General features: G+C 41.3%; 1 protein-coding gene across 1 annotated transcript; it reads left to right on the top strand.

Annotated features, from left to right (window-relative positions):
- The first annotated feature begins 37,054 nt into the window (after window positions 1-37,054).
- LOC149155812 (uncharacterized) lies at window positions 37,055-42,805 on the top strand. The gene is made up of 2 exons (XM_089444533.1): window positions 37,055-38,437; window positions 38,573-42,805. The coding sequence occupies exons 1-2, from the start codon at window positions 37,055-37,057 to the stop codon at window positions 42,803-42,805; spliced, it is 5,616 nt and encodes a 1,871-aa protein (XP_089300659.1).
- The last annotated feature ends 24,600 nt before the right edge of the window (window positions 42,806-67,405 follow it).

Genomic DNA, 67,405 nt, shown 5'->3' with positions numbered 1-67,405 from the left:
GGTTGGATCATCTCTTGGTGTGATCATTGTCAATATCTTTAAGGGTAAATCTTCTAAAGGACTACGATCTATATGGCGCATGATCAAATCTGTGGATCTGAGTGTTGGGTTGGTTCTGAAGTCCTCTTATCTTCTATATCTAAAGGGACGCAGATTCAGTGAAGGAAAGTGCGCCGGGACGCAGTACAGTAAAGGATCAGGTGCGTCTCTGAAGCGAAGGACGCGGCGCGACTGTGGTATTGGGTGCGTCTCTGAAGCGAAGGACGCGGCACACGACTGTGGTATTGGGTGCGTCCCTGAAGCAAATGACGGGCGCGATAGTATTGATGTGTGCGTCGGTCGCAGACAAGCAAAAGTAAATACAGTGCGTCTGCACGCAGAACAGCATAAGGTATACTGCGTCCAGTCGCAGGCTACAGAAAGAAAAATATGCGTCCCTGTTCTCAAATGATCTGTTAACTGTATATTTCTGTTCATAAGGGGTTCTGGGTTGTTTCAGTAATGTAATGATCTGATATCTGTAGTAGACTGTATCTGTTGTATACTTGTTGATCATTTTGAAAAAGAAGTAGGGGTTGTAGCTCCCTTCCAGGAGAAGTCTGGAAAACGAGAAAGAGTTGTAGCTATTTGCAGGTTGCAGCCTGCGTGCTGGTAAGGACTGCACCAGTTCAAAAAATCATTGTAAAAAGAATTTCTGAAAGAAGGATAGAGACATTATTGCAGCAGGTGGTTTTTCTCCCGCATTGGGTTTCACACCTTACATCTTGTGTTCTTTGGTGTGACTGTCTTTTTTCCTTATTCATGCTCATTGTTTTATGGTACTGATATGCAAGAATATTTCAAAGATCAAATAAGGAAGATTTGGTAAATTGCTAGATAATACTGATTCCCCCCCCCTCAGTATTTATTTCCAACAATTGGTATCAGAGCAGGTCCTTCAGAAACAGCTTGGATCGCTTGAAGGTAGATCGTTCATCATGAGCAACTACGAGAGGAGAAGCATCAATCAGGCCACCCGTCTTCGATGGGACAAACTTCAATTATTGGAAGGTAGAGTTACTGCATATCTTCAATCTCTTGGTACAGAAGTTTGGAACATGTAGAATCAGGCTATGCCTTTCCATTCAGTTACTCCTACAGATCCAGCTGAGAAGAAAAAGCAGTATGAAACCAAATGCAAAAGCAGATCAGTACTTATTAGGAAAGTATATATCCAAACAGAGTTCATGAAGGTCATGCACTTCAAATCAGCAAAAGAGATATGGGACAAAATGATCACTAGCTATGAAGGAGATGAACAGGTAAAAGAAGCTAAACTTCAAACTCTCAGGACTCAATATGAGACTATCAAGATGTTATATTGATGAAAGTGTGGCTAATTTATTTTCTTCGAGTTAGATGAGATTGTTAATTGTATGAAAAATTTGGGTGAAGAAATAAAAGAGACTATAGTAGTTCAAAAGATTCTAAGATCTTTATCTCCCAAATTTGAATCTAAAGTATCTGCAGTAGAGAAAAGGAAAATTCTCCGGTCTTCTCCACTATGTCTGACCGCATGCATGGAATTCTAACTGCTTATGAAATGAGAAAGGGAGGTCCATCAGACAAAGGGAAGCTGCTTTTTAAAGCATCAGGCAAAGAAGATCACTATGAAGCATGTCATGTTCAGAAGAAGCCAAGAGAAGAAGAAGAATCAAACTTTGTCAGAAATCTTCAAAGGGGTTCTGGAAGGTTCAGAGGTAAGCTACCTTTCAAATGTTTTGCTTGTGGAAGAGTAGGTCATTATGCTGCAAAATGCTCTTATAAGGATAAAGGAAAGGAACAGTTAGATGGAACAAGAAACAGGGTACAAATAAGAAAAGCTACTACACCCATGAAGATAGCGATGGCTTATCAAAACAGTGATGAAGATGAACAAGGTAACAAATATAGATTGTTTATGGCATTTGAAGATGATAATTATGAGGATGCTATAGATGTGGATAACCTTTATGATGAAATTACTAGACTCAAGAGATGTATAGAAGAAAAGAACATGATTATTGATACTCTACAATTTCAGTTGATGAAAAGGAAAAACATCTTGAAAAATTAGAAGGTGAAATTGTGGGTCTTAGAAAAGAAATTGAGAAAACAAAAACTATTTATTCAAGTTTATTAAAGGATCTGAAACGTTGAATGAGATTATCAGTGTGCAGCGATCTCCTCTAAAATAAGACAGGTCTGGGCTACAATGGAGAAACTTCTCAAGCTTCCACTTCAAAAAGTTATCTTGATGCAGCAAGAAGAAATGAGCAAGAACACAAGGAAGCATCATCAGGTAAAGCAGGGACAAACTTCAAACTATCAGGGGCAATCCAGCTTAAGGGTGAACAAAAGCCACAACCAGCCACAGGTAAAAACCTTCTCAATTTGGTTCATTCAGAATAGATGAAAATAGAAATTACAATCAGTCGGCTGGTAGATTCAATAATCGCCAGAAAAACTTCTTCATTGGACAATGCTTTTCTTGCCATAACTTTGGTCACAAAGCAGCCCAATGTGTTGCGTATAAAACAATCATGACTAGGGAAAGCTAAAAAACAAGAAGCATGACAGGGAATACAAAAAGGACCTATAACAATTTTTCAGCTCTTGAAAATGAAGTTGAATGCTCTATTTGCAATAATTTTGGACATGAGATGTTGAATGTAGAAACAGGTTTCCGGAAAGAAAGGTACAAGAACAAAAAAGGGAACAAACCTCAGGCACCAAAACATGGAAAATAAAGGAACCTCAAACAGAAAGATGTGGGATAGCATTCTATGCAGAAGGACAAGAAAATCTATGGTACATTGACAGTGGATGTTCAAAGCACATGACAGGTGATAAAGAAAAACTTGAATCTTATTCTAATTTAGAAAAGGGAAAGAAGTCTCTTTTGGAAATGATACTCCTGCAACTATAAAAGGAAAAGGTATTGCTCCTTTAAAGAAGATGTTAAGGCTGGAAATGTTTTGTTTGTTGATGGACTAAAGCTTAATCTTCTAAGTGTAAGCCAGATGTGTGATCAAAGAACCGAGGTTATATTCAGATCAAATGGATGTCTTGTTCGTGATCTTGATACAGGTAAAACAGTTCTCAAAGGAAAAAGAACTTCAAATAATCTATACATTTTTGATGAAGAACAACAACAATGCTATTTAAGCAAGGATGAAGAGCACTGGTTATGGCATCGAAGATTGGGACATCTAAGCTTCTCACAAATAAGGAAAGCTTGCAAATATCAGGCAGTTCGCGATCTTCCAGATATCAAAATTCCTGACAACACCATGTGCAGATCATGTCAGTTTGGAAACAGACTAGAAACTAACTTTCCAGAGAAAGAAGGATCAGCCAGTATGCCTCTTGAGCTAGTACATACAGATGTATGTGGACCATTCAGAAAAAGAACACCTAGAGGAGAGGAATACTTGATATTATTTATTGACGATTTCTCCAGGTTTGTTTGGTTAGGACTTATGAAGCACAAAGATGAAGCTTTCGAAAAATTCAAATCCTTCAAAGCCTTGGCTGAAAATGAATCAGGTCACAAGATTAAGTGCCTCAGATCCGACAGAGGTGGAGAATTTACTTCAAATGAATTTTTCGATTTCTGTGATGAACATGGAATAAGGAGAGAATTTTCTACAGCTAGAACTCCTCAGCAAAATGGAGTAGTGGAAAGAATGAACAGAAAGTCCAGCAAATGGCTCGTGCTATGCTTGATGAATCAGGAACTCCTGCAACCTTCTGGGGTGAAGCTGCACATGCGGCAGTTATTATTCTCAACAAGACAAATGTCCGAGTGAACAGCACTCAAACTCCTCATGAGCTCTGGAGTGGTAAAACTCCTTCAGTAAAGCACTTCAAAATCTTTGGGAGCAAATGCTATATCAAAAAATACTGAGGAGCAGCTTGGCAAACTTGATCCTAGAGCAGATGAAGGAATTCTTCTTGGCTACTCTCCACATAGCAAAGCATACAAATGCTACAATAAAAAGACTTGGCAGAATTGTTGAAAGCATTGATGTAGTGGTTGATGAGAAAGGATACATTCCTAGGCAAATACATCGTGAAGACATTGAAGAAGATGAAAGCTACCCTCAAAGACAGAATGATGAAGAAGAAGAACCGCAAGAACAATTTCAAGACGGACCTCACAGAAGAAGCAGTAGAAAGAAAAGAATAGAAGAAAAGACTCCATCCAGATATGTTCAAAAGAACCATCCAGAATCTCAGATCATGGGACAAAAGGAAGCAGGTATACAAACTAGAAGAAACAGTTGCAGAAGCTTCAAGTTATTTGGCATTACTCTCCTCTACTGAACCACAAAATGTGAAAGAAGCATGCAAAGATGAATGTTTGGGTGAAAGCAATGGATGAAGAACTTGAGCAAATCGAAAAGAACAATACTTGGGAGCTGGTTCCTAGACCAAAGGATAAGAATGTTATCGGAACAAAATGGGTTTTCAAAAATAAATTGAATGAAAATGGAGAAGTAATTAGAAACAAAGCCAGACTTGTTGTTAAAGGGTATGCACAGCAAGAAGGAATAGACTTTGAAGAAACTTTTGCTCCTGTTGCAAGACTTGAGGCCATCCGAATGTTTCTTGCTCTCTCAAGTTGTCAAAACTTCAAAGTATTTCAAATGGATGTGAAATCAGCTTTTCTGAATGGAGACTTGGATGAAGAAGTGTACATTGAACAGCCAGATGGTTTCATTCTTGGAAACGATCCAAATCTTGTATGCCGATTAAAAAAGGCTCTCTATGGTCTCAAACAAGCTCCAAGGGCTTGGTACTACCGGTTGGACAAATATCTTCATCAACAAGGTTTTTCAAAAGGTTCAGCAGATAGCAATCTTTATATAAAAGTTGAAAATGACAAATTACTAATACTTGTTGTGTATGTAGATGACATTATTTTTGGCAGTAATGAAGAAGCTATGAGTCAAAGCTTTGCCTCAGTCATGCAGAAAGAATTTGAGATGTCCTTGCTAGGAGAACTGACATACTTTCTTGGTTTGCAAATCCAACAAAAAGAAAGGAGGAATCCTTTTATCTCAAACCAAGTATCTCAAGCAGATTTTGAAGAAATATGGCATGGAAGATGCAAAACCAGTATGTACACCCATGGTTACAGGATGTAGTCTCAGTGCAAATGACGAATCTGCAGCAGTTCATCAACCAACCTACAGATCTATGATTGGAAGTTTACTATATTTGACAGGTACCCGACCAGACATCATGCATGCAGTTGGAATAGTTGGAAGGTTTCAGGCAAATCCAAAGGAGACTCATCTTCAAGCAGTAAAGAGAATCTTCAAATATCTTCAAGGGACTCAAAATTATGGCCTATGGTATCCTAGAGATACAGATCTCACTCTTCATGCTTATACAGATGCAGATTGGGCCGGAAGCGTGGATGACAGGAAAAGCACAAGTGGTGGTGCATTCTTTATGGGTTCTAGACTGGTATCTTGGTTCAGCAAGAAACAGAGTTCAATTGCCTTGTCTACAGCTGAAGCGGAATATGTTGCGGCTGCATCTTGTTGCACCCAACTTCTTTGGATGATGCAGACTTTGCAGGATTATCAAATCACTTGTACACCTCCTATTCCTATCTTATGTGACAACACAAGTGCAATCAGCATCTCAAAGAATCCGGTTATGCATTCAAAAACCAAGCACATACCAATCAAGTACCATTTTCTCCGGGAACAAGTACTTGAACAGAAGGTCAAGTTGGAGTATGTTCCTTCTAAGGAACAAGTTGCTGATATTTTCACCAAACCGTTGCCCAGGGACACTTTTGAATACCTCAGGCAAAAGCTGGGGGTTGTTGATGCATCATCTTACTGTTGATCATCTTCCTATTGGTGGTATAGGCTCAGGGGGAGCACATAATGCATTGTTGGCATTATGGAGAAGGAGATCTTGGAAATAGCTGCAATATGTCTCTATCTTCCTTCATGATGGTTTTCTGGTTACAAATCTGGAGATGCATGAGCATAGGGGGAGCATACCCTTTGCCCTTGATGTCAAAGGGGGAGAATGAAGCTGAAGATTATGTGGTTGCCATCAAGTCCAAAGGGGGAGATTGTTGGCATTATGATTCAGGTGTTGTCCTTGATGGCAAACCATTCAGGGGATAAATCAAGAAGGACGCAGGAAATTTGTTCAGCAAGTGCGTCCCCGCAGGTATACCATACAGAACCCGCGTCAGGGACGCAGGCCAGCCGTTCAGAGGGTGCGTCCGCCCAGTGCACACATTTCAAGGCAGAGAAATGCACGTGGGGGTTTCTTGTGTGGTATCTAGCCGACGTTTTTGTGTTTCTATGATGTCGGCTCGTGGTATTGTTCCATGTTTTGGGGAGAAGCTTGCCTATATAAAGCAGAGGAAGTTCATTTGGATTAGGTATCATCTTGGTTGATCATCTCTTGGTGTGATCTAGTCCATATCTTTAAGGGTAAATCTTCTAAATGGACTACGATCTATATGGCGCATGATCAGATCTGTGGATCTGAGTGTTTGGGTTGGTTCTGAAGTCCTCTTATCTTCTATATCTAAAGGGACGCAGATTCAGTGAAGGGAAAGTGCGCCGGGACGCAGTACAGTAAAGGATCAGGTGCGTCTCTGAAGCGAAGGACGCGGCGCGACTGTGGTATTGGGTGCGTCCTGAAGCGAAGGACGCGCGGCGACTGTGGTATTGGGTGCGTCCCTGAAGCAAAAGACGCGGCGCGATAGTGTTGATGTGTGCGTCGGTCGCAGACAAGCAAAAGTAACAGTGCGTCTGCACGCAGAACAGCATAAGGTATACTGCGTCCAGTCGCAAGGCTACAGAAAGAAAATATGCGTCCCTGTCTCAAGATGATCTGTTAACTGTATATTTCTGTTCATAAGGTGTTCTGGGTTGTTTCAGTAATTACTGATCTGATATCTGTAGTAGACTGTATCTGTTGTATACTTGTTGATCATTTTGAAAAGAAGTAGGGGGTTGTAGCTCCCTTCCAGGAGAAGTCTGGAAAACGAGAAAGAAAGAGTTGTAGCTCTTTGCAGGTTGCAGCTGCGTGCTGGTAAAGGACTGCACCAGTACAAAATCATTGTAAAAGAATTTCTTGAAAGAAGATAGAGACATTATTGCAGCAGGTGGTTTTTCTCCCGCATTGGGTTTCCACCTTACATCTTGTGTTCTTTGGTTGTGACTGTCTATTTTCCTTTATTCATGCTCATTGTTTTATGGTACTATATGCAAGAATATTTCAAAAGATCAAATAAGGAAGATTTGGTAAATTGCTAGATAATACTGATTCCCCCCCCCTCAGTATTATTTCCAACAATTGGTATCAGAGCAGGTCCTTCAAAACAGCTTGATCGCTTGAAGGTAGATCGTTCATCATGAGCAACTACGAGAGAGAAGCATCAATCAGGCCACCCGTCTTCGATGGGACAAACTTCAATTATTGGAAGGTAAGAGTTACTGCATATCTTCAATCTCTTGGTACAGAAGTTTGGAACATTGTAGAATCAGGCTATGCCTTTCCTTCAGTTACTCCTACAGATCCAGCTGAGAAAAAGCAGTATGAAACAAATGCAAAAGCAGTCAGTACTCTATTAGGAAGTATATCTCAAACAGAGTTCATGAAGGTCATGCACTTCAAATCAGCAAAAGAGATATGGGACAAAATGATCACTAGCTATGAAGGAGATGAACAGGTAAAAGAAGCTAAACTTCAAACTCTCAGGACTCAATATGAGACTCTCAAGATGTATAATGATGAAAGTGTGGCTAATTATTTTCTTCGAGTAGATGAGATTGTTAATTGTATGAAAAATTTGGGGTGAAGAAATAAAAGAGACTATAGTAGTTCAAAAGATTCTAAGATCTTTATCTCCCAAATTTGAATCTAAAGTATCTGCAGTAGAAGAAAAGGAAAATCTCCGTGTTCTCACTATGTCTCAGCTGCATGGAATTCTAACTGCTTATGAAATGAGAAAGGGAGGTCCATCAGACAGAAGGGAAGCTGCTTTTAAAGCATCAGGCAAAGAAGATCACTATGAAGCATGTCATGTTCCAGAAGAGAGGAAGAAGAATCAAACTTTGTCAGAAATCTTCAAAGGGGTTCTGGAAGGTTCAGAGGTAAGCTACCTTTCAAATGTTTTGCTTGTGGAAGAGTAGGTCATTATGCTGCAAAATGCTCTTATAAGGATAAAGGAAAGGAACCAGTTAGATGGAACAAGAAACAGGGTACAAATAAGAAAAGCTACTACACCCATGAAGATAGCGATGGCTTATCAAACAGTGATGAAGATGAACAAGGTAACAAATATAGATTGTTAATGGCATTTGAAGATGATAATTATGAGGATGCTATAGATGTGGATAACCTTTATGATGAAATTACTAGACTCAAGAGATGTATAGAAGAAAAGAACATGATTATTGATACTCTACAATTTCAGATTGATGAAAAGGAAAAACATCTTGAAAAATTAGAAGGTGAAATTGTTGGTCTTAGAAAAGAAATTGAGAAAACAAAAACTATTAATCTCAAGTTTGTCAAAGGATCTGAAACGTTGAATGAGATTATCAGTGTGCAGCGATCTCCTCTAAATAAGACAGGTCTGGGCTACAATGGAGAAACTTCTCAAGCTTCCACTTCAAAAAGTTATCTTGATGCAGCAAGAAGAAATGAGCAAGAACACAAGGAAGATCATCAGGTAAAGCAGGGACAAACTTCAAACTATCAGGGGCAATCCAGCTTAGGGTGTGAACAAAAGCCACAACCAGCCACAGGTAAAACCTTCTCAATTTGGTTCAAGAATAGATGAAAATAGAAATTACAATCAGTCGGCTGGTAGATTCAATAATCGCAGAAACTTCTTCAATGGACAATGCTTTTCTTGCCATAACTTTGGTCACAAAGCAGCCAATGTGTTGCGTATAAAACAATCATGAAGGGAAGCTCAAAAACAAAGAAGCATGACAGGGAATACAAAAAGGACCTATAACAATTTTTCAGCTCTTGAAAATGAAGTTGAATGCTCTATTTGCAATAATTTTGGACATGAAGATGTTGAATGTAGAAAAGGTTTCCGGAAAGAAAGGTACAAGAACAAAAAAGGGAACAAACCTCAGGCACCAAAACATGGAAAATAAAGGAACCTCAACAGAAAGATGTGGGATAGCATTCTATGCAGAAGGACAAGAAAATCTATGGTACATTGACAGTGGATGTTCAAAGCACATGACAGGTGATAAAGAAAAACTTGAATCTTATTCTAATTTAGAAAAGGGAAAGAAAGTCTCTTTTGGAAATGATACTCCTGCAACTATAAAAGGAAAAGGTATTGCTCCTTTAAAAGAAGATGTTAAGGCTGGAAATGTTTTGTTTGTTGATGGACTAAAGCATAATCTTCTAAGTGTAAGCCAGATGTGTGATCAAAGAACCGAGGTTATATTCAGATCAAATGGATGTCTTGTTCGTGATCTTGATACAGGTAAAACAGTTCTCAAAGGAAAAAGAACTTCAAATAATCTATACATTTTTGATGAAGAACAACAACAATGCTATTTAAGCAAGGATGAAGAGCACTGGTTATGGCATCGAAGATTGGACATCTAAGCTTCTCACAAATAAGGAAAGCTTGCAAATATCAGGCAGTTCGCGATCTTCCAGATATCAAAATTCCTGACAACACCATGTGCAGATCATGTCAGTTTGGAAAACAGACTAGAACTAACTTTCCAGAGAAAGAAGGATCAGCCAGTATGCCTCTTGAGCTAGTACATACAGATGTATGTGGACCATTCAGAAAAAGAACACCTAGAGGAGAGGAATACTTGATATTATTTATTGACGATTTCTCCAGGTTTGTTTGGTTAGGACTTATGAAGCACAAAGATGAAGCTTTCGAAAAATTCAAATCCTTCAAAGCCTTGGCTGAAAATGAATCAGGTCACAAGATTAAGTGCCTCAGATCCGACAGAGGTGGAGAATTTACTTCAAATGAATTTTTCGATTTCTGTGATGAACATGGAATAAGGAGAGAAATTTTCTACAGCTAGAACTCCTCAGCAAAATGGAGTAGTGGAAAGAATGAACAGAACAGTCCAGCAAATGGCTCGTGCTATGCTTGATGAATCAGGAACTCCTGCAACCTTCTGGGGTGAAGCTGCACATGCGGCAGTTATTATTCTCAACAAGACAAATGTCCGAGTGAACAGCACTCAAACTCCTCATGAGCTCTGGAGTGGTAAAACTCCTTCAGTAAAGCACTTCAAAATCTTTGGGAGCAAATGCTATATCAAAAAATACTGAGGAGCAGCTTGGCAAACTTGATCCTAGAGCAGATGAAGGAATTCTTCTTGGCTACTCTCCACATAGCAAAGCATACAAATGCTACAATAAAAGACTTGGCAGAATTGTTGAAAGCATTGATGTAGTGGTTGATGAGAAAGGATACATTCCTAGGCAAATACATCGTGAAGACATTGAAGAAGATGAAAGCTACCCTCAAAGACAGAATGATGAAGAAGAAGAACCGCAAGCAATTTCAAGACGGACCTCACGAAAGCAGTAGAAGAAAGAACAAGAATAGAAGAAAAGACTCCATCCAGATATGTTCAAAAGAACCATCCAGAATCTCAGATCATGGGACAAAAGGAAGCAGGTATACAAACTAGAAGAACAGTTGCAGAAGCTTCAAGTTATTTGGCATTACTCTCCTCTACTGAACCACAAAATGTGAAAGAAGCATGCAAAGATGAATGTTGGGTGAAAGCAATGGATGAAGAACTTGAGCAAATCGAAAAGAACAATACTTGGGAGCTGGTTCCTAGACCAAAGGATAAGAATGTTATCGGAACAAAATGGGTTTTCAAAAATAAATTGAATGAAATGGAGAAGTAATTAGAAACAAAGCCAGACTTGTTTGTAAAGGGTATGCACAGCAAGAAGGAATAGACTTTGAAGAAACTTTTGCTCCTGTTGCAAGACTTGAGGCCATCCGAATGTTTCTTGCTCTCTCAAGTTGTCAAAACTTCAAAGTATTTCAAATGGATGTGAAATCAGCTTTTCTGAATGGAGACTTGGATGAAGAAGTGTACATTGAACAGCCAGATGGTTTCATTCTTGAAACGATCCAAATCTTGTATGCCGATTAAAAAAGGCTCTCTATGGTCTCAAACAAGCTCCAGGGCTTGGTACTACGGTTGGACAAATATCTTCATCAACAAGGTTTTTCAAAAGGTTCAGCAGATAGCAATCTTTATATAAAAGTTGAAAATGACAAATTACTAATACTTGTTGTGTATGTAGATGACATTATTTTTGGCAGTAATGAAGAAGCTATGAGTCAAAGCTTTGCCTCAGTCATGCAGAAAGAATTTGAGATGTCCTTGCTAGGAGAACTGACATACTTTCTTGGTTTGCAAATCCAACAAAAGAAAGGAGGAATCCTTTTATCTCAAACCAAGTATCTCAAGCAGATTTTGAAGAAATATGGCATGGAAGATGCAAAACCAGTATGTACACCCATGGTTACAGGATGTAGTCTCAGTGCAAATGACGAATCTGCAGCAGTTCATCAACCAACCTACAGATCTATGATTGGAAGTTTACTATATTTGACAGGTACCCGACCAGACATCATGCATGCAGTTGGAATAGTTGGAAGGTTTCAGGCAAATCCAAAGGAGACTCATCTTCAAGCAGTAAAGAGAATCTTCAAATATCTTCAAGGGACTCAAAATTATGGCCTATGGTATCCTAGAGATACAGATCTCACTCTTCATGCTTATACAGATGCAGATTGGGCCGGAAGCGTGGATGACAGGAAAAGCACAAGTGGTGGTGCATTCTTTATGGGTTCTAGACTGGTATCTTGGTTCAGCAAGAAACAGAGTTCAATTGCCTTGTCTACAGCTGAAGCGGAATATGTTGCGGCTGCATCTTGTTGTGCACCAACTTCTTTGGATGATGCAGACTTTGCAGGATTATCAAATCACTTGTACACCTCCTATTCCTATCTTATGTGACAACACAAGTGCAATCAGCATCTCAAAGAATCCGGTTATGCATTCAAAAACCAAGCACATACCAATCAAGTACCATTTTCTCCGGGAACAAGTACTTGAACAGAAGGTCAAGTTGGAGTATGTTCCTTCTAAGGAACAAGTTGCTGATATTTTCACCAAACCGTTGCCCAGGGACACTTTTGAATACCTCAGGCAAAAGCTGGGGGTTGTTGATGCATCATCTTACTGTTGATCATCTTCCTATTGGTGGTATAGGCTCAGGGGGAGCACATAATGCATTGTTGGCATTATGGAGAAGGAGATCTTGGAAATAGCTGCAATATGTCTCTATCTCCTTCATGATGGATTTCTGGTTACAAATCTGGAGATGCATGAGCATAGGGGGAGCATACCCTTTGCCCTTGATGTCAAAGGGGGAGAATGAAGCTGAAGATTATGTGGTTGCCATCAAGTCCAAAGGGGGAGTTTGTTGGCATTATGATTCAGGTGTTGTCCTTGATGGCAAACCCATTCAGGGGATAAATCAAGAAGGACGCAGGAAATTATGTTCAGCACGTGCGTCCCCGCAGGTGTATACCATACAGAACCCGCGTCCAGGGACGCAGGCCAGCCGTTCAGGAGGTGCGTCCACCCAGTGCACACATTTCAAGGCAGAGAAATGCACGTGGGGGTTTCTTGTGTGGTATCTAGCCGACGCTTTTGTGTTTCTATGATGTCGGCTCGTGGTATTGTTCCATGTTTTGGGGAGAAGCTTGCCTATATAAAGCAGAGGAATTCATTTGGATTAGGTATCATCTTGGTTGATCATCTCTTGGTGTGATCTAGTCCATATCTTTAAGGGTAAATCTTCTAATGGACTACGATCTATATGGCGCATGATCAGATCTGTGGATCTGAGTGTTTGGGTTGGTTCTGAAGTCCTCTTATCTTCTATATCTAAAGGGACGCAGATTCAGTGAAGGGAAAGTGCGCCGGGGACGCAGTACAGTAAAGGATCAGGTGCGTCTCTGAAGCGAAGGACGCGGCGCGACTGTGGTATTGGGTGCGTCTCTGAAGCGAAGGACGCGGCGCGACTGTGGTATTGGGTGCGTCCCTGAAGCAAAAGACGCGGCGCGATAGTTGATGTGTGCGTCGGTCGCAGACAAGCAAAAGTAACAGTGCGTCTGCACGCAGAACAGCATAAGGTATACTGCGTCCAGTCGCAGGCCACAGAAAGAAAATATGCGTCCCTGTCTCAAGATGATCTGTTAACTGTATATTTCTGTTCATAAGGTGTTCTGGGTTGTTTCTGTAATTACTGATCTGATATCTGTAGTAGACTGTATCTGTTGTATACTTGTTGATCATTTTGAAAAGAAGTAGGGGGTTGTAGCTCCCTTCCAGGAGAAGTCTGGAAAACGAGAAAGAGTTGTAGCTCTTTGCAGGTTGCAGCCTGCGTGCTGGTAAAGGACTGCACCAGTACAAAATCATTGTAAAAAGAATTTCTTGAAAGAAGATAGAGACATTATTGCAGCAGGTGGTTTTTCTCCCGCATTGGGTTTCCACCTTACATCTTGTGTTCTTTGGTGTGACTGTCTATTTTCCTTATTCATGCTCATTGTTTTATGGTACTGATATGCAAGAATATTTCAAAAGATCAAATAAGGAAGATTTGGTAAATTGCTAGATAATACTGATTCCCCCCCCCCTCAGTATTATTTCCAACAATTGGTATCAGAGCAGGTCCTTCAAAAAGCTTGATCGCTTGAAGGTAGATCGTTCATCATGAGCAACTACGAGAGAGAAGCATCAATCAGGCCACCCGTCTTCGATGGGACAAACTTCAATTATTGGAAGGTAAGAGTTACTGCATATCTTCAATCTCTTGGTACAGAAGTTTGGAACATTGTAGAATCAGGCTATGCCTTTCCTTCAGTTACTCCTACAGATCCAGCTGAGAAAAAGCAGTATGAAACAAATGCAAAAGCAGTCAGTACTCTATTAGGAAGTATATCTCAAACAGAGTTCATGAAGGTCATGCACTTCAAATCAGCAAAAGAGATATGGGACAAAATGATCACTAGCTATGAAGGAGATGAACAGGTAAAAGAAGCTAAACTTCAAACTCTCAGGATTCAATATGAGACTCTCAAGATGTATAATGATGAAAGTGTGGCTAATTATTTTCTTCGAGTAGATGAGATTGTTAATTGTATGAAAAATTTGGGTGAAGAAATAAAAGAGACTATAGTAGTTCAAAAGATTCTAAGATCTTTATCTCCCAAGTTTGAATCTAAAGTATCTGCAGTAGAAGAAAAGGAAAATCTCCGTGTTCTCACTATGTCTCAGCTGCATGGAATTCTAACTGCTTATGAAATGAGAAAGGGAGGTCCATCAGACAGAAGGGAAGCTGCTTTTAAAGCATCAGGCAAAGAAGATCACTATGAAGCATGTCATGTTCCAGAAGAAGAGGAAGAAGAATCAAACTTTGTCAGAAATCTTCAAAGGGGTTCTGGAAGGTTCAGAGGTAAGCTACCTTTCAAATGTTTTGCTTGTGGAAGAGTAGGTCATTATGCTGCAAAATGCTCTTATAAGGATAAAGGAAAGGAACCAGTTAGATGGAACAAGAAACAGGGTACAAATAAGAAAAGCTACTACACCCATGAAGATAGCGATGGCTTATCAAACAGTGATGAAGATGAACAAGGTAACAAATATAGATTGTTAATGGCATTTGAAGATGATAATTATGAGGATGCTATAGATGTGGATAACCTTTATGATGAAATTACTAGACTCAAGAGATGTATAGAAGAAAAGAACATGATTATTGATACTCTACAATTTCAGATTGATGAAAAGGAAAAACATCTTGAAAAATTAGAAGGTGAAATTGTTGGTCTTAGAAAAGAAATTGAGAAAACAAAAACTATTAATCTCAAGTTTGTCAAAGGATCTGAAACGTTGAATGAGATTATCAGTGTGCAGCGATCTCCTCTAAATAAGACAGGTCTGGGCTACAATGGAGAAACTTCTCAAGCTTCCACTTCAAAAAGTTATCTTGATGCAGCAAGAAGAAATGAGCAAGAACACAAGGAAGATCATCAGGTAAAGCAGGGACAAACTTCAAACTATCAGGGGCAATCCAGCTTAAGGGTGAACAAAAGCCACAACCAGCCACAGGTAAAACCTTCTCAATTTGGTTCAAGAATAGATGAAAATAGAAATTACAATCAGTCGGCTGGTAGATTCAATAATCGCAGAAACTTCTTCAATGGACAATGCTTTTCTTGCCATAACTTTGGTCACAAAGCAGCCCAATGTGTTGCGTATAAAACAATCATGACTAGGGAAGCTCAAAAACAAAGAAGCATGACAGGGAATACAAAAAGGACCTATAACAATTTTTCAGCTCTTGAAAATGAAGTTGAATGCTCTATTTGCAATAATTTTGGACATGAAGATGTTGAATGCAGAAGCAGGTTTCCGGAAAGAAAGGTACAAGAACAAAAAAGGGAACAAACCTCAGGCACCAAAACATGGAAAATAAAGGAACCTCAAACAGAAAGATGTGGGATAGCATTCTATGCAGAAGGACAAGAAAATCTATGGTACATTGACAGTGGATGTTCAAAGCACATGACAGGTGATAAAGAAAAACTTGAATCTTATTCTAATTTAGAAAAGGGAAAGAAAGTCTCTTTTGGAAATGATACTCCTGCAACTATAAAAGGAAAAGGTATTGCTCCTTTAAAAGAAGATGTTAAGGCTGGAAATGTTTTGTTTGTTGATGGACTAAAGCATAATCTTCTAAGTGTAAGCCAGATGTGTGATCAAAGAACCGAGGTTATATTCAGATCAAATGGATGTCTTGTTCGTGATCTTGATACAGGTAAAACAGTTCTCAAAGGAAAAAGAACTTCAAATAATCTATACATTTTTGATGAAGAACAACAACAATGCTATTTAAGCAAGGATGAAGAGCACTGGTTATGGCATCGAAGATTGGGACATCTAAGCTTCTCACAAATAAGGAAAGCTTGCAAATATCAGGCAGTTCGCGATCTTCCAGATATCAAAATTCCTGACAACACCATGTGCAGATCATGTCAGTTTGGAAAACAGACTAGAACTAACTTTCCAGAGAAAGAAGGATCAGCCAGTATGCCTCTTGAGCTAGTACATACAGATGTATGTGGACCATTCAGAAAAAGAACACCTAGAGGAGAGGAATACTTGATATTATTTATTGACGATTTCTCCAGGTTTGTTTGGTTAGGACTTATGAAGCACAAAGATGAAGCTTTCGAAAAATTCAAATCCTTCAAAGCCTTGGCTGAAAATGAATCAGGTCACAAGATTAAGTGCCTCAGATCCGACAGAGGTGGAGAATTTACTTCAAATGAATTTTTCGATTTCTGTGATGAACATGGAATAAGGAGAGAATTTTCTACAGCTAGAACTCCTCAGCAAAATGGAGTAGTGGAAAGAATGAACAGAACAGTCCAGCAAATGGCTCGTGCTATGCTTGATGAATCAGGAACTCCTGCAACCTTCTGGGGTGAAGCTGCACATGCGGCAGTTATTATTCTCAACAAGACAAATGTCCGAGTGAACAGCACTCAAACTCCTCATGAGCTCTGGAGTGGTAAAACTCCTTCAGTAAAGCACTTCAAAATCTTTGGGAGCAAATGCTATATCAAAAATACTGAGGAGCAGCTTGGCAAACTTGATCCTAGAGCAGATGAAGGAATTCTTCTTGGCTACTCTCCACATAGCAAAGCATACAAATGCTACAATAAAAGACTTGGCAGAATTGTTGAAAGCATTGATGTAGTGGTTGATGAGAAAGGATACATTCCTAGGCAAATACATCGTGAAGACATTGAAGAAGATGAAAGCTACCCTCAAAGACAGAATGATGAAGAAGAAGAACCGCAAGAACAATTTCAAGACGGACCTCACGAAGAAGCAGTAGAAAGAACAAGAATAGAAGAAAAGACTCCATCCAGATATGTTCAAAAGAACCATCCAGAATCTCAGATCATGGGACAAAGGAAGCAGGTATACAAACTAGAAGAACAGTTGCAGAAGCTTCAAGTTATTTGGCATTACTCTCCTCTACTGAACCACAAAATGTGAAAGAAGCATGCAAAGATGAATGTTGGGTGAAAGCAATGGATGAAGAACTTGAGCAAATCGAAAAGAACAATACTTGGGAGCTGGTTCCTAGACCAAAGGATAAGAATGTTATCGGAACAAAATGGGTTTTCAAAAATAAATTGAATGAAAATGGAGAAGTAATTAGAAACAAAGCCAGACTTGTTTGTAAAGGGTATGCACAGCAAGAAGGATAGACTTTGAAGAAACTTTTGCTCCTGTTGCAAGACTTGAGGCCATCCGAATGTTTCTTGCTCTCTCAAGTTGTCAAAACTTCAAAGTATTTCAAATGGATGTGAAATCAGCTTTTCTGAATGGAGACTTGGATGAAGAAGTGTACATTGAACAGCCAGATGGTTTCATTCTTGGAAACGATCCAAATCTTGTATGCCGATTAAAAAAGGCTCTCTATGGTCTCAAACAAGCTCCAAGGGCTTGGTACTACCGGTTGGACAAATATCTTCATCAACAAGGTTTTTCAAAAGGTTCAGCAGATAGCAATCTTTATATAAAAGTTGAAAATGACAAATTACTAATACTTGTTGTGTATGTAGATGACATTATTTTTGGCAGTAATGAAGAAGCTATGAGTCAAAGCTTTGCCTCAGTCATGCAGAAAGAATTTGAGATGTCCTTGCTAGGAGAACTGACATACTTTCTTGGTTTGCAAATCCAACAAAAGAAAGGAGGAATCCTTTTATCTCAAACCAAGTATCTCAAGCAGATTTTGAAGAAATATGGCATGGAAGATGCAAAACCAGTATGTACACCCATGGTTACAGGATGTAGTCTCAGTGCAAATGACGAATCTGCAGCAGTTCATCAACCAACCTACAGATCTATGATTGGAAGTTTACTATATTTGACAGGTACCCGACCAGACATCATGCATGCAGTTGGAATAGTTGGAAGGTTTCAGGCAAATCCAAAGGAGACTCATCTTCAAGCAGTAAAGAGAATCTTCAAATATCTTCAAGGGACTCAAAATTATGGCCTATGGTATCCTAGAGATACAGATCTCACTCTTCATGCTTATACAGATGCAGATTGGGCCGGAAGCGTGGATGACAGGAAAAGCACAAGTGGTGGTGCATTCTTTATGGGTTCTAGACTGGTATCTTGGTTCAGCAAGAAACAGAGTTCAATTGCCTTGTCTACAGCTGAAGCGGAATATGTTGCGGCTGCATCTTGTTGCACCCAACTTCTTTGGATGATGCAGACTTTGCAGGATTATCAAATCACTTGTACACCTCCTATTCCTATCTTATGTGACAACACAAGTGCAATCAGCATCTCAAAGAATCCGGTTATGCATTCAAAAACCAAGCACATACCAATCAAGTACCATTTTCTCCGGGAACAAGTACTTGAACAGAAGGTCAAGTTGGAGTATGTTCCTTCTAAGGAACAAGTTGCTGATATTTTCACCAAACCGTTGCCCAGGGACACTTTTGAATACCTCAGGCAAAAGCTGGGGGTTGTTGATGCATCATCTTACTGTTGATCATCTTCCTATTGGTGGTATAGGCTCAGGGGGAGCACATAATGCATTGTTGGCATTATGGAGAAGGAGATCTTGGAAATAGCTGCAATATGTCTCTATCTCCTTCATGATGGATTTCTGGTTACAAATCTGGAGATGCATGAGCATAGGGGGAGCATACCCTTTGCCCTTGATGTCAAAGGGGGAGAATGAAGCTGAAGATTATGTGGTTGCCATCAAGTCCAAAGGGGGAGATTGTTGGCATTATGATTCAGGTGTTGTCCTTGATGGCAAACCCATTCAGGGGATAAATCAAGAAGGACGCAGGAAATATGTTCAGCAAGTGCGTCCCCGCAGGTATACCATACAGAACCCGCGTCCAGGGACGCAGGCCAGCCGTTCAGGAGGTGCGTCCGCCCAGTGCACACATTTCAAGGCAGAGAAAAGCACGTGGGGGTTTCTTGTGTGGTATCTAGCCGACGGTTTTGTGTTTCTATGGTGTCGGCTCGTGGTATTGTTCCATGTTTTGGGGAGAAGCTTGCCTATATAAAGCAGAGGAGTTCATTTGGATTAGGCATCATCTTGGTTGATCATCTCTTGGTGTGATCTAGTCCATATCTTTAAGGGTAAATCTTCTAAAGGACTACGATCTATATGGCGCATGATCAGATCTGTGGATCTGAGTGTTTGGGTTGGTTCTGAAGTCCTCTTATCTTCTATATCTAAAGGGACGCAGATTCAGTGAAGGGAAAGTGCGCCGGGACGCAGTACAGTAAAGGATCAGGTGCGTCTCTGAAGCGAAGGACGCGGCGCGACTGTGGTATTGGGTGCGTCTCTGAAGCGAAGGACGCGGCGCGACTGTGGTATTGGGTGCGTCCCTGAAGCAAAAGACGCGGCGCGATAGTATTGATGTGTGCGTCGGTCGCAGACAAGCAAAAGTAACAGTGCGTCTGCACGCAGAACAGCATAAGGTATACTGCGTCCAGTCGCAGGCTACAGAAAGAAAATATGCGTCCCTGTCTCAAGATGATCTGTTAACTGTATATTTCTGTTCATAAGGTGTTCTGGGTTGTTTCTGTAATTACTGATCTGATATCTGTAGTAGACTGTATCTGTTGTATACTTGTTGATCATTTTGAAAAGAAGTAGGGGGTTGTAGCTCCCTTCCAGGAGAAGTCTGGAAAACGAGAAAGAGTTGTAGCTCTTTGCAGGTTGCAGCCTGCGTGCTGGTAAAGGACTGCACCAGTACAAAATCATTGTAAAAAGAATTTCTTGAAAGAAGATAGAGACATTATTGCAGCAGGTGGTTTTTCTCCCGCATTGGGTTTCCACCTTACATCTTGTGTTCTTTGGTGTGACTGTCTATTTTCCTTATTCATGCTCATTGTTTTATGGTACTGATATGCAAGAATATTTCAAAAGATCAAATAAGGAAGATTTGGTAAATTGCTAGATAATACTGATTCCCCCCCCCCCTCAGTATTATTTCCAACAATTGGTATCAGAGCAGGTCCTTCAAAACAGCTTGATCGCTTGAAGGTAGATCGTTCATCATGAGCAACTACGAGAGAGAAGCATCAATCAGGCCACCCGTCTTCGATGGGACAAACTTCAATTATTGGAAGGTAAGAGTTACTGCATATCTTCAATCTCTTGGTACAGAAGTTTGGAACATTGTAGAATCAGGCTATGCCTTTCCTTCAGTTACTCCTACAGATCCAGCTGAGAAAAAGCAGTATGAAACAAATGCAAAAGCAGTCAGTACTCTATTAGGAAGTATATCTCAAACAGAGTTCATGAAGGTCATGCACTTCAAATCAGCAAAAGAGATATGGGACAAAATGATCACTAGCTATGAAGGAGATGAACAGGTAAAAGAAGCTAAACTTCAAACTCTCAGGATTCAATATGAGACTCTCAAGATGTATAATGATGAAAGTGTGGCTAATTATTTTCTTCGAGTAGATGAGATTGTTAATTGTATGAAAAATTTGGGTGAAGAAATAAAAGAGACTATAGTAGTTCAAAAGATTCTAAGATCTTTATCTCCCAAATTTGAATCTAAAGTATCTGCAGTAGAAGAAAAGGAAAATCTCCGTGTTCTCACTATGTCTCAGCTGCATGGAATTCTAACTGCTTATGAAATGAGAAAGGGAGGTCCATCAGACAGAAGGGAAGCTGCTTTTAAAGCATCAGGCAAAGAAGATCACTATGAAGCATGTCATGTTCCAGAAGAAGAGGAAGAAGAATCAAACTTTGTCAGAAATCTTCAAAGGGGTTCTGGAAGGTTCAGAGGTAAGCTACCTTTCAAATGTTTTGCTTGTGGAAGAGTAGGTCATTATGCTGCAAAATGCTCTTATAAGGATAAAGGAAAGGAACCAGTTAGATGGAACAAGAAACAGGGTACAAATAAGAAAAGCTACTACACCCATGAAGATAGCGATGGCTTATCAAACAGTGATGAAGATGAACAAGGTAACAAATATAGATTGTTAATGGCATTTGAAGATGATAATTATGAGGATGCTATAGATGTGGATAACCTTTATGATGAAATTACTAGACTCAAGAGATGTATAGAAGAAAAGAACATGATTATTGATACTCTACAATTTCAGATTGATGAAAAGGAAAAACATCTTGAAAAATTAGAAGGTGAAATTGTTGGTCTTAGAAAAGAAATTGAGAAAACAAAAACTATTAATCTCAAGTTTGTTAAAGGATCTGAAACGTTGAATGAGATTATCAGTGTGCAGCGATCTCCTCTAAATAAGACAGGTCTGGGCTACAATGGAGAAACTTCTCAAGCTTCCACTTCAAAAAGTTATCTTGATGCAGCAAGAAGAAATGAGCAAGAACACAAGGAAGATCATCAGGTAAAGCAGGGACAAACTTCAAACTATCAGGGGCAATCCAGCTTAAGGGTGAACAAAAGCCACAACCAGCCACAGGTAAAACCTTCTCAATTTGGTTCAAGAATAGATGAAAATAGAAATTACAATCAGTCGGCTGGTAGATTCAATAATCGCAGAAACTTCTTCAATGGACAATGCTTTTCTTGCCATAACTTTGGTCACAAAGCAGCCCAATGTGTTGCGTATAAAACAATCATGACTAGGGAAGCTCAAAAACAAAGAAGCATGACAGGGAATACAAAAAGGACCTATAACAATTTTTCAGCTCTTGAAAATGAAGTTGAATGCTCTATTTGCAATAATTTTGGACATGAAGATGTTGAATGCAGAAACAGGTTTCCGGAAAGAAAGGTACAAGAACAAAAAAGGGAACAAACCTCAGGCACCAAAACATGGAAAATAAAGGAACCTCAAACAGAAAGATGTGGGATAGCATTCTATGCAGAAGGACAAGAAAATCTATGGTACATTGACAGTGGATGTTCAAAGCACATGACAGGTGATAAAGAAAAACTTGAATCTTATTCTAATTTAGAAAAGGGAAAGAAAGTCTCTTTTGGAAATGATACTCCTGCAACTATAAAAGGAAAAGGTATTGCTCCTTTAAAAGAAGATGTTAAGGCTGGAAATGTTTTGTTTGTTGATGGACTAAAGCATAATCTTCTAAGTGTAAGCCAGATGTGTGATCAAAGAACCGAGGTTATATTCAGATCAAATGGATGTCTTGTTCGTGATCTTGATACAGGTAAAACAGTTCTCAAAGGAAAAAGAACTTCAAATAATCTATACATTTTTGATGAAGAACAACAACAATGCTATTTAAGCAAGGATGAAGAGCACTGGTTATGGCATCGAAGATTGGGACATCTAAGCTTCTCACAAATAAGGAAAGCTTGCAAATATCAGGCAGTTCGCGATCTTCCAGATATCAAAATTCCTGACAACACCATGTGCAGATCATGTCAGTTTGGAAAACAGACTAGAACTAACTTTCCAGAGAAAGAAGGATCAGCCAGTATGCCTCTTGAGCTAGTACATACAGATGTATGTGGACCATTCAGAAAAAGAACACCTAGAGGAGAGGAATACTTGATATTATTTATTGACGATTTCTCCAGGTTTGTTTGGTTAGGACTTATGAAGCACAAAGATGAAGCTTTCGAAAAATTCAAATCCTTCAAAGCCTTGGCTGAAAATGAATCAGGTCACAAGATTAAGTGCCTCAGATCCGACAGAGGTGGAGAATTTACTTCAAATGAATTTTTCGATTTCTGTGATGAACATGGAATAAGGAGAGAATTTTCTACAGCTAGAACTCCTCAGCAAAATGGAGTAGTGGAAAGAATGAACAGAACAGTCCAGCAAATGGCTCGTGCTATGCTTGATGAATCAGGAACTCCTGCAACCTTCTGGGGTGAAGCTGCACATGCGGCAGTTATTATTCTCAACAAGACAAATGTCCGAGTGAACAGCACTCAAACTCCTCATGAGCTCTGGAGTGGTAAAACTCCTTCAGTAAAGCACTTCAAAATCTTTGGGAGCAAATGCTATATCAAAAATACTGAGGAGCAGCTTGGCAAACTTGATCCTAGAGCAGATGAAGGAATTCTTCTTGGCTACTCTCCACATAGCAAAGCATACAAATGCTACAATAAAAGACTTGGCAGAATTGTTGAAAGCATTGATGTAGTGGTTGATGAGAAAGGATACATTCCTAGGCAAATACATCGTGAAGACATTGAAGAAGATGAAAGCTACCCTCAAAGACAGAATGATGAAGAAGAAGAACCGCAAGAACAATTTCAAGACGGACCTCACGAAGAAGCAGTAGAAAGAACAAGAATAGAAGAAAAGACTCCATCCAGATATGTTCAAAAGAACCATCCAGAATCTCAGATCATGGGACAAAAGGAAGCAGGTATACAAACTAGAAGAACAGTTGCAGAAGCTTCAAGTTATTTGGCATTACTCTCCTCTACTGAACCACAAAATGTGAAAGAAGCATGCAAAGATGAATGTTGGGTGAAAGCAATGGATGAAGAACTTGAGCAAATCGAAAAGAACAATACTTGGGAGCTGGTTCCTAGACCAAAGGATAAGAATGTTATCGGAACAAAATGGGTTTTCAAAAATAAATTGAATGAAAATGGAGAAATAATTAGAAACAAAGCCAGACTTGTTTGTAAAGGGTATGCACAGCAAGAAGGGATAGACTTTGAAGAAACTTTTGCTCCTGTTGCAAGACTTGAGGCCATCCGAATGTTTCTTGCTCTCTCAAGTTGTCAAAACTTCAAAGTATTTCAAATGGATGTGAAATCAGCTTTTCTGAATGGAGACTTGGATGAAGAAGTGTACATTGAACAGCCAGATGGTTTCATTCTTGGAAACGATCCAAATCTTGTATGCCGATTAAAAAAGGCTCTCTATGGTCTCAAACAAGCTCCAAGGGCTTGGTACTACCGGTTGGACAAATATCTTCATCAACAAGGTTTTTCAAAAGGTTCAGCAGATAGCAATCTTTATATAAAAGTTGAAAATGACAAATTACTAATACTTGTTGTGTATGTAGATGACATTATTTTTGGCAGTAATGAAGAAGCTATGAGTCAAAGCTTTGCCTCAGTCATGCAGAAAGAATTTGAGATGTCCTTGCTAGGAGAACTGACATACTTTCTTGGTTTGCAAATCCAACAAAAGAAAGGAGGAATCCTTTTATCTCAAACCAAGTATCTCAAGCAGATTTTGAAGAAATATGGCATGGAAGATGCAAAACCAGTATGTACACCCATGGTTACAGGATGTAGTCTCAGTGCAAATGACGAATCTGCAGCAGTTCATCAACCAACCTACAGATCTATGATTGGAAGTTTACTATATTTGACAGGTACCCGACCAGACATCATGCATGCAGTTGGAATAGTTGGAAGGTTTCAGGCAAATCCAAAGGAGACTCATCTTCAAGCAGTAAAGAGAATCTTCAAATATCTTCAAGGGACTCAAAATTATGGCCTATGGTATCCTAGAGATACAGATCTCACTCTTCATGCTTATACAGATGCAGATTGGGCCGGAAGCGTGGATGACAGGAAAAGCACAAGTGGTGGTGCATTCTTTATGGGTTCTAGACTGGTATCTTGGTTCAGCAAGAAACAGAGTTCAATTGCCTTGTCTACAGCTGAAGCCGAATATGTTGCGGCTGCATCTTGTTGCACCCAACTTCTTTGGATGATGCAGACTTTGCAGGATTATCAAATCACTTGTACACCTCCTATTCCTATCTTATGTGACAACACAAGTGCAATCAGCATCTCAAAGAATCCGGTTATGCATTCAAAAACCAAGCACATACCAATCAAGTACCATTTTCTCCGGGAACAAGTACTTGAACAGAAGGTCAAGTTGGAGTATGTTCCTTCTAAGGAACAAGTTGCTGATATTTTCACCAAACCGTTGCCCAGGGACACTTTTGAATACCTCAGGCAAAAGCTGGGGGTTGTTGATGCATCATCTTACTGTTGATCATCTTCCTATTGGTGGTATAGGCTCAGGGGGAGCACATAATGCATTGTTGGCATTATGGAGAAGGAAATCTTGGAAATCGCTGCAATATGTCTCTATCTCCTTCATGATGGATTTCTGGTTACAAATCTGGAGATGCATGAGCATAGGGGGAGCATACCCTTTGCCCTTGATGTCAAAGGGGGAGAATGAAGCTGAAGATTATGTGGTTGCCATCAAGTCCAAAGGGGGAGATTGTTGGCATTATGATTCAGGTGTTGTCCTTGATGGCAAACCCATTCAGGGGATAAATCAAGAAGGACGCAGGAAATATGTTCAGCACGTGCGTCCCCGCAGGTATACCATACAGAACCCGCGTCCAGGGACGCAGGCCAGCCGTTCAGGAAGTGCGTCCGCCCAGTGCACACATTTCAAGGCAGAGAAATGCACGTGGGGGTTTCTTGTGTGGTATCTAGCCGACGGTTTTGTGTTTCTATGATGTCGGCTCGTGGTATTGTTCCATGTTTTGGGGAGAAGCTTGCCTATATAAAGCAGAGGAATTCATTTGGATTATGCATCATCTTGGTTGATCATCTCTTGGTGTGATCTAGTCCATATCTTTAAGGGTAAATCTTCTAAAGGACTACGATCTATATGGCGCATGATCAGATCTGTGGATCTGAGTGTTTGGGTTGGTTCTGAAGTCCTCTTATCTTCTATATCTAAAGGGACGCAGATTCAGTAAAGGGAAAGTGCGCCGGGACGCAGTACAGTAAAGGATCAGGTGCGTCTCTGAAGCGAAGGACGCGACGCGACTGTGGTATTGGGTGCGTCTCTGAAGCGAAGGACGCGGCGCGACTGTGGTATTGAGTGCGTCTCTGAAGCAAAAGACGCGGCGCGATAGTATTGATGTGTGCGTCGGTCGCAGACAAGCAAAAGTAACAGTGCGTCTGCACGCAGAACAACATAAGGTATATTGCGTCCAGTCGCAGGCCACAGAAAGAAAATATGCGTCCCTGTCTCAAGATGATCTGTTAACTGTATATTTCTGTTCATAAGGTGTTCTGGGTTGTTTCAGTAATTACTGATCTGACATCTGTAGTAGACTGTATCTGTTGTATACTTGTTGATCATTTTTGAAAAAGAAGTAGGGGGTTGTAGCTCCCTTCCAGGAGAAGTCTGGAAAACGAGAAAGAGTTGTAGCTCTTTGCAGGTTGCAGCCTGCGTGCTGGTAAAGGACTGCACCAGTACAAAATCATTGTAAAAAGAATTTCTTGAAAGAAGATAGAGACATTATTGCAGCAGGTGGTTTTTCTCCCGCATTGGGTTTCCACCTTACATCTTGTGTTCTTTGGTGTGACTGTCTATTTTCTTTATTCATGCTCATTGTTTTATGGTACTGATATGCAAGAATATTTCAAAAGATCAAATAAGGAAGATTTGGTAAATTGCTAGATAATACTGATTCCCCCCCCCCCTCAGTATTGATAAAAAAACTTGAAGAGATTCCTGAGATTGCTCTTCCAGAGGAACAATCGATCAAAATCGCTCTAGCTCTGGCTGACAGAGGCCTAGTAGGGCAGTTTATGGGCCGTTGGCCATCCACAAAAACCACGGACGAATGGATTCAGCGAAACTGGAGACCTCAGCTAAAAAACAACGTGATCTGTTATGCAGTGGGACGAGGCTACTTCATTTTTGAATTTACATCCAAAGAAGATCGTGATTTGGTGTTCAGAAACGGGCCGTATTTTATGGGAAATCAAGGTCTGTACCTAAACAAATGGAGCCCCGATTTCGATCCCTCCGTCAATGTCCCTAAGGAGGCGCTGGTTTGGGTTCGCCTTCCTAATCTCCCGATACACTGCTGGAGTTATCAATCCCTGCAGAAGATCGGAAATGGGCTGGGTTGTTTCATTGACAAAGCTGATCACAAGGGCCAATATACCTGCGCCAGAATCTGCGTGAAAGTCGATCTGGAAGCCGGTCTGCCAGAAGCGGTCAAGCTCACAGTTGGAGAATGGCAACATTATCAGAAGCTGGATTACGAGCAGCTGCCTTTCAAATGTCGAACCTGTCATGAGCATGGACACTTCCAGCGAAACTGCCCAAAAGCTCCAGCAGGGATCACGGTTGAAGAGGAAGGATGGAAAGAAATTAAAAAGGGAAAGGCTGTTCCAAAGCCCCCGGGGCAGAATACCTCCGCACCGCTGGGGAAGCCACAATCTAACCCAAAGCTCACTGTTGATTTCAAAGATGGCTCCTCCTCAGGAGAAAAGGTGGAGGCCATGGAGACACAAGAGGAAACTGGAAATAAGTCGAAGCAAGTGAAAGAAACTGAAGACGAATCATCGGCTCCACCAGTTGATGATGGTCAGAGGGGTAAAGAAGGCAATGAAGAGCACATCAGTCTCGCCTCCGAATCTGAGGAAGATTCAGAAGAGAGAGACTCTGAAACTGATAACTCGCAAGTCACTCCTATTAAAACGACTAGGGGCCGGAAATCCAAGAAGAAACAGCGTGAGGAAAAAACTTATCTAGATGTCCTCCAAGGTTCCCAAAAAACCCTCAAAGGAATGATGAATACGAGATCTGGGCGCAAGAGTAACAGGGCTCCAAAAGGAGCCTCAATCCCTCAAGTCAGTAAATAATGAAATACGTCTCCTGGAACTGTAGAGGATTAGGCAGCAGGTTGAAAGAGGAAGCCGTAAAAGACATAGTGAGAATATATTCGCCTGAAATCCTCCTCATCCAGGAGACTAAGCTGGAGGAACTCCTTCTCCTCCAATCCAGTAAAGTATTTTGGCAAAAAGGTCAAGGAAGAGCGGTTAGTGCAAGAGGCGCTTCTGGTGGAATAGCCACCTTCTGGAACAACGCCATTTATGATCTTACTCAAGAAAAAAGCAGTCCCCACTGGCTTTTCACTCAGCTCCTTCACAAAGATTCTGGTCAACAGGTAAGTATGTTTAATCTATATGCTCCTGTTTTGCCAGGGGAAAAAAAAAATTGTTGGAACTCGCTTCAATCTTTTCTTTCAGAGCAAAATCCAGGAAATATTATCATTGCAGGGGATCTGAATGTCACCCTTGCTCTTGATGAGAAAAAGGGAGGCTCCATTGTCAGGGACCCTGCCAGAGAATGGGTTGAAGATATTATGCTGGGCTGGGACCTGGAGGATATTAAACCTTCTTCAGGCAAATTCACCTGGTCCAACAAAAGATTAGCCCCCAACCACATAGCTGCCCGTTTGGACAGATTTCTGGTCCATTCTTCCTTCCTGACATGCGGTCTTATGGCCACTTCTAAAATTCTACCAAATCTCATTTCTGATCATAAGCCCATCCTCCTCGAGCTTTCCCTGGATGGTAATTTAGGCCCCATCCCATTCCGGTTCAGTCCTCTGTGGATTCAGCAAGAAGGATTCCAAGATGTGGTTTCTGATGCCTGGAATAGGCCTGTCCATGGTTCCCCATTCTTTGTGTGGGAAGAGAAAATCAGGGGACTAAAAAGAAGTCTTAAGGAGTGGGAAAAAAGATTGGAAACACCTACTGCCAAAAGAAAAGAATCTCTCAACAGTCTTGCTGCTCATCAAATAGCAATGGAGCACAGTCCTGTAACACAAAATCTCCTTCAAAAAGAAGTCGAGTTGCAAAAAAAGGTTCATAGATCTAGCAGGGAGGAGGAAGAATTTTGGAGACAGAAGTCTAGGAATCTATGGTTAAAGTCCGGAGATAGGAACACCAGCTTCTTTCATAAACAAGCCGAAGCCAGAAAGCACTTCAAAACAGTTTCTGAGATACAATACCAAAACACAGTGGTTAAGGATTTTGATGGCATTAAGAGAGCTGCTTATTCATTCTTCAAAGATCTTTATTCGGCTCCTGAAGAAAACCCTATTGATCCCCATGCCTATCCGATGGACTTAATTCCCAAGAGCGTTAAGGAATCGGACAACGCCATGTTGACTGCTCCGATCAGCTTGGACGAAATTAAGCAAGTTCTGGATTCCATGGAGCCTGATAAAGCCCCAGGCCCTGATGGGTTCACTGTCAGGTTTTTCTTGGCCTGCTGGTCGACAATTAAAAAAGATTTATTGAGAATGGTCAGAAAGTCCCAGAATTGTGCAAAGCTGGGCGGTGGCATCAATTCGGCATTTCTAGCCTTGATCCCAAAAGAGAAAGGCGCTTCCGACTTCAGCAGATTTAGGCCCATATCCTTGTGCAATTCTAGTTACAAGCTGGTCTCCAAAATAATTGCCAACAGGTTAAAGAATATTTTGCCAGCCATCATCCCTGAAAATCAAGGCGGATTCATAAAAGGAAGAAAGATATTGGACAACATTGTGCTGGTGCAAGAAGCTGTCCACTCAAGTTGCCAAAGAAAAGAGAAAGGTATGGTTATTAAGCTCGATCTGGCTAACGCTTTCGATAGGGTGAGACATGATTTTTTGTTCAATGTGATGAAGAAACTAGGTTTTTCAACCGCCTTCATAAACTGGGTGAATGCCTGTATTGCCTCGCCATGGATCGCGCCACTGGTCAATGGCCGCTCAACTGACTTCTTCCAAGCCTCTAGGGGCCTTAGACAAGGATGTCCCTTGTCTCCACTCCTATATGCTATTCAGGCCTCGGTTCTCAGCTTCCAGCTTGATCACAATCAGAAGATTCAAATTCTGCCTAGCCTCAGAACGACTCACAGGGTGAAGGATATCAATCATGCACAGTTCGCAGATGGCACCTTGCTGCTTGGAGGAGCCAGCCTAATCTCTGCCAGATCCTTCAAGAAGGAGCTGGACATTTACAGGTCGCTCTCAGGCAGCAAAATTAACTATCGAAAATGCTCAATCTATGGCTGGAACTGCTCGATCAAGGAGCTGTCTGATATTGCAAGGCTTTTAGAAATGGATGGAATTCGTAATTGGGAGTCATTTAAATATCTCGGGATCCCAATCTTCAAATCCAAACCCAAATTTGCCCACTGGATGCCGCTGCTCGATAAGTTAAAGAACAGAATCCAAGCTTGGGGTGCCTCATGGCTGAATAATGCAGGGAAAGTCATCCTGATGAAGTCGGTCCTTATAAGTATGCCTCTTTACCAAAACTCTGTTCTCCTTGCCCCCAAATCCTTTCTCAGCAAAATGGACAGTCTGTTGAGAAGATTTCTATGGGAAGGTGGGAACAACAACGACAGAAGGCTCCATTTAGTGAACTGGGAGACTATCAAGAAACCTCTTCTGGAAGGCGGCCTCCACCTGCGTAACTTGGCTGCTCAAAACCTTGCTTTGGGATCCAAGATCTTGTGGAATTTAGTCTCCGGAAACTCTAGCTGGAGCAAAAGAGTCATTTGGAAGAAATACTTCCAAGGGCATCGCTTGAGATGCCTGGATAAGCCTCCAAGATCTTTAAAAGGATCTCCGATCTTCAATCTCTGCAGTTCTGCTATGGAGCAATTCAGCCATCAACTTTATTGGATCCCTGGTAATGGGAGAAAGATCAAAATCTGGGAAGACTCAATTCTGGGTGACCAACCTTTGATTCATGTGGATGGTCTTGCAAATATCAAAGCTTGGCTTCAGTCCTCCAACTTGCACACCCTGTGGGACATATCTACCTGGAAGAATGATCCAGATAGGCTCTGGGACTGCTGGAATCTGGGGGAGGTTCCCCTTATGTTGCAGGGGGAAGCTTCACTTTTGCTAGATCTGCTTCAAGGCAAATCTCCTTCAAAGGCCACCTCTAAAGACAAAAGAGGCTGGGGCTCCCTCTCAGGCTCTTACACTGCTGCCGAAGGTTACAAAAGTATAATGGTTGTCCCTTATGCTCCTCCTGACCCAGCTCAATGGAAATTTATATGGGATTTCCCCTCTCTCCCCAAAATTGACTTTTTCTGTTGGACTGTTGCGCACAATAGCATTCTCACCAGAGATAATTTGAGAAGAAGAGGGATGGAAGGGCCTTCCAGATGCCCCCTTTGTTTGTCTGATGAAGAAAATGTCAATCATCTGCTGTTGCTTTGCCCCTTTGCTCAGGTAGTCTGGAGGGGAGTTCTGAGGTTAGGCCCAGCAAATTTTGATCTTCCAGAAAGCATTCCTACTCTGCTCCGAACTTGGGCCAGCCTATCTCCCTTTTGCCTTAAAAAAAAAGTCTCCTCAAAACAAGTTGGATGTGGATCCCTAAATTTATCTGCTGGAAGCTGTGGTTGGAGAGGAATAATAGGATTTTCAGAGGAGAAAGCTGCAATTCTACACGAGTTATTTCTAAAATCAAAGCTCTGCTAGGCGAGGCTTTGGAAGCCAATTCTACTTCAAGGAATGAAATGAATTTGGTCAAAGAAGAGGAGCATTGGCTCCAAGAACTGGTTCCGAATCTGAATGAAAGATCCACTCCTCCTGCACCTGTCCATGCCAACTGGGAGATTAGGCTGGAGGAACTGGAGTTCATCAAGTGGAGATCAGCCCTAGATGAACACTGTTTATTCTTCGATGGGGCTTCTAAAGGAAACCCTGGGGTTGCTGGCAGTGGTGGGGTTCTTTTGAGTCCTGGAGGATCAACAGAATTGCGATTCCATTGGGGTCTGGGCATCGAAACCAATAATAGAGCGGAGGCTCTTGCATTGTGGCAGGGGCTGAATCTGGCGATTAATCGAAATATCCTCTCTCTCTGTGTATTTGGAGACTCTAGACTCATCATCCAGGCGATGACCTCTCATAAGACTCCTCATCAGGTTCATTTAGCCACTGTTATCAAAAAAATTCAGCTCTTACTGCCCAAGTTCAGTAAAATCTCCTTCTACCACATATTAAGGGAACTCAACTCTCAAGCTGATATGGAGGCCAATCTTGGCTCCCTCTGTAATCGAAGATCTCTGGTGGTCAATTCGAGGGAATCCTCCTGTCCCATTCCATGATGTTTCTGCTGTTCAGACCGCTGCTCCTAATTGCTCCAATGGTTATTACTCTGCTCCTCTTTCCCCTGCTACTCGGGACCTCTCCTCAGGGTATTATCAAACTATTTAAAGCTTTGATCTCAGGCCTGTTTTCTCAAAATCTTCCTATCAATGACTCTGTCTCCTGTCAGAGCTCTATTTGCAAAGAGTCCAAAATAGTCCCTCAAATGTCATTTCAGCTCCAGATCAGAACCTTCCCTGTTCTCACATCTGAACACTGGTTACTCCATTCTCATAGCTTTTCAATCCCTACAGGCGGCAATAGTTCTGTAGTTCTGAGGAATGCAATTTTGGGCGTTGAAGTTCTTCATGTCAGCTGTATACCCTCCAAAGTAACCGCGGATTCACTTATTTCCATCAAACAATAGCCTCGGTCCTCCATTGTTTGCTCGTTCAGGGAATGATCAAGGAAGTCCTTCGGCCTTGGACGTTGCATTGACCATTGCCAGGCAGCTTCTTCATCTATGCGGAACCTTCACTTCTGCGGGACACCCATCTTGGCGAAGCGATCAACCCTATTATCTGTGATGAATCGCTTGGTGCTCTGTCTCCTGATCTCGGTGACAGATTGTCAAAACAGCTATCCATGACATTTCTCCTTCTGTCAACGCTGAATTGTAAGAGCTAGCGGCAGGCAGTTTGCCGCCATAAATAAAAATTATAACCGTTATTGTCAAAAAAAACTACAAATTTATCAAGTGTCTCAAAGGATAAGAAGTCGATTTCTCACTGGAAGAAATCACAAGAAGTGAAGCATACACAACATATATGGTTTGTGAAAGATAGAGAAGGGGAACAACATATATATATATATATATATATATATATATATATATATATATATATATATATATATATATATGTATGTATGTATGTATGTTGATATCCTTAACGATAGTGGAAGTTATGAGATGCATGGAAAAGTACTAGATATGTGTTTGATACTGGAAACTAAAGTTGTTTATGTACTTACAAAATCGGCCAAGTCACATGACAAGATTAGATATCAGTTTGCATTGTCAATGTATGACACGACAAATGAATCTACGAAGATGTGTAAACAAATCATAAATGAGATTGCACAAGATATCATAAATATTGATAATTATATTTATGTGTTTTGCATTATTGTAATTGTATTATTATATCTTTTATAACTTAGTTTTTGACATATGATATTTTGTTGGACAGAATTTTATTGAAAATCTTTCAATTATGTTCAGAGACATTTATTTTATAGAGAAAGATATTATGAATTTTGTCAGCAATTTCTACTTAGGGCCGGAAGAAGATATGGCGAACAAGCAAAAAAAGTAATTCGTGATGCTACAAAACTACATCCAAGGGATCAACAAAGAATGCATATAGTGGATAAATCTAGCAAAGCTAAACATGTTACTTTTCAAGAGGATGAAATCGAAACTAAAGCTGAAGAATATGTTGCCATTACTAAGGATGAGATTAGAACTGATGTTAGAAAAGAGAAGAGCCATAAAAGACCAAAAGTAAAAATGCCCAAGAATGTCTTTGTTCTAGTTGATGATGAGGATGTTATTTATCTAGAAAAAAAGAGGAGGAAGAAAATAAAATTTGATCATTCTCAAAAAGTCAAGGCCAGCAGTGAAGATCCTAGTGAAAATTCAAAAGAAAGCAGGGAATTCATTACACCAGGAGTTGATTTAGAGGATGGCATTATTAAAACAAAACAAAATGTCATTCGACATAACTTGACAAAGACAAACTTAATTGAGGTGGTCATACATTTCAGCTTAATGTCAGATAGATCTATAAGCCAAGTGAAGGACAATTTAAATATCAAATTAGAAAGCCACGCCACCTGCATGTTCGCAACTTAGACATGCAAGTGGATCCCATTAACCCACGTTTTGAAACAATGAAATGTATCATTTATGTTGGTTTATCAGATACAGAAGCAAAGTTATTGGCATGTGATCATAATACAGATAATAAATATAGGATATATATGACTTTGATCCAAAGAGTTAGATGTATTCATAATGAATTTGAAGAAAAATGTGGTGGGGATAAGAAAACAGTTAGTCTAAAATTTTGGAATGAATGTTGTATGGAAATAGGCTATCAAATTGATGAAAAAAACAATTCAAAAGGCGGCAACGTACATTCTGATAAATTTAGAGGTATTGATAACATTTTCCAGATGACATTTAAAATTGAAGAGATATGTAAATTGATTAATGAGATTTTTAGCATGTGGGAGTACATTGGCATTAAAAATCAAAAGGTCAAAAAGTCTGAACCATTGATATGTAGCAACAATAAATCAGGTTCTGAAATGAAGCTGCTTCCAGAAGATATGACTATCACACCTTGGAGAGTATTTCAAGGAGTGAACGAAAAAAATTTGTCAAAACAATATTATCTCATGTGAAGTCGGGGGAATTATTATTGGACGAAATGTGTAATGAATTTCAAAAGTAAGTTTGTTGAATTATTTTTACTTATTTCTATATTATAATTTTATTTTGAATATAGCATATTATGGTTGGTAGTATTTGTTATACATATCATTATATTTTTTTTTTTACTTTATATATTCAATCACAAAGTTTACATGAAAATACAAGAACAAATGGTTAAATTGTTGAATGAAGATACTTGGGATGATATTGTATGCGACTACCTATATTCAAGTTCTACATCAACACGAAAAAAATATATATATCTTGCATTTAAAAAGGTATGTTGATTTATACATTCATTTTTATTCATTTGTATACTATTTTTATTTTATAACTTATACATATATTTGTTTATTTTATTTAAAATGAGGAAGGATGCAAATGGAGCACGAGATAGTTTCAAAACTTTATTGAAAAAATTAAAATCGAAATACTAAGAAAGCAGTGTTTTAACAATGTTGAACTTGATCTAACTCTTGCTCATTTCATTTGGAATAGGCTTGACACTATTCAATATCAAATAATGCAAGGTGATTGTGAGGACATTGCTAAATTCATACCTAAAAGGGATTATTCCCTAATTATTGCAGATATTCCCCATGGTTTCAATATCTCAAACATTGATTATGATAGTGACCCTTGTACTTACCAAGCTCTTAGTAAAGTGGTTGTGGGATTTGTAGAAGTCACATCATCACCATTATGGATATTTGTGACATTTTATTCACACACACAATTGGCAATGTTATTGGCAAGCTTAAAGGGGAAAGTGAACTCAACGATGCAACTTAGACAGTAAGATGTTGAAATTGTATGTTTGATTAATGTTAAAATATTCATTTATGTACAAGTTAATTGAACTTTTACTATTTCATGTTACAGGAAAAAGTCAAATCTTATTAACCGTGAAGATCAACCAATTATAAGTGATTGTGAGTTCATCCATTTTGAAAATTGGACAAAAGACGATAGCTATAAACTATGCTTCATAATCAAGTAGATGGAAAGAGTCATAGCCAAGTACTGGTTTATGATGTTGTTGTAAAAAACTAACATATGAAGATAAAGAAGCAAAATGAGAGATAGTTAACATTTATCAAAAACCACGGTCATTGATTAACTATCTTATAGACTTATGTTCAAATGAAGGAGATTGGATTTTTGATTTATTCTCAAGCTCACGTAAGTTTTATTATATAAAATTGAATTTCAATATCTTCTTTCTTAATTTATATGTGATTATACTAATTTACTTCATTATTTCTTTTGTGCTTGATAATTAGGTACAACATTAGCATGTTGCCTACAAAAATGAAGAAATTGCATTGCCATTGAAAAAGACTCAATACAGTTCAAATTTATTCAGTGAAGAATTAATGCTCTTCAATTTCTTCTAGAGGCAATGCAACAATTTGAGTTGAGGAAAGGGTATTTTAATGAATCACTCGTGCAAAAAAAAAAATGAACCTTAACCACCATTAGATGGAATGATTAGAAAGGCATATATTGGGAGATTCTCAGACATCAAAGATCCATCAAAAGAGGAAAATGAGCAAACTGAAACAGAAAATATTGTGGAAGAATATAATGATGAAACTCTAAAAGACGAAGAGTTTGGATTACATGATATTATTGATTAAATTTAAGTTATGTTTGGAAATCAAACTCATTTTTTGTAACTATTAATTAGTTATACTTGTAATATTTTGACTTTGACATTTTATGAGAATAATATGTATTCAGTTAATGTTGTTATATGTTCAATATTTGTATTATGTGATTTTCGCTTTAGTTTTTATGTGAATCATTATTTTTGAAAAAAAATTGTGATTATTATTTTTTTGACATGAAATTCATAAAAATATATATATATATATATATATATATATATATATATATAACCATTTTTTGTTAAATTTTTCCTATAAAAATTGTGGTTTTGACACGTCATTTCTAGCAAAACATGATCAAAATGTGAAATTTTTGTGTTATATTTATGTTAAAAACATTTGTTTTTATGTCAAATGTTAAAATTTAATTTTTTTTTAGAGATAATTATTTGATGTGTAATGAAAAAATAATTAACGATATATAAATATGTAAAATATCAAAACTTTAAAATATCAACATTTTTCTTTAATTGTACAAAAAAAGGACCTCACTACAATATATATATATATATATATATGAAGAAAAAGACTACTTCAAAAATTGTTAAATTTAGAAAATAAGTATTCACATTAATGCATTAGAAAAATTAAAGTAAAAAAATAAGTGTTTTAAAAAAAGGGCCTCATGTGGAAAAATGATGTTTTAGTGGCCCGCGGCAAGTTGAAGTCTGGTTCCAGAATAGAAGAGCAAGGATTGTCAGAGGAATCCGTAGCCAGGGGTCGGTTCCTCAGGCGCAGGACGGAATCCGGCGTCAGGGTCTGCGGCTCCCCAGGCTGAAACGATTTTCGCAGTCTCACTGATTTTAATAAGAGAACTAGGGTTAAAACCTAGCCGACAATACTGAACGGGATGGACGAGGCAAGGGGGGGGGGTGCAAACCCCTCCTTCAAAAATATAGTGATGGGAGAAACCAGTTCAGAAGGAACTCCAAGCGGAAACAAGGAAAACCTGGCCCCGGTAATGGGCAACTTGTGGCAGAAGCGAATGAAAGGAAAATGCCTTCCTAGAGCTCAGAAAAAACCCAGGTATGTCATTCCCTTCAATAAACTGGAGGAATACAATAGCTATATGAAGGATCATGCATTAATCTGCAAATTTATCGGCTATTGGCCCTCAGAAAAGGAGTTAAATAGATGGATAGAACAGCGATGGAAACCCCGGGGTCATATAGATCTCAAACTGGGAGCGCAGGGTTTCTTCACTGCTATCTTTACGAACCTGGAAGACAAGAACAGAATTTTTGAGGAAGGGCCGTACTTCCTGAATAACGCAGGTCTGTTTATGAAGCATTGGGAAGAGCGGTATAACCCTGACAAAGAAAAACTAATGGATGCTCCGGTGTGGGTTAGGCTGTTTGGGTTACCTGATGAGTTTTGGGACCCAGAAATCTTGGAAGGGATAGGCAATTCAATAGGCAGCTTTGTCAAGACTGCAGAGGCCACCAGAAGAGGAAAGTATAATGCCTTTGCCAGAATTTGTGTTTTCATGAACTTGGCTGAACCACTCCCGGAAAATATTGAATTGGAATACCATGATGAGGTCTGGACGCAGCCACTCGATTATGAACACATTCCCTTTCGATGCCGGAAATGCCATGAGTACGGCCACTTATATAGGCAATGCCCTCTAAATAAGGAGGAAGGAGAGAAGCCAGAAAAAGAGAGGGCAGCAGACAAAGAGGAAGGCTTCCAGCAAGTCTATAGAAAGAAACGGCAAAATAAGGAAAACCTGAAACCCAAATCGCAAGAAACATCCAATACAATAAAAAGCCAAAATAAGTTCCAGGTGCTGCAAGATGATGCGGAAGGGTATGAAGTAAATTTGAATGATGATGAAGATCCAGAGAACTCGCCCATGGAGATTTCCCGAGAAGAGAAAGAGAAAGCAAAAAGCCCAAAAAGACCAAGCGAGAAACAAACAGAGGAAAAAGAGGCGGAAGAAACAGTGGAATCGCATATGGAAGTCGAAAACCAGATGGAAAATGAGGCCGAAGAGGAAAAGCTAATGAAGAGACTACTCCAGGAGTGGAAGTATCTGGATAGCAGATTTATACCAGAAAAACAAAAACAGCTATTCAAGGAAGCCTTCCAGAAATACAAGGAACGGAAAGGGGAAACCCTGGAAAAACAAATAACAGAGGTTGGTGAGCAGCAGAAAGAAATGCTGGAAATGGGCAATACTGGCAAAAGTAGCAGAAAAAGAGGACGGAGAACGTTAAATGAAACTATCCAATCGGTGGGCGAAACACTGATCAACTCTGGTAAAGTGATACCTCTGTCAGAGGTATTTTTCCCTTCCTTCCAAAAGTTTTAAATGATTATTGTAAGCTGGAATATTAGAGGCTTGCATAGTAAGGGGAAGCAAAGATATTTGCGAGATAAGCTCAAAAAAGAAAAACCTAGCATTTTGATATTGCAGGAGACTAAAATTAGTGTACAACAGTTAGAAGAAATCATTGAAAAAAATAGATTGAATTACAGAGTTATGGGACAGGATGCCATAGGAGTTGCTGGAGGATTAGCGGTATTGTGGAACCCGTCTGAAATCCTTCTAGATAATTGGACTAGCATGCAGGGAACCTTGACAGGGCTGGGCAGGATAGTGGGGACCAAGGAAAAAGTGGTCATTACAGGTGTTTATGGACCCACAAACCCTGGAGAAAAAGAAAACTTCATCAGAAGTTTAAGAACTATCCGACAACTTTTTTCTGGGCAACCGTGGATCATTGGAGGAGACTTCAACTTAATCAGATCCCTGGACGAGAAAAAAGGTGGGGTTAGAAGGCTGGATCAATTCATGGACAAGTTTAATGAGATGATAGAGGACCTAAGGGTAGTAGATATGAAAACCATCAACGGAGTCTATACATGGAATAATCGAAGAGGAGGCAGGAACCAAATTGCCTCAAAACTGGACAGATTCCTGGTATCTGAAGACATCTTAAACAAAGACATCTATGTCGAAGCCAAGATAATCCCCTCCTTGGGCTCGGACCATTGGCCAATCCGATTGGAAATCGACATCAAAAAAATCCAGGGTAAGAAGCCGTTTCGTTTTGAAGCATTCTGGTTACGGGATCCGAACTTCATAAAAAAGGTAGAAGAATGGTGGAATCAAAGTAGAGTGCAGGGTAGAGGTAAGATGCACACGTTTCATTTAAAGCTGAAAGAATTGAAGATGAAGATCAAGAAGTGGAACAAAGAAGAATTTGGCAACATCATGGAAGATAAGCAAAAACTAGAAAAGGAAATGGAGGATATCCAACAGAAAATAATTCTGGAAGGAAGGGCTGAGGAAAGCATCACCAAAGAAGGGATTTTGCTGGGTAGAATGGAAGAAAGACGAAAGCAAGAGGAAATTCTATGGAGACAAAAATCTAGAATTAAATGGCTTCGGGAAGGGGAAAGAAACACAAAATTTTTTCATCAGGCAATGGTTAAGCATAGACAGGGGAACAGAATTCTTTCCATTAAAGGGAATAATGGTATAAGACTGGTGGAGCAAAAGGAAATTGAGCAAACTTTAGTGGATCATCACAGAGGAATCCTTTCTGAACCTCAAGTTGATCGAGGGAGAGCTATCCAGGAGATCTGTACTGCTATTCCTAGACTAGTTACGGAGGACCAGAACAAAGCCTTAATGAGGGCGGTAACTTTGGAAGAGCTGGAAGAGACAGTGAAAGCAATGAGGAAGGGCACAGCACCGGGACCGGACGGCTTTACAGTAGATTTCTACCAGGCTGGCTGGCATTTTCTTGGAAAAGACATACTGGATTTGGTAGAAGAATCAAGGGTGCAACAGAAGGTATGGCCGGCTCTGAACTCAACCTTCTTTACTCTAATACCTAAAGGCGAAAATAAGGAGGATGCTAATGGCTTTAGGCCGATAGCTCTCTGTAACGTAGTGTATAAAATCATAACCTCTTTAATGGCTAGAAGATTAAAACCCTTGCTGGGAAGTTTAATATCGGCGGAGCAAACTGGTTTTGTGGAGGGGAGGCAGATATTGGATGGCTTAGTTGTCTCTCAAGAAGTTATCCACTCCCTCAAAGACAAAAAACGAAAGGGAATGATGATCAAGCTTGATTTATCCAAGGCCTACGATAGGCTCAACTGGAGGTACCTGGAAAGGGTTCTGGAATGTTTCGGCTTTCACAAGAGATGGATTACATGGATCCACAATCTCATTTCTTCCCCTAACTTTTCTATCTTAGTCAATGGAAACCCTTCGAACACGTTTAATGCATCCAGAGGTATCCGTCAGGGCGATCCGTTGTCTCCTTTCCTGTTTATCCTAGCAGCAGAGGGTCTAGGAAGGTATATTACTCAGGAAAGAGCAGCTCACAGATTAAATGGACTTCGCTTATGGGGAAACAGACTTCCTCTAACGCATCAACAATTTGTTGACGATATAATGCTCTTTGGAGAGCCAACGGTTAAGGAAGTCAAACACCTAAAGAAAATACTGGACTTGTTTGCTGAGGCATCGGGACTTGAAATTAACCGGGATAAATCGTGTGTATTTATCTTCAACACGGTGGAGCAAGTGAAGACTCACCTTACTAGAATTCTGGGCTTCAAAACGGGTGAACTACCCACCAAATATCTGGGTAATATGCTGGACTTCACGTCAAAAAGATTAAGGAACTGGCAGGGAATCTTAGACAAAATGAGGAAGAAAGTCTCGAGCTGGGCTTTTAGGGTCCTGAATATTGCTGGCCGAATTGTTTTAGCCAAATCGGTTCTTCAGGCTATACCTATTTATCCCCTTTCAATTATGGCGGCCCCGAAAGGAGTATATGAGAAAATTAGAGAAATTATCAGAAATTTCATTTGGAGAGGGTCGGAGGAAAAGAAGAAATGGGCCTTAGTGGCCTGGAACCAACTCACAGAGAGGAAAGAGAGAGGTGGGCTAGGATTAAGAGACCCGGAATTGCTCAATCAAACACTGGGAGCTAAACTTTGGTGGAGGTGGGTGCAAGGGGGAAATGACCTCTGGAAATCAATATGGAGAACAAAATATCGAATGCCAGAATCACAGGACGACATTCTAAGACAAGAAGAAATGCCCCGCGGATCCGCGGTATGGGAACTGGCCAGCCAAAATCGAAACATTGTTGCGCAGCATGCATTCTGGGAAATCAGAGGAGGTAATGAAGCTCACTTCTGGGACGACAAATGGCAGCAAAGAGAAAGACTGAACAATATGCAGGACCTACATCAAATCAGAGGAAGAATTGAGGGGAATAGAACAAGTGTCAAGGATTATTGGAATCCTGCCAACATGAATGACTGTTGGAGATCCTGGAAGGATCCGTTAGAGTGGGATCAGAATCTTAGTCCTGACCTACAGACGGCGTTCAAAAAGGAAATGAACTCAAGGAAAATCAGAGTAAGAGACGGAAAAGATATCCTCCGCTGGGGTAATACCATGAGAGGCCTTTTCTCAGCCAAGGAAGCTTATTACTTGGCAAATCCTCACAACATCATCGATGGCCAGCATAACTGGAGGAAAATTTGGGATCTAAATTGGTGGCCCAAAGTGACCACTTTCGCTTGGTTAGCTTTGAAAAACAAAATCTTAACTTGGGACCGCATTCAACAACGGGGTTTTTCGGGACCTTCGAGCTGCTATCTGTGCAAGAATCACGAAGAAAACAGAGATCATATTATGATCCACTGCCCGTTTATTAAACAACTATGGTCTAATATCAAGCGCACCTTTAATAAACCAGGGGTGGAGGTTAGAGATTTTATCGAAATGGTTTTCCATTGGAGGGAAGAAACTTTCCACTGCAGAGTCATACAAAGAGCCTGGAATCTTGTCCCAGGTTTTGTAGTATGGCTGGTATGGAAGGAACGCAATGCTAGAATTTTCAAAAGTATAAGTAAGGGGCCTGAGATAATTTGGGAACGGGTGGTAGAGGCGATGAGAGAAACCATTCTGGTAGAGAGATGGCAGGACGAAGATTGGAAAGCAGATCCAGGGGAGCAGGAAATTATGAACAGACTCAACCTCAAATTTGAGATGGTGCATTATCAATTAAGGGGAAAGCAGGACATGAGGATTAAAAGCCCAGACAAGTTTACCTATCCCAGGGGACAATTTATAAAACTAAATTTCGATGGGGCCTCTAAGGGCAACCCTGGGGATGCAGGGTTCGGGGGCATATTCCGTGACAGCAACAGACAAGTAAGATGGATATATGCCGACTGGGGAGGGAATATGACCAACAATGAGGCCGAGTTCTGGGCTCTCCACACTGGTTTGAGAATTGCTATCAGAAACGGGTATTCTAACCTGGAAATTACGGGCGACTCCCAAATTGCTATTGAAATGGTTAAGAAACTCAGGAATGGTAAGGGGTGGGAAAAGGTGACTAAGAGCTGGCGCACAGCAGGTATCGTACAGGAGATCGCGGATATGATTAAAAGAATAGACTACTGTACCTTTAATCATGTTCGAAGAAATGGCAATAAACCTGCGGACTGGCTTGCCAACTGGGGCAGCAAAGGCCAGCACAGCAGGATAGATAGTCAGTGGAGGAATACGGAGGCAAATAGAGAGTGGCAGGATCTGATTACGCTCATCAAGGCGGATCATGATGGTGTTATCGGGGATCACACTTCGATCAATGAAAGGGATCATTAAATGGCAGAGGAACGATCGAACCATGGCCAAGGTTCGATTGAATAAGGTGGTAAGTGGCATGCAAATCCGCACAATGATGAAGCAGGATTTAAGAGGAGGTATTATGACGGCAGCAGGGATGAGTACCAAGGATTACGCATTTGATGCGATAATTAATACGCATCAGCTGAGAGGGGAGATTAACGAGGCGTCAGGATACATTGCAGTGGACGTGATTACGGATGGAACGGCCGACGGTAGTGGGGTACCGGATCTGGATGGGAAGCAGTCGGGAATTCAACTTCAGGCATCATTCTATGCTCACCTCATTATAAATCTCCGAAGGCAAGAGAATCAGAATTCGATAAACAACTACCTTGGCGGGACTCTTCAGAAACATTTCCATAATCTCCTGCAGAGGCATTCCAAGGGGAGAAATAAACAGAGAAGGAAGAGTGACAGGACTGCTGGTGGCATGGAAACCCGTCAGAGAGGCCGTGGTGCAGGGGAGAGGAGTGTAATTGAGGAAGAACGGGAGCAAGGGAAGGGCAAAAGCCCCTTAGAACGAGACCCCCCATTTATTATTTGGGATATAGACGATGATTCAGAGGAGGAAGTCGATGGAGTCTCGGGGAAAAGATTCAAGGAAATGCAAAAGCGGAGCTCGAAAGGTAGCACGCCCCAGCTGGAGACGAACTCGTCTATGCAGTATACCTCTGAAGATAGGCGCTCGGGGCTTCGCAAGAGGGGCCGTCCACCGAGCAGTGGTCAAAGCAAAACGCAGAAGGGGGATAGGCACCAGAGCACGACAGAGTACGAGGAAGGGGAAAATTCTGGCAAGCGTCAGCAGCGACCAGCGAAGCCGAAAAGAACAGTGATGCACCAAATTCGAACGGCGGAAAAGGCCTTTCAAAACAATGCTGACCCTGATATTCGCAAGATAATGCAATTTCTTGAAGAGGAGGCCATTCAGGAGCAATCGGCAGACGAGATGGAAGAATGGGCAACAATCCTCCACGACCCTGGCCACACTCGCGGTCGCAGGACTCTTTTCAAGCAATCCCTTCACATGTATTGGGTAATGAAAGGCTTGATGGCGAAGGCCTTGGAACAGGTTGCCAAAGAAATGGCTGATTTGCTTCAGAAGAAACCTGATATGAGCAAGGAGCTAAGCTATATTCGTACAGCCCTGTCAAAACAGGAGGATAAAATGGATGAGATTCTGCACCTTCTGAAGAGTGAACGTCAGGACCCTGTTCAAGGAGACAGCCAGCCGAATCCTGCGCAAGGAGCCAGCCGGCCAGTGGAAAAGGAAGAGGCTTGACGGAAGATATGTTAAGCTCTGTTTATATGTTTTGTTCTGATTTTGTCCACGTAATTAGAAATGAACAGTAGGAGTAGCATTATAGTTATGAATAAGGTTTGCTGTAAGTTTCAAAACTGTTATGCTGTGTTAGCTACTTTGGTTAGACTGAGAGCCTATTACTTCTGGGCTGGACTGAAAAATTACAGATGGTTTTTGACCCGGTTTCCCCTTGAGGGCGGGCTTCTATGGTTTGGATGATGTATCTTTTTGGAAAATTTTCAGTAATAGAATGAGTACTACCTGAGCTTACAAAAAAAAAAAAAAAGGGCCTCATGCAGAATCAACACTTTTTAAAATCAGCCCGCAAATCACTAACATTTAAAAAAATAAGGTACAATATATATATATATATATATTCAACGACAACACTTTTCAAAATCAGTTGATTTTTTTGTTACCTCAAAAAAAGGGGTAATCATATCAGTTCTCATTTCAAAGTTTACATTGTTTTCACCAATACCTTGAGGAGTTTGCCCATATCTGTTGAGATTGCAACAAGATGATGGAGCTTAATGAAAAGAGTCGCCTTCACTAAGTGGGCCCGCAGGCAAATTATGGCGCAAGTTCTATTTTTTATCACAGTGTGGATGATCACAGTGTGAGTGATCACAATGTGGGTGACCACAATGTGGGTGACCAAAGTGTGAGTGATCAAAGTCTATTTTTGGACTGGCTGTCAAAAATAGAAAAGTCAAATATTATTGTCTCATAATAATATTTGGACTATAAACTTGATCTTATTCTCTTGGAGCACTTCAGTTTGAGCTACAAATGTGGCCCATGCAGTTGTCAGAAGGAAGTACGATTTTCTTATGAGTCAGTTGAGTTGTTGCATGCATGACTTCAGTTAGAACTCAATCAATTGAGTTTGGTGGAGTTGATTGTGGAGTTGATGGAGTTGTGTTCAGTTTGACTTGGTTAAACTAGTTGTAGTTAGTCTAACTGCAGATAGACTAATGATGAGTTGTTAAACTAATTATTAACTCATAATACAACTATAGAATACATCAGTTAACTCAGTTGCATGTCAGTGCATGTTCAGTTCAGCAGGGACAAGTGATAGAGAATCAGATTGCTATCAGTTGTGATTATAGTTGTGCATCAGATCTTGCACAATCAAAGGATTGAGTATGCCAATGAGTTTGCTCATGTATTTGCCCAGTTTGTAGCTTCTGCTCACGTCTTACACATTGTGAGTGATTCTTTGGAGGTGAAATACGAGTTTGGTAGACCATTCTCATTCATTCTTGAGCAGGTATTGAGCAGTGGAGGCAAGCAAGCAGTGGAATAGATTTGGAGATCAGATCTGCGTTGTATTGTGTGTAACAGGTGGAGCTGGTACTGGATTGCTTGTGATAAGCATTGTACTTTGTAATGTTACATGGTCTCAATCATTAATATACAGATAGTGTGGGGTTTTTATCGAGATGCTTTCCCCGGGTTACATACTGTGTTAATGTGTGAATGCTCTTGATGTTTTATTGTTATTGATGTTGCTATATTGATGATCAACGTAGAGGAGCTTATGTATTGTGTATGTATTCCGCAATAGTACATGATCAGGATAATCTCTGTTGAATATGTGTTAAATTATTCAAAATTTCTACATGGTATCGGAGCTAGATTTGTAGAGAATTTGCAGAAAATTTCTACATGGTATCGGAGCTGCTTGATTTGTAGAAGAGATTTTTACAGGATATCAAGCGAGGATTGATCATCAGATCTACTATTCAAGAAGTGTTTACATTCTATTTCTTCAGGCAGAGTCTGTAATCGGTCCAGGTAGCCTTTGGATTCATCCTTCCTTTGGAAGGTGAGATATCTGGTGAATGCCCATACAGTCAATCTTTGTACGAGAAATATTGTGTTCTCACGAATTCTAGATCGGAAGCGGTTGAGTTGGAGCTGGTGGAAAATCGAATTTGCAGCAATGTTGTTGAAATGTCTTTCAACGGATTGCAAATGTTATTCCAAAGCAAGAGCGACCTGGCGCTCAAGGATAAACTCAGAAACAATAAAGGTGAGAATGGATCTTCATCAAAGGTATCTGATGAAGAGAATTGTGCTTTGGCTGCCAAAGCAAAGAAAGGGAAGAGCAAGAAAGCTTCTCAGTCTGGTGCGAAAGGCAAGAAACAGGATATGTCCAAGGTGAAGTGTTTTCACTGTCACCAGCACGGACACTATGCCACTAATTGTCTGCAGAAGAAGAAGAACAAGCAGGCTGCTAGATCTTCAACAGGAGAGGCTCTAGCCTCACAGTTTGAGCTTGATTTTTCATTGATCGCATGCTTGGTTTCAAGTGTGATGGGATCAGTGTGGTTCTTGGACAGTGGTGCGTCTTTTCACATGACGGGAGATAGAGATTTGTTCTCTGATCTGGAGGACAAAGATCTTGGAGTGCACATCGAGATGGGCGATGATGGTAGATATAGTGCGACCGGTATCGGTACCATTTCCTTTGAGAGGGAGTCTGGTAAACCCTTCGTATTGAAGGAAGTCATGCATGTTCTAGGATTGACGAAGAATCTCATCTCAGTGGCGATGTAGAAGACAAGGGGTGTGATGTTGTTTTCAGCGAGGGAAAGGCTTTCCTGCGTAGCAAGACAACTGATGAGACCCGGAAGATAGGGGTTCGAGTGAGGAACCTTTATCAGTTGCATGTAGATGGATGCGCAGCAATGGCGGGAAAGGCAGAAGGATTGGTGAGCCGGGATGATGGCGAGTTGTGGCACAGGAGATTGGGTCACCTTCACCATGGAGCCTTGAAGATACTGCAGCAGATCACTACAGGGCTTCCTAAAGGCACACGTGCGCAGTCAGATCAGTGCAAGGGGTGTACTTTGGGGAAGTTTGTGAAAGCCACCTTTCACGAGAAGGATAGTCGCGCCACGACGATCCTTGAGAAAATTCACACGGACGTGTGTGGACCTTTCTTAGTTGCTTTGACAGCAAAACACAGGTATTATGTGATTTTTGTTGATGATTTCTCTCGTAAGTGTTGGATCTTCTTCATGCAGAAGAAGAGCGAGACATATTCAAAGTTCTGTGAATTCAAAGCACTGGTCGAGAAGGAGTCGGGGAAGAAGGTGAAGGCTCTTAGGAGCGATAATGGTGGTGAATACATCTCGGACGAGTTCAAGGATTTCTGCAAGGCAGAAGGGATTCGTAGAGAGCTCATAGCTCCCCATAACCCACAGCAGAACAGGGTAGCTGAGCTGAAGAACAGAACGATTGTGGGTGTTGCACGGGCAATGTTGCATGATCAGGGCCTACCCCTTCACTTGTGGGTGGAAGCATGCAATACAACAGTTTATGTGCAGAACCGTTGTCCTCATAGGATACTTGGCATGAGTACACCTAAGGAGACTTATTCTGGTAAGAAGCCTGATCTTTCTCATTTGAGGATTTTTGGTGCTAACGTTTACATGCATGTGACGAAGGATGCCAGGAAGAAGTTGGAGCCGACCGTAGAGGTTGGGATATTTGTGGGGTACACTGATACGCCCTAAAACTATCGTGTGTATTTTCCAGACAGTGGTAAAACTGTTGTGCGACGGGATATAAAATTTCAGGAGGAGAAAGCCATGAAGTGTTCGCTTGAGAGGGAGCTACACTTGCATGCAGATGAGGAGCTATTAGTTCCTAAGGATGAGCTTCAGGACGTGGATCAGCCACAGGACGAGGTTCATGGAGTGGAAGAGACCACTCATGCAGCGCCAACCATCAGAGGGCGAAAGCGCTTGACAGAAGCTGAGCGACTGGCTCAAGATGCAGAGAAAGTTGTAGGTGATCCGGATTTAAACAGGAACGCAACAAATTATAGAGATAACCATATACACAAAGATGCAGCGGAAATAATACTTCATTTCATTAACGGAAAATACTGAAATATGCTTACAACCAGAAATGGAAATAAACCAGCTACGGCGATGGTAGCTTATCTCTGAGAAGAGATGTGATGGCTACATGCCTCTGAACTGTATTACAATGAGGCTCGAAGGCCTATTTATTGTTGAGAAACAATGGAAAAACCCTTAACATTCCAAAACCTAACCCTAGGAGATGAAACGCCAAACTGTGGGCCCCGTTTGGGGTAAATTGGTACATCAACTTCCCGGGGTCGTAACTTTGGCATATGATCTCCGTTTGACGCGTACAATAGCTCATTAGAAAGATCTATCCGAGCACTATCATTGTTGGAACGGGCAACATTGATACACAAACATCGGTCCATTCCATGGACCCATGTTGCCCCCGGATTCCCCAAAAAACGTCGTTTAGGGCCTCAAAACGGCTCCGGAAGTTCAGGACCCGAAAAACTGCTAAAAATAGTAAGTTGTGATACAATTAAGGAAACTGAAAATGCTGAGAAAGACAATGGTGGGGGTCCAGGTGGACTTGGCAGGTGGCCACCAATATCCACCTGGATCATTCCTCCCCCCTTAGGAAGCAATGGTCCCCATTGCGTTGAGCTCCTCCATGAGATGAGGGAACTTCTGCTGAACTTGTTCCCTGGTGAGCCACTTGCCCTGCTGAAGGAGTTGGCCTGCTTTGACAACTCGATACAGTTGGATATTCTGTTGGCGAGTGTTCTTGATCTGTGTGTCCATGATTCGATCAGTTGTAGCTTGTTCCATGCAATCTGGATTTAATTCTGTGGGTTTGAGATGTTCCGCAATGTCGGATGTGTCTAGCAATGGTGGAAAGTATGGCCGAAGGCAGTCCACATTGAACACTGGGTGCAGGCCAAGGAATGGGGGAATGCTGAGCTCAAATGCATTGTCTCACATAGCCTTAGTAATGGTGTAAGGACCATATCGGAGTGGTCTCAATTTCCGATAGGCTCCAGTAAGGCGTTCCTTTTGCAAATGCAACCAGACTTTGTCGCCCACCTGAAACTTGTGTGGCACCCGATGTTGATCATGTCGCTGCTTGTACTTGGCATTTGATTTCTCAAGAATGTCATGGACCTGCTGGCGAATATGTTAGATGCGCTCAATGAAGGTGGTGGCCTTATCTGTTTCGGACTGGACATGAGCTGAATTCATGTGAGTAGCTGCAAGTGGCATGGCCACATCAATGGGGCATAGTGGCTGGAATCCCAAACCCACCTGAAAAGGGCTATGGCCAGTGGAGCTGTGAAGAGCTCGGTTGTAGCTGTGCTGAACATAGGGGAGGCTCTCGTCCCATGTACGTGGATGCTTTGAGTTTTACATGCGCAGGATGTGCACAATCGTCCCATTGACAACCTCTGTCTGGCCATCAGTTTGAGGATGGAAGGCTGTGGACTTCGTGAGTTTGGTGTCCAGCATTGACCAGAGACTAGACCAAAAAGCGCTGAGAAACCGACTGTCTCAATCTGAGATGATAGACTGTGGGATCCCAAAGTGCACCCACACTCGTTCAAAGAAGAGTTTAGCAGTGGCTTCTGCTGTGATATTCTTCTTGCAAGCCACCATAATGGCCATCTTCGAGAACCTGTCGACGACCACAAAAACACAGTCATTTCCATGCTTAGTGGAAGGAAGGCCTGACATGTAATCCATGGAGATGGATTCCCAAGGTTGACTAGGGGTAGGCAACGGGGTATAGAGGCCTTGCTTCTTAATGGTCAGTTTGGCAATGGCACAGGCAGTACATGATCGGATGTACTTCCCAACATCCTGTCGAAGATTCGGCCAATAGAAATAATTTTGTAGTACTGCCACTGTTTTCTCGACCCCGAAATGCCCAGCAGCCCGACTGTAGTGTGCTTCCCAAATCATCTTGGCACGCTCGCTTGAAGGAACACAAAGGTGACCGAGGTGGCATAATAGGGCATCCTGGAGGTGAAAATCTGCAACATGCCGACCCTCTAAGAGTGTCTGGTATGTGTGGCCGAATTCTGGGTCGCTTTTGTAGAGAAGTGGCCAATCAGAAGTCTCGTGCCCACAAGAGTTGAGCACGGTGGTCAGCGCCATGATCGGTGGTCGACTGAGGCAATCTGCAACATTATTGGTGTTGCCCTTTTTATACTTGATATTCAAGTGAAACTGTTGCAGGTATGTAGACCACTTCTGATGGCGATCATTCTGCAATTTCCCTTGGGTCTGTATGAATTGCAGGGGTCGGTGGTCTGTGTGGATGACCGTTTCCTTCCCCAAAATGTAATGCTTCCATTGTCGGCAGGCCTGTACAATGGAATACATCTCTTTATCATAAGTGGGGTACTTCCGGACTGTGTCTGAAAGTGTTTCACTGTGATATGCCACTGGATGTCCATGTTGAGTAAGGATTGCCCCAATAGCATAGTCAGAGGCATCTGTCTCGACCTCAAATGGTTGTTGTAAATCTGGTAACGCGAGCACTGGTGTCGTGCAGAGGCGATCCTTCAACTCCCTGAATGCCTTCTGTTGAGATTCAGACCAAAAGAATTTTGCTTTCGCCCCTCCCTTGGTGACTTGACTCAAGGGCCAAGAAATATGAGAAAACCCCAGCACAAACCTGCGGTAGAAGTTGGCAAGACCTAGAAAGCTGCGGAGCTCTGTTAGAGTGGTTGGAGAGGGCCAATCCCGAATGACTTGGACCTTGGCTGGATCGACATGCACCCCCTGTTCATCAATGATGTATCCCAGATACTGAACCTCGGTCATGCCAAAAGTGCATTTCTCCAAATTGGCACATAGCTTGTGTTGCCGCAGTGTTTGGAGAACCTGTCGGATGTGGTGGAGGTGCTCTTCCCAACTCTGGCTGAAGATCAGAATGTCATCCAAGTATACTACTACAAAGGAGTTGGTGAATGGCCGCAAGATGTCATCCATTAGCCTCATAAAGGTTGCAGGAGCATTCGTCAATCCGAAAGGCATGACCAACCATTCGAAGAGGCCCTCCTTGGATTTGAAGGCAGTCTTCCACACATCTGAGGGTTCGATTGGTACCTGGTGATATCCTGACTTCAGATCGATCTTGCTGAAATATTTCTCCCCCTTTAGTTGGTCTAGGAGGTCATCAATCCGCGGGATCGGGTACCTATTACGGACAGTGATCTTGTTCAGTGCCCGATAGTCAATACAGAGTCTCCACGTCCCATCCTTCTTCTGTACCAACACGATCGGGCTCCCACAGGGCGATGAACTCGGACGGATGTGACCTTTCTGCAGGAGCTCCTGAATCTGCCTCTTGATTTCATTGTTCTCTAGAACGGAGCGTCGATAAATTGGTCCATTGGGTAGCGGCGCACCTGGGGTCAGATCGATGGAGTGCTTGACTTGACAGTGCAAAGGAACCCCTGCCGGGGAGGTGAAGATGTCTTCGTACTCCTCCACAATCTTGTACATCTGTAGCTGTCGTGCAGAGGGACCCCGTTTGGAGGCCGCGGCCACTGTCTTCTTCTTCCCTTGAGGGCGTATCATCAGGAAAACAAATTTCCTGGTTTTGGAAATGATCTTACTGCATTGTTTTGCAGTAATCAAAGAGATGGCGGCAGGTGGTGCTACCTCTGGTATCCTAAACAACCTTTTTCCCAATGTAATAATAACAGCACGGGGCCTTGATTCATACACAACATATCGCTTCCACAAGTATGGTTGTCCTAGTAATACATCACAAACTTCAAGGGGAGCAATGTCACACAATACCTCATCCGTGAAGGGCTTGATGTTGTATGGAAGGCGACACTGCTGGCTCACGCGAAGATCTCGCCCTTGGTGAAGCCACCCAATGGTGTATGGTTGTGGATGTGCTGTGGTCGGTAAGCCCAACCGCTTCACGACCTCTGCTGAAATGAGGTTCTTTTGACTCCCGCTATCAACAATGAACTGTATCGGGGAGCCCTTTACCCACATCTGGGAGTGGAAGAGACGCTCCTCCTCCTCTGGATCTTCGGGTTCATTTTTCTGGACCTTTGCGGTAGCAACAGTGGCGCTGGGATCCGCATCAATGATCTGCTTCCCTTTTTCATACCCCTTATCGAGTTCTGACTCAGAGTCAGAACATGCATCTGATTCTGAAACCTTTAGCTCAGCCACCAGTGACTGCTTGGCCCGACCTTGTGTTGTGAGTGGAGCTCTTATGGAACTCGCACCATTTCCCAGTGTCCTTTCTCGGCTTCGCGGCGTTGTTCTTTGCTTGCAGCTTCAGCTGGTTGTCTTGGGTTGTCCCGCCTTGGCTTTGTCCTTTGTTCTGTGGTTTAGGGGCACCTTTACCCTGCTTTGAATTCGCAGATCCAAAGTCTCGCTTCTTTTGTTTAAACTTCTGCTCGACCTTGACGGCATATCGGTATGCTGCGCCGAGCGAGGGGATGTTTAGGAATTGTATTTCTTCCTGGATGTACTTGTGCAGGCAGCCACGGTATTTGAGTATCAAATGTTGCTCCGAATCCTTGATACCCAACTTTGTGCGAAGGGTATGGAAAAGATTGGTGAACTCTGGCACGTCTTGGTCCTTTCCCTGCCGCAGCGTGGTCCACTTTATGTATTCATCCTCATAGCTTCCGACAGGGTAGTACTGCTCCTTGATGGCATCCCGGAACGAATCCCAGGTGGGTGCGGCTGAAAATAGTGAGCCAGTACTTTCATCCTTCTGCTCGCAGTAGGTTTCCCACCAGTCCTTGACGTGGGGGGCTGCTTTGAGAAGAGCAAAAACAATCTTTTCCCGACTCGAAAATTCATGAACATAAAAATAACCCTCTTGCAGATTTAACCATTTATCTACGGCATCGGTGTCTATCTGACCCTCGAATATGGGGATTTCAAAATTAACTTGTACCTTAAAGGGTGTGGCGTTTCCAGAGGAGCTGCTCGAAGCCGATGCGCCGCTTCTGGGTAGCCGCTGAAGGATCTGGGCAAAGCTGTCCATCATCGCGTTCCGTTGTCGCTCGAGGGCTTCTTCGAGCAAGATTTTGATGGGATCTCCTGCCCCCTCGTCTTTCTTCTCGTCCGTCATGGGAGGCCGCCGGGATTTGCGAGGCTGGTCTTGCAAAGGTTCAACCAGTTCAAGCCCTAACTCCTTATATCCCGACCTTATTGGGGACATGCAAAGAAAAACAGAGAAAAAGCAGACCGCTCTGATACCACTGATCCAGATTTAAACAGGAACGCAACAAATTACAGAGATAACCATATACACAAAGATGCAGCGAAAATAATACTTCATTTCATTAACGGAAAATATTGAAATATGCTTACAACCAGAAATGGAAATAAACCAGCTAGGGCGATGATAGCTTATCTCTGAGAAGAGATGTGATGGCTACATGCCTCTGAACTGTATTACAATGAGGCTCGAAGGCCTATTTATTGTTGAGAAACAATGGAAAAACCCTTAACATTCCAAAACCTAACCCTAGGAGATGAAACGCCAAACTGTGGGCCCCGTTTGGGGTAAATTGGTACATCAACTTCCCGGGGTCATAACTTTGGCATATGATCTCCGTTTGACGCGTACAATAGCTCATTAGAAAGATCTATCTGAGCACTATCATTGTTGGAACGAGCAACATCGATCCATTCCATGGACCCATGCTGCCCCCGGATTCCCCAAAAAAAACGTCGTTTAGGGCCTCAAAACGGCTCCGGAAGTTCAAGACCCGAAAAACTGCTAAAAATAGTAAGTTGTGCTACAATTAAGGAAACTGAAAATGCTGAGAAAGACAATGGTGGGGGTCCAGGTGGACTTGGCAGGTGGCCACCAATATCCACCTGGATCAGTAGGACCACCTACAACCCAACGCAGGCAGAGACAGTCACCTGATCGGTATGCTGGATACATGGCTCTGATGAGCAAGTGTGTTGTGACTGAGCCATCCTCTTTCGAGGAAGCTGTGGAGGATCCCGCATGGGTAGATGCCATGGTGGAAAGTATGATTCTATTGTCAAAAACAGTGCATGGGAGATTGTTCCTAGACCGGAAGGGAAATCAGTGGTGGGTTCGAGATGGATCTACAAGGTCAAGCAGGCAGCTGACGGGAGTGTGGAGAAGTACAAGGCAAGATTTTTTGCCCGACGCTTTTCACAGATAGAGGGGATCGATTATGAGGAGACCTTTGCACCTGTCGCAAGGTATTCTTCCATACGGACGATTCTTGCTCTCTTAGCGCAGATGGGATGGCACATTCATCAGATGGATGTGAAGACTGTGTTCCTCAACAGAGTCATTGAGGAGGAGGTGTACATTGAGCAGCCCAAAGGCTTTGAGGTCTTCAGCAGCGAGTCGCATCTGTGCAGGCTCAAGAGAGCGTTGTATGGGTTGAAGCAAGCACCACGTGCTTGGTACACACGGATAGACAGCTATTTCACAGGACTTGGATTCTCCAAGAGCGAGGCGAATCCTAACCTATACCAGATTGTGGTGGAGGGTAAGTTTCTTATCATTGTACTGTATGTTGATGATTTTGATACTAACGGGTGATGAGCTGTTGATACTGTCATGCAAGAAGGATCTTGCTACAGAGTTTGAGATGAAGGACTTGGGCCTCCTTCACTATTTCCTGGGATTGGAAATATGGCAGCGCAGTGGTGGATTGTTTGTTTCTCAGGGCAAGTATGCTCGGGAGACACTGGAGAAGTTCAACATGCATGGCTGCAAGCCTGTTGATAATCCTCTTCCTGGATGTTGGAGGAAGGAGGATGCCACTTCGGGAGAAGAAGTGGATGCCACTGTTTATCGACAGTTGGTGGGGTCGCTGATGTATTTGGTCAATACACGACCTGATATATGCTATGCAGTTAACCAGCTCTCACAAGCTATGGTTAAGCCTACCAAGCTCTTCTGGAAGGCGAGCAAGCATGTATTGTGCTACTTGAGAGGCACATCGGGATATGGTTTGTGGTATAGACAGGAGGATGAGGTGAAGCTATGTGGCTTCACGGATGCAGATTGGGCAGGGAGCCCAACGGATAGAAAGAGCACATCAGGAGGGGTCTTCAGTATTGGATCGACAACAGTTTCTTGGTACAGCAGGAAGCAGAGATCCGTGGCACTCTATTCAGCGGAGGCCGAGTATATGGCAGCAAGTTTGGTTGCATGCGAGGCTATATAGATGAGGAAGATCCTAGTTGGTTTGTTCGGTTCTCATTTGGATCCTACTGTGATTTACTGTGATAACTAGAGTTACATTAAACTCTCGGCTAATCCTGTATTTCATGACAGATCTAAGCATATTGACATCAGGTACCATCATATCAGAGATTATGTGCAGCGGAGGATCATGTTGCTTTCATACATTCCAACGGAGGATCAGGATGTTGATATTTTGACGAAGGCTCTCACCAGGAGAAAATTCGAGTACCACCAAGGCAAGATAGGGTTTGCTGATAATCCATATCTTGTCGAGAGGGAGTGTTGAGATTGCAACAAGATGATGGAGCTTAGTGAAAAGAGTCGCCTTCACTAAGTGGGCCTGCAGGAAAATTATGGCACAAGTTCTATTTTTTATCACAGTGTGGATGATCACAGTGTGAGTGATCACAATGTGGGTGACCAAAATGTGGGTGACCAAAGTGTGGGCGATCAAAGTCTATTTTTAGACTGGATGTCAAAAATAGAAAAGTCAAATATTATTGTCTCATAATAATATTTGGACTATAAACTTGATCTTATTCTCTTGGAGCACTTCAGTTTGAGCTACAGATGTGGCCCATGCAGCTGTCAGAAGGAAGTACGCTTTTCTTATGAGTCAGTTGAGTTGTTGCATGCATGACTTCACTTAGAACTCAATTAGTTGAGTTTGGTGGAGTTGATTGTGGAGTTGATGGAGTTGTGTTCAGTTTGACTTGGTTAAACTAGTTGTAGTTAGTCTAACTGCAGATAGACTAATGATGAGTTGTTAAACTAATTATTAACTCATAATACAACTATAGAATACATCAGTTAACTCAGTTGCATGTCAGTGCATGTTCAATTCAGCAGGGACAAGTGTTAGAGAATCAGATTGCTATCAGTTGTGACTATAGTTGTGCATCAGATCTTGCGCAATCAAAGGATTGAGTATGCCAATGAGTTTGCTCATGTATTTGCCCAGTTTGTAGCTTCTGCTCACGTATTACACATTGTGAGTGATTCTTTGGAGGTGAAATATGAGTTTGGTAGACCATTCTCATTCATTCTTGAGCAAGTATTTAGCAGTGGAGGCAGGCAAGCAGTGGAATAGATTTGGAGATCAGATTTGAGCTGTATTGTGTGTAACAGGTGGAGCTGGTACTGGATTGCTTGTGATAAGCATTTTACTTTGTAATGTTACATGGTCTCAATCATTAATATACAGATAGTGTGGGGTTTTTAGAGAGATGCTTTCCCCGGGTTACATACTGTGTTAATATGTGAATGCTCTTGATGTTTTATTGTTATTGATGATCAACGTAGAGGAGATTATGTATTGCGTATGTATTCCGCAATAGTACATGATCAGGATAATCTCTGTTGAATATGTGTTAAATTATTCAAAATTTCTACAATATCCACCCTCAGAATTTACCGCAATCTCACCAAAACGGTCAAGGGATTCCTAGGCCCTTGGGAATTTTCCAAAGACCACCTCACCCAGTTCCAAAACCATCTGGCAATCCAAAGCTCAACCAAATGAAGAACCCCATCATACCATGGTTATCCAGAAATGGCAAGGGAAGTCTGAAACCACTGTTACACTTAGCAAAACACATGCCAATGACAACAAGAGAACCAAATACCCACATGCATGTAGCATGAATTCACAAACCAACTAGGAAATTACACATTCAACCTGTTACCTGCAAGTATTCCTACTAAAGCTTCTTGATCCAACTCTTCCTTGTTTGTCCCTTGTTTTCCTTTGCTTTTGATTCAAGTGGATATTGGTGGCCACCCACCAATTCCACTTGGACCCCCACCATTGTTTCTTTTAGTTTTTCAGTTTTGTTATTTGTAGCACAATTTACTCTTTTTGGCAGTTTTTCGGGTCCTGAACTTCTAGAGCCGTTTTGAGGCCCTAAACGACGTTTTTTTTTTAGAAAATTGGGAACAACATGGGTCCATGGACGAATGTTGTTCATCCCAAAGTTGTAGTCCTCAGATAGATCTTTCTAACGAGGTATTGTGTGCATCAAATGGAGATCGTATGCCAAAGTTATGACCCCGAGAAGTTGATGTACCAATTTATCCAAAAAGGGGCCCATAGTTTGGTGCTTCATCTCCTAGGGTTAGGGTTTTGGATGTTTAGGGTTTTACATTGTTTCTCAACAATAAATAGGCCTTTGAGCCTCATTGTAAGACGATTCAGAGGCATGTAGTTGCCACATCTTTCCTTAGAGATAAGCTACCATTGCCCAAGCTAATTTATTTCCATTTTTGTTTGTAAGCATATTTCAGTATTTTACATTAATGAAATGAAGTATTGTTTTGGTTGTATCTCTGTATTGTGTTCCGTTCCTATTTAAATCTGGATCAGTGGTATCAGAGTAGTCTGTTCTTTCTCTGTTTTTCTTTGCATGTCCCCAACAAGGTCGGGATATAAGGAGTTAAGGCTTGAACTAGATGAACCTTTGCAAGACCAACCTCACAAATCCCAACGGCCTCCTATTGCAGATGAAAATAAAGATGAGGGGGTAGGAGGTCCTATCAAAATCTTGCTTGAAGAGGCCCTCGAGCGACAAAGGAACACGATTATGGGCAACTTTGCCCAAATCCTTTAGCGGCTACCCAGGGGCGACGCATCTACTTCCAACAGCTACTCTAGAAGTGCCACACCCTTTAAGGTAGAAGTTAACTATGACATTCTCATATTTGAGGGTCAGATAGATGCAGACGTTATAGATAAATGGTTAAATATGCTAGAAGGGTATTTTTTTGTTCATGATTTTGTCGGCCAGGAAAAGATTACTTTCGCTCTTCTCAAAGTTGCCCCCCACGTCAAGGACTGGTGGGAAACCTACTGCGAGAAGAAGGATGAAAGTACGACCTCACTATTTTCAGTCGCACCATTCTGGAATGCCATCAAGGAGCAGTACTACCCTGTTAGAAGCTATGAGGATAAATACATAAAGTGGACCACGCTTCGGCGGGAAGGGACCAAGATGTGCCAAAGTTTACCAATATTTTTCATACCCTTCCGCACAAAGTTGGGTATCAAGGATTCAGAGCTGCATTTGGTACTCAAATACCGTGGCTGCCTAGACAACTACATCTAGGACAAGATGGAGTTCCTGGATATCTCCTCATTCGGCACGGTGTACCGATATGCTTCCAAGATCGAGCAGAAGTTTAAACAGAAGAAGTGAGACTTTGGATCTGCAAATTTGAAGCAAGGGAAAGGCGCCCCCAAACCGCTGAACAATGGACAAAGCTAAGGCGGGGTGGCCCAAGACAACCCGCCAAAGCTGCAAGCAAAGAAAAACACCGCAAAGCTGAAGAAGGACACGAGAAAGTGGTGTGAGTTCCATAAGAGCTCCACTCACAACGCAAGTGAGTGTCGGGCTAAGTAGTCACTGGTGGTCGAGCTAAACTCTTTAGAATTAGATGCATGTTCAGACTCTGAGTCAAAACCCGATGGGAATGACAAAGGGAAGCAAATTATTGATGTGGAGCCCAATGCCACCATTGCCACCACGAAGATCCAAAAGGAGGAACCTGAAGATCTAGAGGAGGAGGAGCGCCTCTTCCGCTCCCAAATGTGGGTAAAGGGATCCCCGCTACAGTTCATTGTCGACAACAGGAGCCAAAAGAACCTCATTTCAGCAGAGGTCATGAAGCGACTAGGCTTACCGACCATAGCACATCCACAACTGTACACCATTGGGTGGATTCCCCAAGGACGGGATCTTCACGTGAGCCAGCAGTGTTGCCTTCCATACAACATCAAGCCCTTCACAGCTAAGGTATTGTGTGACGTTGCTCCCCATGATGTTTGTGATGTATTATTAGACCAACCATATTTGTGGAAGAGACATGTTGTATATGAGTCAAGGCCTCGTGTTGTGATTGTTACTTTGGGAAATAAGTTGTACAAGATACCGGAGATAGCACCGCCTACCGCCATCTCTTTAGTTACTGCAAAATAATGCAGTAAACTCATTTCCAAACTAGGAAATTTGTTTTCATGATCATACGCCCTCAAGGAAAGAAGACGGTGACCACAACCTCTAGACAGGGTCCCTCCGCATGACAAGTACAGATGGACAAGGTCATTGTTACAAATCCATTTGGGTACATCACTCCCATCATCTAGATCAATATTATTAGGGCTCATCAAACCCTAATTCAGTTGCTACATGCCCTAGATAAGTCAACACTTTGAATGCCTCCTTCCCTAACAATTTCATGGCTTGAAGACATCCTGAAATGACTCCTTGAAGGACCAGTGCAGGTAGGCCCATGCAAGGGTGCTCTGTAGAGCACTTAGGCCCACTTTGACCTGTACTGGGCGAGATTGAGTGAATTCAACATAGGGTTCTGGGAATATTTTTATCTTCTAGAGCCATCTAGAATATTCCCACACTTATCATCTCCTATGAGCTCGAAAATGGATAGGGAATGAGTTAAATAACCTCCTTATCCTCTCATCCCTTCCTCCATGGGAACTAACTCTAAGTTTGGAAGGCCATTCAATGCCCTCATTTATGACTAAACCTCCTCCATTTGCCTATAAATTTAACACTCGTCCAAGTGATCAGAGGCTAGACTTTCAGAATTTGTAAGGAGATACTGTTGGTGTGAGGATTGAGATTATAAGCATGTATTGTTATGCTGCCAGAGTGATGTGCTATTGATGTGATGTTGGTTGGAACCCAAGCTGAAAGAGTGGCAATGGATCAGACTTCATGGTTGTAATTCTTCCTTCTACTTAATAAAGTTGTTTACACCTTTTTCCATATGCTTATCTTGATATATGATGTTTATATGTGTGAATGTATCTGATTCCATTTTCTTATAATCGATAGATCTCTTACTTTGGTGGGTTCTCTGTCTTCTTTTTATGCTTGCAGGTACTTTTTGAGCAAGTTAAGTTCAAGAAGGAGTGACATGAGTCATACAAAGGAGACAAAAGGAAAGCTAAAGAACAAGTAGGTCCTTTGATTCCCTTTGTCTTATTTATCGTCTATAGAAAAAGGATTAGTATTTATCCGTAGATGAAAAATTCCTCATAACAAATTTACGACTCCACTGGGGAATGATCATCGTTCAGGTAGTTTATCCACATCCTGGGACACCCTAGTAGATCTTGCTTGCCTTCATTGATCTTATTTCAGCCTTTTTGAAGTTTTTTAGTCAAAATTTGCACTAGAATGCCTACTTTAGGAATGTGCTGGAATTAGTGCACTGTTGTTCAAGGTACAGTGTGTTGATCAGTGCACCCTTGGCTTAGAGACAGTGCATTTTAGCGCATTGTCTCCCATTTAGACCTACGTTGATCCACCTTAGGTCAAATTTCCACCTTTGGATTGGGTTTTTTCACCAAATTTCCTTTTGTTTCTGCTTGCTGAATGATCAATGAATGTTATGTCTCTGAAATCAACATTGTATTTCCTTTCCTAGCCCTACTTTGACTTGATTGATTAATGTTTCTTAAATGATTTCTTTATCATTATCGATTCATTGTCAAAGTTAGATTATAGTCGATTAATATTTGTTCAAAATAAAGTGTCGTAAAAGTCTTCATTTCTTTCGAAAAAGAACTGTCGTAAAGTCTTCGTTCTTGCAAAAAGATTGATTGATTGTATGTGCATTAGTTTCCTTTTGTTCATTTTAACATTAAGGGAATTGAAAAGAAAAACATGCATCGTGCATTGAAAATTTTGTGTGTGCTCATAGGAATAGTTTAGGGAAATTGCATTGGATGTGTTCTTTGTTCTTTGATTAAAACAATATGATTGCTCTATCCCTATTAGCTAAGGTTTTCATTGTTAAATTGAATGGAAATAATGTTTATCATATTAGTTGCATTATAGGAATTGCAAACATACATCAAGTGGTGAACCTTGAAAGGCAAATTGTTAAGAAGATCAACTTAAAATTCATATGAATTAACCTAATGGAGCATTGTCACCTAACACAAAACATTTAGAGGTTCTAGGCTAGAGACGTGTTTCGGCGTCATAAAACATAGCAGTTGTCGCTAACTTTTCTACGATACATTTCGAGTGTGATACCTCATTCCACGTACGTGAGTATATCGTAGCTCGTCCACATACCTTCGGGTATATAGGGCAGTGTTACAATACGTAAAGTATATGAGAATGCTCTCACTGTGCGGTTTCACATTAGACAACGCTAATACAGATTGGGCCTCCACGTACTTTCGAGTATATATGGGAGGAAAACACTAGGTTGTTATCCATCCTTAGGTAACCGAGTCGGCTACCTTGTACACTGTGATACACCGAACACAGCATTCAGGGAGATTGCCTGCCCGTACTTCTCGATTCGCCGGGAGGTATTCTGCAGTTCACAGTTACTTGGTAATCCTTTTGCCTAGATCATCCCTCTTTTGTTTTGTTTTGTTATTTTGATTAAAATAAATTTAATTGACCGTGGATAACATCCTCCACGCTCACTCCTTAGTTGATCTTAGGTTGAGACATATGGCGACAAATCCAAAGTCCACCGATCAAGGAATTCCTTTTGATGGGAATCCTAGTCCTTTTTCTCCTTTCGAAAATATTGGTGCTCCTTATATGGCTACATTATCCCTTCCGAGATTTACCATTGGCTTGCCAGTATGGATGTTTTCAACCTCCTTGGTTCAAAATATCATGATTTCTTCGCAATCGAGTATTCCTCCAACTGGAAAAAATCAACCTCTAGTTGATCCTAAAGTTGACCCTTTGCCTTCTTCGTCGGTTGTTTCTTCCTCCCCTTCTTCCTCTTCGCATGGTGAAAGTATTGACACTAGTAACCAGGTGGCTAAGAAGAAGAAGAAGCAAATTCAACAGGGGGAAACCAAGCAACCATTGATTTCAAATTCAATTTATGATGAGAAACCATTCGATAAGCCTCACAAAGTTAGATATCCATGCAAAGTTTGTACAGGAGACCATCTTCTTCAAAATTGTCCCGGTATTCCTTAGATCTTAGAAGAATGGTCTTCTCGTTTACATCATCTTGTGTCATCAACTTCTGGAGATCATGCTGGTGACACACCATCGACTAGTGGTAGTGAAGTTCATGGAAAGAAGGGTAAAGTTAAGTTTCCTTGTAGGTTATGTGAAGGGAATCACCCCATTCACCTTTGTCCCTATCTGGATGAAGCCAAAAAAGTATTAGATAACCATCCTACTTTTTCGAAAAGAATTCCATCTAGTTACAGGAGACTCTCCCTCAATCCTTCACTAGTTGATGAAGCGACTGACCCAAATCAACCATCGGTCAAACCCACTCTCTCTGAAAGTGAATCCCTTGAGTCTACACCGTACCCATCATAGGTCGAGAAAATAGTGGACCCGATTTCACCTTAAGTTAATCGTACGTTTCCCATAGAGAGTGAGTATGATACCACTCAGGTTCTTTTCATTTCTTCATATTCCAATGAGCTTGGGGGCAATCCTATTGTTCCATCAAGGCAGGAGGAAAATCCTCCCATTCCCGTAACTCAAAGGGATAATTCTTCCGTTTTTACGGTACCCCCTCCAAGTAGTCTTGTCACTTCCTTTGATTGGAATCGACTGGCAGGATGTCGTCTTCCTTCTTATATGCCTTTCTAGATCATAGTTCAAGTTTGTAATATGATTGTACCTAGCACTATTATAGATGAAGGTGCATCTGTGAGTATCCTTTCCTCCACTACTTGGCAAGCACTCGGTTCACCGCCACTTGTGCCTGTTACTCAGAATTTGTTGGCTTTTAATAGAGGAACCAGTCAACCATTTGGGATCCTTCATCATTTGCCTATTAATTTGGGAGGAAAAATTGTTTATCTTAATGTGATGGTAGTCCCAGGCCCTTTAGATTACAATTTACTTCTTGGGCGCGACCATGTTTATGACATGGGAGCTATTGTTTCAAAACTCTTTCAAGTGATGTGTTTCCCACATGAAGGAAGAATTGTCACTATTGACTAGATTTCATTTCCCGGTCCAAACATGGCTTCCAGCCAACCATCTTCCCCAAATGGTTATTTTGTCCCAATGGTATCTTCCCCACCATGGGTTAATTATGTGGCATCCCATTCCATGCCTACATCAACTGACGATCAATTCCGTGATATTGTACATTATGTACTAGGGGCATTGGAACCAAATTTCGGATTCCTTTCTACAGATCCCTTCTAGAGCATTGTTCTCCCATCTGACAAGAACCTCTTGGAAGTCATGACCTCTTATGAGTCGTGAACAAGGAGGATGAGGATAGTTCTTTGTCTTGTGTCAACCTCATTAAAAAATGAAACAAGGAATACGAGGATAGTTCCTTGTCTTGTGTCAACCTCGTTAAAAGATGAAACAAGGAATATGAGGACAGTTCCTTGTCTTGTGTCAACCTCATTAAAAAATGAAACAAACTAATATGAGCATAGTTCCTTATCTTTTGTCAAGCTCGTTAAAAAATGAAACAAAGGAATATGAGCATAGTTCCTTGTCTTGTGTCAGGCTCGTTAAAAAATGAAACAAGGAATATGAGCATAGTTCCTTGTCTTGTGTCAAGCTCGTTAAAAAATGAAACAAGGAATATGATGATAGTTCTTTTACTGTGTCAACCTCGTTAAAAAATGAAACAAGTCCAAGGCATAGTTCCTTGTCTTGTGTCAAGCTCATTAAAAAATGAAACAAGGAATCTAAGCAGAGCTGCTTGTCTTGTGTCAGGCTCATTAAAAATGAAACAAGGTCCCCTGGAGCAAAGTTCCAAGTCAAGTATTTGACTAGATCTCGTAAAAAGCGAGTCGATTCTTTCACTTGATCTCATAAATGAACCTTCATTCCATCCACCTGATAGCCACGAGTAGTCTACTTAGGTGAATGTAATGAAGCTTGGGGGGCATGCACCTAGAATCGAGTCATCATGCTGGAGGCATTTAAACCAATCTCAAGCATATTTTTTCATGATTCAGGCCTGTGTAAAAATGAAACTGAATTCAAGCATAGTTCTTCATTTCAAGCTTGTGTAAAAATGAAACTGAATCCAAGCATAGTTTTTCATTTCAAGCTGCTGTAAACATGAAACTGAATCCAAGCATAGTTCCCTAGGGTTCAAGCTTGTGTAAAAATGAACCCATCTCCATTTTAACCCTCGTGATTGCCATTTTATCAGCCTCTTCCGTCAAATGAGCCTTGGTTTTTCACCTTCCATCGTCACTATCTGCTTGGCCAATCATACGCTTTCACTTGGTTGTTTTACCCTTTTTTGAGGAATAGTTGCAATGAGTGGTCTTATTAGCCAGCCTCTTCACATAAATCAACATGTTTTGAGAAGTTCCAACATCATCGGAACCAATTGCTATCCTAGACACCACTCATTCCTCTAAGTGGATTCCTCTTTAAGCTCTTTTTAGACTCTCGAAATATGAAAAGATTGTTGAGCGCTTGTCCTTTTCAGCTTGTTAGCATATTGGAAATGACATCTACTCAGTATAAGTTTAACCCTTTTTCGGGCTGAGATAGATTATTTACGAAAAAAGAATACATTGATCGAGCATGGTCAATAGGTTCTCTCTTGTATTGTTTTGCGCTTTTTCAGACTTGAAAGACAAATATATGAAAAAGAACTTGTGGAGTTTTCTTTTTCTCCCTTTTCAAACTCTCTAATCATGAAAAGGACCGAGTTATCATTGTCATTAGACTCATTAAAACATCAAATAGCGACAAACTTGTCCATCATGACAAGACCGAGTTTCACCTTCGCTAGACACGTTAAAACATCACATAGCGATGGATTCACCCGAAGGGTGGAATTATACAACAAGCATATGTTATCCTCCTCAAGATTGATAAAAATAAAGAGGTACTAGTCAGCAATGATTGGGGAAAATGAAAAAGGGGGTAAAACACTTTATGGCAACAGGTTGCTCTTGCACATGACACTTTCACTTCATCATTGTGACTATTTGGGTTGGGTTATCTGCTTGATGGTCATCATACCTTGGTCTATCATACCTTGGTCTATCATACCATCCATTACTTTTGTTTAGGGTCATTGTTGCCAATCCATTCAGTGTCGTCGACGTGTTCAAGATAAGTCACTCAGTTAAAATTCATCCTTTGAAATACTCATAAACCTTAATTTTCATGACCACCATTCCTGAACCTTGTGTCGTCAGTCAAATTCCGTCTCTGAAATCATTACACTCGTTTCGTGTCGTTGATGTGGGATACATCAAAGCCCTCTTGCGAGGAACCACTTCTCGTCGACATCAGCACATTATCCAAGAAGTTGACTTAGAAACACCCTTCTAGTACCTTGAAGCTTGCATACATCAATGGCAGGTTTCTTGCTTCCGACGATAGGTTGACCTCACTGGCCTTCGACCGAAAGACTTTGTATAATGTTCAACATCAAAGCATCCATTCACGCCATGCAAAATGTAATGCAGTACCTTGAGGATCATTATCGTTATCAATGATTTCTCTTGTGTTTGTTAATGGCTTACATCATTGGCTGGTAATCTAATGGTGTCTTCCCATGTTCGACTTCAGATCACATATTTGCATGGTTAGACTCGTACTTGAGAAAACGATTGAACGAGATAGAAGACCCTGGATCTAGTTTCATCCATCCGGGCTGCGATTTCAGGAAATGTACCAAATCATCCGTACAATGGCTTTACATTGATGGTCATCCGATCATGGGTCTATATCTGTAGACGACTATCTATGTACTTGTAATGAAAGTTTATATGTTGAGCATGGGTATGCCTTCCCTTAGTGATTCATGAGAAAAAATCAAAATATCATGATATTATGTATTGTAATCGATGCAGGTCACCATCCGCTTTGGAACCTCCTCATCACATCGTAAAGCATATCACTTGACATTAACATTTTTGACTTCATGTTTTAGGGGGCAATTGTTACATATCCATTTGGGCACATAACTCCCATCATCCAGATCAGTACTATTAGGGCTCATCTAACCCTAATTCAGTTGCTACATGCCCTAGACAAGTCAACACTTCTAATGCCTCCTTCCCTAACAATTTCATGGCTTGAAGACATCCTAAAATGACTCCTTGAAGGACCAGCGTAGGTAGGCCCATGCAAGGGTGCTCTGTAGAGCACTTAGGCCCACTTTGACCTGCGCTGGGCGAGATTGAGCAAATTCAACATAAGGTTTTGGGAATATTCTTATCTTCTGGAGCCATCTAGAAGATTCCCACACTTATCATCTCCTATGAGCTTGAAAATGGATAGGGAATGAGTTAAGTAACCTCCTATCCTCTCATCCCTTTCTCCATGGAAACTAACTCCAAGTTTGGAAGGCCATTCAATACTCTCATTTATGACCAAACCTCCTCCATTTTCCTATATATTGAACACTCATCTAAGTGATCAGGGGCTAGACTTTGAGAATTTGTAAGGAGATACAATTGGTGTGAGGATTGAGATTATAAGCAAGTATTGTTATGCTGTCGGAGTGTTGTGCTATTGATGTGATGTTGGTTGGAACCCAAGCTGGAAGAGTGACAATGGATCAAACTTCATGGTTGTAATTCTTCCTTCTACTTAATAAAGTTGTTTACACCTTTTTCCATATGCTTATCTTGATATATGATGTTTATATGTGTGAATGTATCTGATTCCATTTACTTATAGTCGATAGATCTCTTGCTTTGATTGGTTCTCTGTCTTTTGTTTATGCTTGCAGGTACTTTTTGAGCAAGTTAAGTTCAAGAAGGAGCGACGAGAGTCATACAAAGGAGACAAAAGGAAAGCGAAAGAACAAGTAGGTCCTTTGATTCCCTTTGTCTTATTTATCGTCTATAGAAAAAGGATAAGCACTTTAAATATGTTGTTCTAGGTATAGCTACCTACCTAGGGAATTAGTATTTATCTGTAGATGCAAAATTCCTCATAACAGTTGTGGAGGAGTATGAGGACATCTTCACCTCCCCCGCACAGGTTCCTCTGCACTGTCAGGTCAAGCACTCCATCGATCTGACCCCAAGTGTGCCGCTGCTCAATGGACCAATCGATTGGCACTACGTTCTGGAGAACGATGAAATCAAGAGGCAGATTCAGGAGCCGATGCAAAAAGGTCACATCCGATCGATTTCATTGCCCTGTGGGAACCCAATCGTGTTGGTACAGAAGAAGGATGGGACTTGGAGACTCTATATTGACTATCGGGCCCTAAACAAGATCACTGTCCGGAATAGGTACCCG

This window comes from Pinus tabuliformis, chromosome 9 (assembly GCF_031772625.1).
Source record: "Pinus tabuliformis cultivar Carrire ecotype Pingquan chromosome 9, CPIR1, whole genome shotgun sequence".
Classification (NCBI taxonomy): domain Eukaryota; kingdom Viridiplantae; phylum Streptophyta; class Pinopsida; order Pinales; family Pinaceae; genus Pinus; species Pinus tabuliformis.
Note: the sequence above shows the minus strand (reverse complement) of the source record. Positions and strands in the feature narration are given on the sequence as shown.

Excerpts from the sequence above, each read along its gene's own strand:
- LOC149155812 (XM_089444533.1), top strand. The coding sequence starts at position 37,055 with ATGGGAGAAACCAGTTCAGAAGGAACTCCAAGCGGAAACAAGGAAAAC. Across the intron at positions 38,438-38,572 it reads AAGTGATACCTCTGTCAGAG|GAGACTAAAATTAGTGTACA; the intron begins GTATTTTTCCCT and ends TTGATATTGCAG.